The following is a 72089-nucleotide window of genomic DNA, read 5'->3' on the forward strand; positions in this document are numbered from 1 at the left end:
AAAGTACTATCAGTCAGAACATATCATTCAGAATATATATACCTAGTCTATGTATGAGAGACTGAATGAAAATTACAGAATTGACCTGAGTTCTGTCTTATTACCATGTTGTTATACTAACTAAATTTATCTTAGTTTTTTCTTTCAGGTCTGCTCCAAGGGTCTTAAAATATAGTTATTTGTAAAAATGTAGAACTGGTGGTCGGCCCAGTGGTGCAAGCAGTTAAGTGCACGCACTCTGCTGTGGTGGCCAGGGATTCGCCGGTTCAGATCCCGGGCGCACGTTGACGTACCGCTTGGTGAGCCATACTGTGGTGGCATCCCATATAAAGTGGAGGAAGATGGGCATGGATGTTAGCCCAGGGCCAGTCTTCCTCAGCAAAAAAAAGAGGAGGATTGGCAGATGTTAGCTCAGGGCTGATCTTCCTCACCAAAAGAAAAAGTAGAACTGACTTCTCACCAGTCCTTTTTAAACTTTACTTAATATTACAAACAAAATAGAGAAGATATTTATTGACTAATATCGTCCTTTAGATCTGACACTCTAAGCATTTTTATAATAAAGTTATTAGACCTTCTAAGGAAGTGTACTACTTTTGATCTTGATGTGAAAAGCCTTGAACTATGACATGGATGAAGGCATGACAAATTCAAAAGTCCTTCCTTTTTCCTAAGGGACCTGACCAGCAAATTACCTCCAGCACGACAATCCAGGGAAGGCTATTCCAGAATAAACTGAAAATGACAGAGTGCGCTCACAGGATATGCATTTTTATGTATCAATTCACTCTGAGATCACAACAGTACCTTCAAAAACTGTTTCTGAATTAAGTCCTTACCAATATGCTCTATGATTAGAAGCATTAACATTTGCCAAAATATGCCATGCAAAAGTTGACTCCTTCTGTATGTCATTTTATACTGATGTAAGCTTCATAATTCTATTTTTTTTTTGAGAAAGATTCGCTCTGAGATAACATCTGTTGCAAATTTTCCTCTTTCTTTTTTCTCCCCAAAGCCCCAGTACATAGTTGTATATCCTAGTTGTAAGTCCTTCTAGTTCATCTATGTGTGATGCCGCCTCAACATGGCTTGATGAGCAGTGAGCAGGTCCGTGCCCAGGATCCAAACCAGGGAACCCCGGGCTGCCATAGCAGAGTGTGCAAACTTAAACTCTATAAGCGCCACTGGGCCGACCCTCATAATTCTGTTATAAATATTTATGGAACACAATTTCACCGAGGGTACTGTATAAAACAATATAACTCATGCAGCACCTTCCTTCTAAGTATTCTTTGATGGATGCAAGCTGCATGAGAACGAGAAATGTGTCTGGTTTGTCATCATTGTAGCTCAGTGACCAGCACCGTGCCCAGCACAGTGTGGGTACTGCATGTGTCAAATCAACACCTGCTGAAGGGACCGTGATTGAAAACTGTGCTAAAAAAAGATTACGTCAATCCAAACAGGATTCCTTTGTCGTAATCATCTTCGCCAGTATTTTCTATTTCCTCATCACTCACTTTCGCTTTCTACTTACATTTTTCTCTAGCTTCTTTCTTCCCTCTTCTGAAGTTGCAGAAGTTGGGTTGTAATATATTCCAATTTGATTGAAGAGAAAAGCTTTCTGGAGCTGTTTCTTTCCCATCTCAATTCCAGTTTTAAAAAACTGACTTCACGTGCCTGTTCATTTCGGGGTAATAGACTGAATTCGTAGCAAATGCACAGGATTTTGTTCTACCAGAAAAAGGAACATTATTTGAATCATACAATTAAAAATTCTCTAGTGTTGGCACTGGAGTTCTATTCATCACTTGGTAGACCAAGTTTGCTATAGCAAATTTACTCAATTAAAATCTGTAAAGAAAAGGCAGTAGTTTTACCTGCTTATGTAGGCTGGCTTTTCTGATGGTCAGTAAACATAATTCCTGGGGAGGAGAGAATAAATTTGAGATACATCTTCAACCAACATCATTATTCTTTTGAAGGACCCAAGTACAGGAGATCACTACCTTCCTACTGAGAGAAAATGCATTTTATTGTATCACTCATTTTTATTTGTTCCAAACACGCGTGATAAAGCAGAATCTTGTCCAATCTCCTTGTTTCCCTAAGTAATGATACAGAAGGGCATTTCACAGAATACAGAATGTTCTGCGGCATGTCAAGGAACCACTCTTCATAAAAGGAACTTTTGGCAAAAACCCATAATAATCATTCTAAGGTTCTTCAGGTGTCCTTTTCCCGGTGGTTTACCGGAAAACTGCAAATTATTTACTTAAAATATAGTGTACACAAATGATCTTTGACCTTTCAACACATGTTTTATTAATAGGATGTTACATTGAAGGAAAAAGGTAACCGAGAAGCAGAGCTTTCTTTCTAAGGAAGAGCATTGGAAAATTACTGAAAAGATTGAAAACGCCCAGTGAGCACATTCTTTGGTTCTTTTGGACACCATGTGAAGCGCTTTAACATTTTGAGTACATCCTTAGCTCTGCACTATTGAGAAATTACAAAGATTAGCATAGTGTAGTCGTCATTTCTTTTTTATATACTCGTAATAATCGTTTTGAATTGTTTTTTAAATATAATAATGAATACTTCTTGAAAAAATTTAGAAAATTCAAAAATATACATCGATACCATTCTTCCATGATTTTAAGTACAAAACTAACCAAAATATAACTTTTCTGAGAACATTTATTCCCTACTATTTTGTGTGTCTCTGTGAGGAAGATTGGCCCTGAGCTAAGATCTGTGCCAGTCTTCCTCTACTTTGTATATGGTTTGCCACCGCAGTATGGCTGGATGAGTGGTATGTAGGTCCGTGCCTGAAATCTGAACCTGCAAACCCCGGGCTGCCTCAGCGGAGTGCATGAACTTAACCACTACCCCACCAGGCCATCCCCCCCTACTTTATTTTCACTAGTACTCTCTTATTCTTAAATAATTCCCTTTTTTGATAAAAACAGCAAAATGTAGGTTATATATCACATATATACTCTACTCCAACACAAATTAATAAAACTAATGGAAATTCAGATTCTTCAGTTTATGAATGAAATTTACTTTCATAAAAGGTATATTTTGCAATCTCGTACTGTACATATGCCAATTTAAACCAAAAATTCAGAGTTCATTTTTCTGGAAGTGATTTTAATGATTCCTTGCACTAAAGTTCATTGGAAAGAATGTGTCTTTTTAATTACTCTTTTTGGAAACATGATAGATTATTATATATGCAAACATTAGCAGCAAGAATTAGGAAATAGATTCTTCATTGTTGCTCTAGAACAGACAATGAAGGTGAAAGAAATCGCTTTATTTGAATCTTAAAACCTTCCATGTTTCCCAAATTGGAACATTAAACATAGTTAACTTACCTGTGGAATTGCTATAGCCAGGTGATATAGATAGGTTAATTATGTAGTCTTCAAACCTTGGCCAATAGTAATTTTGGCCAAATACTGAATATCTGGGTACTAAAATCAAGAATACTTGATGGAAGCAAAGACTAAATCCTAGTTATGGAATAAATCTATTTAACATAAGAATAAATATGAAATCTTCTGCAGACAATAATTATTATAATTTACTAACTAAAATATTTTAGTGGCCAAATTCTAGAGGTAGAAAGTTATATTGTGGGGACAACGGTTTTTTGGCACTACCAGCTGCTAGTTTGTTCCTGAGTTTACAATAGGACACAATACATGTACATAATAGAATTACATAAAATAAATTTTCTGTACATAAAATACATTTTCTGCTACGATTGGTGTAGGAACAATTTATTTTCTGGGTACTTAATTTTTCTATAGCTCTATTAACCACTCTCTATAAATCTTTACATTTTCATTAGGATGTAATAAATCAAGGACGGATTCATTTACTGGATCAAAGATGATTTATCACAGAAATCATTTAACGTGGTTTGAAGTTTTCCATTTTCAAGAAATTGATGTTGCACTTTTAATTTAACTACAATGGATGAGAGGAATTTAAATATACAAATTTACTTTTTAAAAAATTCTAGTGGCCTAAATGGAATTACATAACTAAAAAGAGAATGGAGGAGCCAGCCCCGTGGCCTAGCGGTTAAGTTTTCGCATTCCGCTTTGGCAGCCTGGGGTTCGCTGGTTCCGATCCTGGGCATGGACCCACTTACCACTCATCGAGCCGTGCTGAGGTGGTGTCCCACATAGAAGAGCTACAACTTTACAACTGTGATACACAACTATGTACTGGGGCTTTGGGGAGAAAAAAGAAAAAAGAGGAATACTGGCAACAGATTAGCACAAGGCTAATCTTCTTTTAAAAAAAGACAATAAACTTTAAAAAAGAAAAGAGAATTTTTAAAGTTTATTTTATTTAATATTACAATTAGTAGTACACTATGTTCTTCTACAATTATTAAATTATGATACAATCTAATATTATTATTGTCATTAAAAATTTTCTAAGCATTTCTATATTTTAAAAGATATAGTATTTTTCTAAAGCTCTTTAACACGTGTTCTTAATGTTTGTATTACTATCAATCTATTTTCCTATCTAGTTAATTATTTTAAGGTTCTTCATAATTGTTAAGAATTATTATTTTAACTTTTTTCCTTGTAAAACCACATTGGATTGATAAATTTCAACATATAAAACACAAAACAATGTGTTTTTTTTCACTTGGAGTTACAACTAAAATACTTATTTTTGGTAGTGAATATTCAGATATTAGCAATAAATCCAAATGTTACACATTATCTATACCACTAATATTGTAATGGTCATTGATATGTTAGCCACACACTCATTGATCAAGATTACCCTAAGTTCTGGAACACCAGAAATGTACTTAAATGGACATACAAATATTCATCCTTCTAAAGGTCAAATCTGTAGCTGAGACCAAAGAGAAGATTTTGGCAAAATTGAAGGGTCAAAGATGGAGTTTGGAATATCTCTAGTGGGTGTTCTTATTCCTTTATGACAGATGGAGAAATAAAAGTTGAGTAAATGTAAGCCCTAGAGTAAAATTAAGGAATTTTTCTTTATTTTACTTAAATCTATTGAGCATAGATAATTTTAGCCTGACAAAAATCCTTTTTCCTCTACCTACTTAGGCAATGAAGTCTGGACTTCTCTATCTTCTATTCTTTCAGACCAGAGTACCTCAGGTCATTCTTTCATTCAACAAAATTTGTTGCACATCTTTTTAAGATCAGCCACTATTTATGGTACAAGAAATATTGCAGTGAATAACACTGTTCCTACTTTCATGAAACATATATTTTCTTGAGTGACAAGCAATAAAAAATAAGCCAATAAATATGCAATATATAATGAGTTAAGTAGAAAATAATGTAAAACAATGGGTCACAAGTGAGAAGGGGTGTTATTTTAGATTAATGGTCACAAAATTCTCTTTGATAAAGTGACATATGAACAGAGACCTCAATGAAACGAGGGATAATTTTTAAATCTTTAATACAAAAGTTGTCTCTAAAGGTGAAAATAGAATATGTTCATCAAGTTTTCCAGCTTTACCTGTGAGTTTTATACTTTCATATGTTTTCACGTTACTAATTAGTGTCCTTTCACTTCAGCTTAAATAACTCCCTTGAACATTTCTTGTAAGGCTAGTCTAGGTTCTGTTTGTCAGGGATTCTCTTTATCTCTCCCTCAATTCTGAAGAACAACTTTGCCTGGTAGATAGTCTTGGTTGGAAGCTTTTTCTTTCCACACTTTGAATATATCATGCCACTCCCTTCTGGCCCGCAAGGTTTCTGCTGAAAAATCTGCTGGTTGTCTTATGGGAGTTCCCTTGTACGTAGCAAGTTTCTTTTCTCTTGCTGTTTTTAACAGTCTTTCTTTGTCTTTAACTTTTGACAATTTAATTATAATGTATCTTGGTCTGGGTCTTTTTAAATCCATCTTATTTGGTACTTTTTGGGCTTACTGGATCTGGATGTCTGTTTCTTTCCCCAGTCTAGGGAAGTTTTAAGCCACTATTTCTTTGAATAAGCTTTCTGCCCCTCTCTCTCTTCTCCTTCTGGGACCCCTATAATGTGTATATTGATCCACTTGATGGTGTCCGTTGTCCCTTAAGCTATCCACTTAAGAATTCCACTTCCCTGTCTGAGTTTGAGGATCTTTTCTTCCACTTCATCTAGTCTGCTGTTAAACCCCTCTACTGAATTTTTCAGTTCAATTACTGTATTCTTTAGCTCTATACTTTCTGTTTGGTTCTCTTTCATATTCTCCGTCTCTTTGTTGCTATACTTTGTTCATGCATTGTTCTCCTGACCTCAGTGAGCATCTTTATAACCATCATTTTGAACTCTCTATCAGGTAAATCACTCATCTCTGTTTCATTAAGGTTGGTTTCCAGAGATTTATCTTGTTCTTTTGTTTGGAACGTATTCCTTTGTTTGTTAACTTTCTTGACTCTGTGTCGGTTTCTGAGCATGGGGCAAAACAGCCACCTCTCCCAGTCTTACCAGACCGGCCGCATGTAGGTGATGGGCCATGTCACCCAGCCCAGCCCGAGCTCCTGATTGCCTCCCCAACCTTCACTATTGTCCAAGCTCCGTCTCTGGTCTTAGTCCAGTGTAACAGGAATGTGATAATGCGATGACTCTCAAAAGGTGAGAGAGGTTGTTTGCAGAGCGAGAGCAGCCTGTAGAGGAGAATTTTTAACTTTCCATGGAGGAGCCAGAGACAGATTTTCAGAGGAGCTCACACTTAAACTAAGCCTTGAGGAATAATGAGGGATACGTCAGGCAGATAAAAATAAGAATGGAGATGTTAGCACAGGGAAGGTTGCCCAGATATGGAGATGAGAGAAAGTGACTGAGTGCATGATAATATCAGTTTATTAGTAGTAGTGCCCAGTACTAAATTAAGATAAGCTGATTTGTCTAACATATGTGAATTTTATCCTAAAAGTGTTGGGGAGACACTTAAGTATTTTAAGCAACTGAGTATCACATTAGCACATCCTTGTCTACACTTGGTGTTGTCAGTCTTTTTTTTTAATATAACTTTAGCCTTTCTAATGGGTGTATAGTGATATTTAATTGTGGTTTCCATTTGTATTTCTCTAGTGACAGATGTTAAGCAATTTTTCATGTGCGTATTGACATATGTATCACTTACTTTTGTGAAGTGTCCATTTTTAAAACTTGTTTGTCATCTTCTTATTAAGTCATAAAAATTCTTTATATATTCTAGACACATGTTACTTCTCTGTTGTCTATGTTGCAAATATTTTCTACCCATTCTGGTGCCTTTTCATTTTTGCCCCAGTATTGCTCTTAGAGCAAATATTTTTCAATCTGACAAAGTCCAATTTACCAATTTTTTTTGGTTTGTGGTTTCTGCATACAATTTAAGAAATGTTTCCATGCCTCAATGTCATGGAGATTATTTTTCTATGTTTCCTCCTAGGAATCTTATAGTTTGAGGTTTTTTGTTTAGCACTATTATCCATTTTGGGTAAATTTGGTCTGAGGTAAGTTTCAATGTGCAGATCCTTACAGTTATCAGGTTGTTTTCAGGATCATTTGTTGCAAAGACTTTTTTTTTTTTCCCAAATGAATGAGATTGGCACCTTTGTGAAAAATCAAATGGCTAAATATATGTAGGGCTATTTCTGGACTCCTTATTCTGTTCCATTGATCTGTTCCAGGTATGTCTATCTTTTTGTCAATTTCAAATTATCTTGATTATTCTACATTTTAAAACATTTCTCTCCTTATGTGAAGTCTCTGGCATTTCATAAACATTTAAGAATCAGCTTGTCAATTTCTAACTGAAAGCCTGCTAGAATGTTATTAATATCTATAGGTTAATTTCAGGATAATTGGAATCTTCCAACCCATAAACATAGTTAATTGGTCCATTTCTCTAGATCTTTCAAAATTTCTTGCAATTTTCAGTGCAGAGGTCTTACATACCTTTTGTTAAATTTCTTATTAGAATTATATGATTTTTGGTGCCATCACAGATGAAATTGGTTTTATAATTTTATTTTTCATTTTTTTTGTTATCAGTAAATAAAAATGCAATTTATTTTTGCCATATTGACCTTACATCCTCAACCTCCATAAATTGACATATTTGTTACAGTAGTTTTTTGTAGATTTTTTCGATTTGCTAAGTAAAAATTTATGTTACCTGAAATCAAATTACAGTTTACTTCTCCCTTTCCAATCTGTATACATTTGGTGTGTTTGTTTGACTTGTCATAGGGGCAAAGATCTTCAGTTCAATGTTTAAAGGATGTTTGACAGGAAGCATCCTTGCCTTATACTTGGTCTTTCATTCTGAAGAAACTTTTTTAGCATTTATTACAGAAGGGGTCATATGGTAACAAGTATTCTTAATTTTTATTGCCTAAATATATTTTTTAATTTTTGCTTTATTCCTTAAAGATACCTTTGCTGAATATAGAACTCTGTTGACAAAGTTTTATTTTTCCAAGCTCTTTAAAAATGTTCCATCATCTTTGTGGTTTCTGATGAGAAATACGTGGACTTTCATATCATCATTTCTGTATTATGTAACGTGCTGGTTTTCTTGAACTGCCTCAGAGATTTTTCTTTATCTCTGGCATTCAATGGCTTGATGATGCTGTATCTATATGTGACGTTATTTGAATTATATCCTGTCCTGGGTTTGCTGAACTTCTTAAATTTGTATATTTATGTCTTTCACAAAATATGGGGAGTTTTCAACCACTATTTCTTCAACCGTTTCTCATGCCCTATTATATCCCTCATTTCCATTGTAAAATTACTATTTTTTCCCATGGTAATTAATAAGTATCTTGTAGGAATATATTTTGAGACTATGTAAGTACCTTGTGTCTCCTTGTATTTTCACCCATTAATTTTAGCATCTGTTAATGATACTTGCTTGTAATAGGTATTACTGAGTTAGCCAAATGACATTAGCCAAATGGTGATTTTCTTTTTCTGTCATTTTCCTACAGTTATTAATTGGACTTTTACTATAAAGAAGAACTTTCCTTTCTCTCCAACTACTTACTTTTTAGTTATTTACATATCAATGCATACTCAGAGATATTTATTTTACTCTGTGTGTTTTAATCGGATGTGGCCGATTGGAACTGGTTCTAATTGATCTGTATCCTTCGACATGTCTCCATCATTTAACACTTCAGCTCTTCCATTCCTTCTGGCATCATAAGATGGTCCAGTCTCATCTTGGTCTTTCTCTTCCCCAACATTGAAATCAGCCATTTCTCCAAGAAGCATTGATTTCTTTTACTGGAGAATGATATTTAGAAACCAAGATCTTGGCACTGAGTGTCCTCATGGATACTGAGGTGTCATGGTTTCTGGGTCCTCTCAGCACACAGCATGTATATCTGTCACATTTCAAACTAGATGCCTTTCTCTTTCTTGCCTTATTCAACTTGTTGCACTAGTTATAACCTTCAGTACAATTAAAAAGAAGTAGTGAGCAGTGATTATCAACCAGGTTAATTTTTCCCCCAATCCCAGGGGATATTTGAAAACGCTAGAGACATTTTTGGTTGATACAAATTAGGGAAGGGAGGGCACAGCTGGGGTCTAGTGGACAGAGGCCAGAGAGTCTGCTGAACATCCTACAGTCACAGGACAGCCCAACACAGCAAAGAAGATCTTACCCAAAATATCAGCAGTGCTGAAGTAGAGAAACTCTGACTTAGAGGAAAAGCATTTATTCTCTATCTAGACTATAATGTTAACTGTACACCCAAAACCTAGGGAAGGGTACAAGGTAAATCTTACAAAAATGCCATCCCGGCTTATTCTAAAGTAGATCTTAATTTAATTGAGATGATGATTCCCCAACCTTTATGTCTAGCTGAGGCAATTTCAAACCTCTAAAGTGGAAGAAAACAATAGCATCTTTCTTTTATACACCATATTTCACATTCAGCTCCAACTATCCAAATAGCCTAGACAATATATCTGATAACCAAGAAGAAAAATAAACAGATAGGGGAAAGATCCAGCATTCAAAATATTAGAGTTAGTATGCAAGAAATTGGAAAGAGATATAATTAATATGTTCAAGAAAAAAGAAAAAGGTAGTGAAATGAACTTCTAATAGAATTAGAATAGAGAATTGGGATCCAATGAAAAATTCAGAAATGAACTACAGAAAATCTAAAATGAAGAACTCAGTGAATGGGTTTAACAGTATATTAGACAAAGCAAAATACAAGAATAGTACATTGAAATACAGGTCAACAAAATTATCCAAAGCACAGAGTTGGAAAAAAAAATATGAGAGACGTGGGACAAAATAAAAATAGAATATATGTGGAATTAGAGTCCCAGAAAGAAATAAGAGAGAAATGTAACCAGAAATATATGCAGAGAGAGAATGGCCACTATATGCTAAAGAAGGGTAAAATACTTAAGTCTCAAAGTACCCTCCACAAATCCAAGTGCGGCAGAGCACTCTGTGACTGAGATGTGTGCACCACGGAGATGCTCTCGTAGGCTGAGTGTGTGCAGCACATGGCGTGGTATGCTCACAAATAGACTGAGACACAGCAGAGTGAAAATAGGGAGGAAAAAAGTCATACATAAACACTGTTCTATTATATCTATATTTTAAGGAAATAATTTATGAGGCAAATGGTGATATAATGCATCAATAATGAATGGGACATCGTTAAGCACTGTATGCATGCTGTCACGTTAAAAATTTTGGAGGAAATTAATTTATTGTGAAACCAACAGTACGTGGTAAGAACTGTGAAATGCATAGCCTGTTTCAGACACTCAAAGCATCTTCTCGTCTTTCTCATCCTTGACATGATATCTGACACGTTTGCTCCCCTGTTCAATTTAGCCAGCTGTTTTCATAAACACCAAAATTTCATTTATTATATTTTTATCCAACATAATGATTACACCCAAGACAATCTGCGAGTTTCCTAAATCCTTTTTTGTGTGTGTGACTTAAGTTCCTCCCACAGGAGTCAAGTAAAAATTAAATTTCAATTTGATGAACAAGTAGTTTCTTAATCTCCTTGGACCAAGCAAAGAGGTCATTTTAAGTTGTAATTTCTCTTGAGAAAATAGGAATTCCATTGAAAACATATGTACAATGACCTTTTGGTGAAGTGCTGCCAATTCTGCCAAAAACTCACATTCTGTGAAATGTAAAAAATTCCCTCACAACAAACAGTACCAAAGTGGGATGATAAATTAAAATTTGTATGGCAGACATTAAATGGTATTAAATCTGATGAGAGTCTATTCAAGGAGAGAAATATAAATTGCTTGACCTCTACATTCTTTTAGAAAATATTTTCTATAGAGATGTTTTTGCAAGAGATATTTTAAAAAATGGGTGAGCACATTCAAACTTCACTCAATTTTGGAGAAAATATTACTTAAAGCAATTGGGTCTGATAAGTAGCTAGACATTACTACTTTTTCAAGATTCTCCAAACTTAATATTTTACTTTCTGTTGACTAATAATTGCAAATACAGTGACTTGATAAGTGTTGATTTTACGTAGAATTGTTTGATTTTTTAAATATCAAATGGCAGCTACAATGAAATTCATTTTCACCCGTAACTTTGACCATGCATTGATAATGTGCTTATAAGTTCATTTTTGTTTCCATTTGCCACAAATTTCTATTATGTAGTTAGCATCAAGAGGACAGTAGTAAGTAAGTACCTAAAAGTGAAAATTGATAATGATGTATATGCTCGGAATTCAGAATTGAAAAGGAACCTGAATGGCCTGAATAACAGTCAGTATAGTACAATAAGAAGTGAGTTTAATGATGTTGGCAAACATTTTATGCTTAGTTTTCATGGTAATCTGTATGCTGAATATGTGCAGCGGGTATTTCCTGTAGGTAGATGCATAGTGATATGGGGCCCAAGAAAGTTAGGAAAGAAAACAAAAATGTTCATATTTGTTTTGAATGATCATGTGTTCATTCAGTAAGCAAATATTTACTGAGAGATGGCACTCATAATTATTATGGATACATTGATAGCCAGACCAGTGAGGGAAACAGACTCCCATTGTAGGAGCAGTTAAAAGGGCAAACATAAAGATGACGTAAGGTACCTATCATAGTTCAGTAGTGGAAGCTTAGGGAGGGGTGCTCTTAGGAGGCTAATTATAATAGCTGATGCTTGAGCTAAGTAGTTATTGTATGCTGGACATTAATATATGTGACATGATGTAAACTTCACAATAATCTTAAGAATAAACTATTATTCCCATTTTATAAACGATGACATAGAGGTTCAACAAGGCTAAGAATAGTGCCCAAGTTTACACTGCTAGAGCCGGTAGGCCATCTAAGTCTAAAGCCTTTGCTAGTTCTAGTGGGCTATAATTGCAGTCCCATTATTGTATTGTAACTATTAGGTTTGTATATCTGCTCCACTAAACTGTAAGCAACAAATATTACTCTAAGCCTAGCATCCAGCACAGGTCATGTGTGTCAGTTGAGACAGAGCTAGAAGTGCAATTGATTGTTTAGGAATTAAGCCAGTGAAAGATATAATGGAGAGGAGGCAGAGAAATCCTGCGGACTGTGATGCAGGTCTGATGCCAGAGAAAGGAAAGGGAGGACAGAAGCAGGACTGGGCTGGAAAATCCTCGGACTGCAGTGCATATCTGACCAGGAGCTTCAGAGCAAAGGTTGCCTGAAACAGGAGTCCCACACTGGCCATAAGTAGCCAGGTCCTGGTGTCCCCATCACACTCGGTTATCAGGGAGAGTTCTGCCTCCGCTCAGAGCTGATGCAGATCCCCTGCAGGCTGTCAGTTTAGTACACTCCATGTTCTCTCCTACAGAAGATCTGAGCAGCACCCCTCCACGGCTGTCACAGCCTGCTACTTAACATCAATCTGTTGAATGAACTAATGAAGTTTTAGAAGGAATGATGAATAAAAGTTGATAAAAGAAATTTGCAGGAAAATATTTTGAGTAGATCTTTTTTAAGAATATAAGAGAGAAGAGATTGATACAAAAAATTTAAATAAAAATTATCTTACTAGATAAGCATATAACAAGCATATGGAGTGGAAAGACCACATCAGAGGTGCTAAGTAGAAAATAGAAACACCGAGAAAGGCATCAAGTAGTCCAAATAAATTTGTTAAAAAATGAAGTGACTATTATCTGTTAAAAATAGGACCTATTTAACGTAAAAAGTAATCGAAATTAATGTTATGCAAGTGCCGTAGAATGACAAAGAATATTTGTCAGAAACCACCAACAAATATTACATAAAATGCTTAAGTCATTCTCATTTTAAACAAGAGAAGGAAAGGATACTTATTGTTATTGCTCTTACTTTGCATCATTCTGGACCTTCTGGTCAACATAATTAAGAAAAAAACAGAATAAGGAAAATAAATGCCAGACAGGAATAGTCAAATCATGATTACTTACAAATAATATGAATGAATACTCAGAAAACTAAGCAAGTCAAGTGAAAATTACAGAACCAATGTGACTAAATAAAAAGGGGACAAGATACTAGATTTTTGAAAATTAACATATGCCAGCTAAATTTCTACAAGGTATTATAAAATTAAACGGAGAAAAAATAGGATTTCACTATTAACAGAAATAGTTTGTAGAACTGTGAAATTCCCAGGGTTAAACTTTATAAAAGTATTAATATATATGAATAAAATCATAAAACTTTCTTGAGGGATGTGAAAGAGATCAAATTGTTGACATATTTAATGTATTTTCAATCAAAATGTTATCTATTTTAAGGAGGTCTTGCTATCTTAATAAATTAACATTAATAACCTAGAAAAATTCATAAGAAAATTAATAAGGGCATGTTGTTTATTTTTCTATAAGGTATTAAATACAGTCTAGCTATGGTAACTGAAATTGTATTTATTGCATAATAACAGAAAATTAGGGGAAAATAATTAGGTATCAGCAGAAATTTAGTACATAATAAAGGCAGCATTTCAAATTGAGAGGCGGAAGAAATTTTCAGTAGGGAGTATGTGTTGTATCAATGTTCCAAATGAGAGTGATCAATAGCTAGTTGACTTTGGTGTGATCTAGTCATGGACATGGACTTTTTTTCTGCATGACTGTCACCCCTCTATAGGTTCAAGGACCGCTTTGTCTCTCAAGAGGCTCATTAATGCCCTGAGCCATTAAGAGGATGATTTCCCTTAGGTTAAGCTGTATGAGGACCAAACAAATTGTCAGAAAACACACTGGTCAATAGTTGTTGTTCCTATACCTTTAACAGAAAGTTCTCATGGACCCCACTGAGATATCAGAGCAGATGCTCAACACAGACAATGCAAAATGCCGCCTCTCCTGACAGCTGGGCCATCTCTGGATGTTCAATTCATTGTCCTTCCTACGGGTCAGTCCTGGTTTAGTTCCACCGAGATCTTTCTCTATGACTGTCCCCTGCTCCTCACTCTTCCAATCAAAATCAATATGTTTGGTCTTGGGGAAAACTTACTCTGATTCATACTTTTTTCTTCTCTAATCTAAGTTGTTTTGGTTATAAAAATCAAAATGCTTTCTGTCAGTTTCTTTTTTGTTTTTTTCACTAAGAACACATTTTAACACATATTAAAATTTGTAATAATTTTATTTGGAAAAATTCCAAGTATAATTAAAAGGGCATATTATTTTCACTATTTCGTTTTGAAGAGACTAAAATAATTGGTATTCAATATTGAAAAGGATGTGGAAAAATATAAAATCTCATCTACTTTTGGTGAAAGTTTGCAGTTCAAGAATTTGATGGATAATTTGGCACATACTCCCTAACTGAAAAATTCTTACCCCTCCCAATTTGAAATGCGGCCTTTATCATGTACTAAATTTCTGCCCACACATAACCTTTTGACAATATCATTCAAAAGCTTATAAAATGTCACACAAATTGAGAAAAAAAAAGTGTTTGGGAGAATGGTAGCTGTGTCTGACGTCCCAGGTCAAGCACTGGGAACAGGAATTGATTATAGACAAAGAAAAGTGGTTTCATTATACAATGACTAAAAAACAAGGGAAACAGGGGTTTAGAGCTAAAAAACTGCCAAGAAAAGCAAATTATTAGGCCTCTGTTAATTTAATTATTTGCTTCAAAATGGACATGCAAATGAGACAGGGATGCTCAAGGCACTGGACCTCAGACAATGCAGTTAGTTTCTCTTGAGATACAACGAACAGACGAGGGGATTCCTATGATTGCTCCTGGTTACCGTCTGGAGAAAGTGTCCAAGTCATGACCCCGGGAGAAGGAACCCTGGCATCTTCCTGAGTTGGGAGATGGAGCTGAAAGTCCAGGGAGACAAGGTGACAAGAGTTCCCAGGACAGGGTGCTGAAGAGGAAAGACCTGCACAGAAGAACCCAGGACTGTGCGAGGTCCTACCTCAAGTACTCAGCTGAATGCTGATTAGTGCATGTGGGCAAGGAAAATGTCCCAAGACCAAGGAAAGAACAGCCAGAGAGGTTAGAAGGAACAACGTGTGGCACACACACAGGGTAGAATAACATCTTTTCCTAAGAGCCAGAGTTAAAAACGCATGATCGAGTGGGGTTTAAGCATGATTAGTTGAACATGTAAAAATCAATCAATGTAACTCGTCATATTAACAAAGAATATCATATGATAATCTAAATACATATAGAGAAAGTACTTAATAAAATTCAACTCCATTCCTATTTAAAAAAATAATCTCATTAAACAAGCAATAGAGAGAATTTCCTCAACTTGGTAAATAGCATGCAATATTGTGCTCTCACAAATTCTATTCAACATTTTACTCAAGATTCTAGCCAGTTTGATGGTGCAGTAAAATAAATAAATAAAAGGAATCTAAGTTGGAAATAATGAAGTAAAAGTCTTTATTCACAGATGACATAATCATGTATGCAGAAAGTCTGATGGATTCTAGTCTTTTGGGTTCTTTTTTGTAGGAAAGACTAGCCAATTCCAAAATTCATTTGGAATTGCACATAACCTAGAATATTCTAAAATTACTTTGGAAAATTAGAACAAATTTGGGGGATTAACACTCCCAATTTAAACGTGTATTACCAAGCTACAACGATCAAGAGAGTGTAGTATTGGAAAACCAGACAAATAGATTGATGGAATGAAATAGAAAACCCAGCAATAAACCCATGGATATAAGGACAACTAGTTTTCAACAAAGTTGCAGCAGAAATTCCATGGAGAAAGGATAATCTTTTCAATAAATGGAGTTGGAACAATTATATCTCAACAACAACAAAAAATAGAACTTGGAACCATGTCATGTACCATAAACAAAAATCCACTCAAAATGGATTATTGATCTAAATGTGAATGTACAATTATAAATATTCTAGAAGAAAATATTGGAGAAAATCTTTGTGACCTTAGTTTAAGCAAAAATTTCTTAGGTGAGACATCAAATGCATGATCCATCAAAAAAAATTGGTAAGTTGGACTTCATCAAAACAAAAAACTACTGCTCTTCAAAATAACTGTTAAGACAATTAAAAAGGAGATAACAAACTGGAAGAAAATATTTGCAAATCACACATCTGGTAAAGGATTTCTATCCAGAATATTCAAAGAATTTTCAAAACTGAATCATAACAAAACAACAGCCTAATTTTAAAGATGAGCAAAATATTTTAAGAGACACCTCACCTAAGAGGATATACAGATGCTAAATCACCTTGGAAAAGATGCTCAACATCATTAGTCATTATGGAAGTGCAAATTAAAACCAAATGACACAACTACACATCTATTAGAATGACTAAATTTTAAAAGCATGACCATGACAGCTAGTACTCATACACTGCTGGTGGAAATGTAAAATGGTACAGCCACTTTGGAAAAACAAGCAATATTTTTAAAAGTTAATCATACAGCTACCATATGACCCATCTACTCTACTCATTGGTATTTGTCCAGGAGAAATGAGAGCATATATTCATACAAAGACTCGTACCTGGATATTTTAGCAGGTTTATTTTTAATAGCAAAAAAACAGGGTTGGGGGAGCATGGGGGATGTCCATCAAATGGTGAATGGATAAATGTGGTATCTTCATACCATGAGATACTATTCAGCAATACAAAGGATGAACTGTAGATAAATGCGATAACATGGATGAATCTAACGATAATTTTGTAGCATAAAAGAAGGCAAACAGGGGCCAGGCCTGTGGTGTAGCGGTCTAAGTTCGCACGCTCTCCTTCGGCCACCTGGGGTTCACAGGTTTGGATCCCAGGCACAGACATAAGCACCACTTGTTGAGCCATGGTGTGGCAGCATCCTATATAAAGTAGAGAAATATGGGCACGGATGTTAGCTCAGGGCTAATATTCCTTACAAAAAAAATAAAAGAGACACACAAAAAAAAGAGTACATATTCTATGATTCTGGTCATAGAAAATTCTAGAAATGCAAACTCATCTATTGTGACAGAAAGTAGATCAGTTGTTTTAAGAAAGAAGAGGATGCAGAGAGGGGCAGGATTATCAAGAGGCACAAAGACTCTTACGGAAGAGATAAATGTGTTCATCATCTTGATTGCGGTGATGGTTTCCTGGGTGAATACACAAGTCACAAGTTATTGAATTGTATGCTGTAAATATCTGAAGTTTATTGTATGCTAATTATACCTACATAAATGTGATAAAAACTAGACCCCTTCATATATCATACTTTGTCCTTTACACAGTCTTGGATCACAGAAATCATTTTTTACAGAAAGCTTCATTTTGTCAGAATTACATTAAGTGATCACTACTTTATGATATAATTTCATAAGACCATAGGATAACAATTGCCATCATTTTGGGAGGAATAAATGAGGGTACAAAAGGGAAAAAAATAGGAGGAACATCTGTTATTAAAATTGGGATTTGGGTGGAGCAAGAAGCACTAAAAATGAATTTTGTTATTCGAGAAATTGTGCCTTTTGGTTTTGTATTTGCATGTGCATAATCCCAGGAGGAAAAGATGGAATGAGACATGGGAGATAAGAAAACTGGATTCCCAGCCTGAAGATAACAAAAGTTAATTGTTCCTCATTAAGCCCATTACTTCTAAACTCTCTATAAAGGGAGATTAAATCTCTTTTCTCAGAGTTTTTTTTGTTTTTGTTTTCTTACTATAAGACTCTGTTATCTGTGACTTGAATAGAATTTGTAATGGCCAGGAGTTCAAAAATAATTCCAAGGCCCTCTAACATCAACACTGTATTTATGTCCAGCCAATTAAATTGCATAACTCCTTATGAATACCATGTTGAAGAAAACAACTTACTGGTTCATTATAATGAATAATAGTTTCTCTTAAAAATGTCCTACTAAAAATAAAGTGTATGTTGTAAAAGAATGATAAATTTCAATTGCTCTAAATTGTGAATAGAAAACCTTTCATTGGGTATAAGACTGTTAATTTATCAACTTGACTTGGTCATATTAAATATGTATTTACATATGTAAAAGGAAAATAATCCATTTCAATTTGTAATATGTATCATACAACATAAAAGATGCATTATGATATCTCGAAGCAGATCACTATTTATATTTTTAATTGTAGAATATTGCTACGAAATTAAATAAAATATGAATTTTGAACACTGGAAAGAACACATGGAAAAACTTAATATAAGTGTCTTTGTTTCTTCCACGAGGAATCATATGTGAAGTGTGAAAGCACGTGTGAAAAGAAATGAGACCAAACTGATAGAAGAGTCTCCAAAGCTTATCTCTTAGTAACGGAAACACCATCTGAATGATGACCTTTAACAATTTTTTTGTGGAATCATTTTGAAATACCTAAGTTTAATTTAGGAAATGATTCATTACCATCATTAAAAAAAAAATTCTTCAAAATGAGACCGCTTTAAGCAGCTAAAAAGTAATCATTGCATGCAGGCTGTGCACAGCTTGCACTGTGGCAAATTTGTAAGAATTAAATGCTAGATTGTTCAACTACTTCCAAAAATCAATGTGAAAGGGGGTCAAAGAAGAGCACAGCAATTCTTGTGCATGGATGGACAACTATAAGCTAAAGGAAATGCTTAAATGTTCCACTCTCCTTAGGGAAATCTCTGCCTCAGAATTCTCACTACCTTTAAAAGAAAATCATTTCCTTTGAAAGAGAACACTTTCAAAGACTCTCAAGACTGTGAACTGGCATCAGAAGAAACGGCTTCATTCTATGGCTATTTACATAACACTTACTGTAGAATAGGAAAATAAACATGGTAAACCGCAAGAAGGGAAAGGAAGGGAAAGATAAGGAAGAGTCAATATAGGAAGGAAAAACAAATGGCACAACAGAAAAAAGAAGAATTCAGGCTTGTGAAGAACTATTATCCCGTGCTTCAGACAAACGTTTTTGAAATGTAAATGATTCAATAATAATTATTTTATTTTACAATATCCTATTCTCAGTTACTCCACAGATAATTATACATTTCATAGATAAACCAGTCCCTAAGTTTCTCATATCAATTAAAATGATGTTAAGAGTAAATTAATTAAATATTTTATATAAGCTTTGCCAAATCTAGTTAGAACAATCTTTCCCAAGAATTAGCTTAATTAATTGATTAACCTATCAATGCCTAGACATAAATGGTTACCATTCTGCTGTCAATAATTAGTCAGTCATTTTAGAACGTTTCAGAATGTTTACCAAATGGGGAAAGCTAGCATAGAAACTCAAATTAGTCAATTTTATTTTACTTAGCAGCTCTGGACAAAATGCTTCAGAAGATGGAGGAGGATTATAGATTAAAATTGTACTTTCTTAAGTTTTTCTGGATTTTTAGAATCAGTACTGTCTTCTCACCCCGTAACTAGAGATGATTCATAGTAAAAGTGGTCTCAATAGCAATGTTCAACATCCACGTGTTATCTTCCTTATGTACTGGATCAGAATAACACTACATCCTACAATTGTACCCCTAATATATGGAGAACAGATTAATGTTTATCATATCTAAAACCAGTTATCGAGTTTCCAGAATTATGTCTTATAATTTCCATTAGTCTAGATGAGAACCAAAATGAAAAACAACATTGATCAGCTCTGTCATGACCATTCAGATGTCCTGGCCCTTTTCAGGATCATTCCACATATCATTCCGCATACCTACCCCCATACATTTTTGAATAACCGAACTTTTCTAACTCTGAGACCTCTCCTCGTCTTCTTCACAGGCCCCGATGAAGAATCTCAGCACAGTTTCTCCTCTTAACAAATTCCAGAGCATGTCTGTCATAGCTATTAGTCAGCTAAAAGTTCATTGAACATCCACCCACTGGGCAGAGCCGATCGTCCCAGTACTTAAAAAGAGCTGGAACTAGGTGAAAGAAAACAGCACAACATTAAAAAGAAACCTTTTTGGTGAATGCTTATATTTTCTCTCTTCTCTTTCTAGAGCACTGTAGCAGTTTATTCGCAAGAAAGGCAATCTCCGCTTGATCCTGACATAGGTATGAACCGGTTATTTAAAGTTTACTTCATATCCTGTTTTCCATTTCTGCTGTGAAATATTTCCTAGAGACTTTGAAGTAGAGCTCAGTGATGGTTAGTCCCACTACAAGAAAGGATTTTTTTAAATTTTACTTCTCAATTTTCTGCTTTGTCTCATGAGCATTCAAAACGTGAAATAACAAGACACCAGATTTATATAACTGTAGCTCAAAATGAATGATCCTGTGAACCGTGGTGGTTAGAGAGTCAGATTGAAATGTTCCTCTCAAATGTGGAAACCAACTTCAAATGGGTATATTATCCTCCAGAGCTACTCCTATGACATGGAGACATTGTCGAACTTTTTATTAAAACTAATACTTCTCAAGGTTTTATTATAACTACACAAAAAAGAAATAGAGTTATCATATAAATGATAATTATTCAGAAATATATATATGTTCACTTTCTATGATGGGAAAACAAAAGGAAAATAATTAGGTCACATACATTTGAGGTAGATACATCTTTTTCTTAACATTGCCTCAGATCATGAGAATAGATTTGAGGCCCTTTTAAATATACAATACAATGTGAAAGTTGTTGCTTTTATTCTTTAAAAATATTCTCACGTTATATATCCCAAAGAACAAAAGCAATCCAGCACAAACTTAAAGAAACACGATACATGGCGAAATGCTTAGGTGCAAGTTACTAGAGAAGAGCTTCTGTTCTCAGACAGCAACAGGGGTAACAAAAGTGCATCTCCTGTCCAGAAGGACAGGTGGGCTTTGGCTGAGGGGTTGAGTAACAATACTGGGTCTCCTGACCTCCCACTCAGAGTTGAGTGTACTTGATAACAAACCACTAGTCTGGGCCGCCCCGTGGCTTAGCGGTTAAGTGTGTGCGCTCCGCTACTGAAAGCCCGGGTTCGGATCCCAGGCGTGCACCGACACACCCCTTCTCCGGCCATGCTGAGGCTGCGTCCCACATACAGCAACTAGAAGGATGTGCAACTATGACATACAACTGTCTACTGGGGCTTTGGGGGGAAAAAAAAAGATGAGGATTGGCAATGGATGTTACCTCAGAGCCGGTCTTCCTCAGCAAAAAGAGGAGGATTAGCATGGATGTTAGCTCAGGGCTGATCTTCCTCACACAAAAAAAAAAAATACCCACTAGTCTTTCAGGATCCAGAGAGCAGTGATTTTTGCCTATATGATAACATGTAAAGCATATTAAAAATGAGTTAACTGTGTGTTTACATAACTCATGTGTATTAGTCTGCTAGGGATGCCGTAACAAAGTACCACAAACTAAAAGGCTCAAAACAACAGAAATGTATTGTCGCACAATTCTGGAGCCTTCAAGTTCCAGATCAAGGTGTTGGCAGGGCCATCCTCCTTCTGAAGGAGTTGAGGAAGGGTCTGTCCCAGGCCTCTCTCCTAGCTTTTGGTAGTTCCTTGGTTTATGGAAGCATCACTTCAGTCTTCACACAGTGTTCTTCCTGTGTGCATGTCTGTGTCCAAATGTCCCCTTTTTGTAAGTACATCAAATATATTGGGGCCCATCCTACTTCAGTATGACCTTGTCTTAACCAATTATATCTGCAATGACCCCACTTCCAAACAAGATCACATTCTGAGGTCCCAGAGGCTAGGACTTCAATATATAAGCCTTTGGGGGACACAAGTCAACCCATAGCAACATAAAAATGTCTTCCTACAACCAAAAAGTTAACATATTCTCACACCCAGACTCTGGAATGGTATCTGTAGGCATCATATTATTCAGGCACAAATCAAACTGTTCTCAAGTGGTAAGCAAAATGAAGCCCATTTGTTTGGCTCTAATAAAGTTCCATTTTGGGTGGGGAACAATCATGACTTGTAGATAAGCTGCAAGAATGATTTACAAAAGATAGTTTTATAAGGTTTTCAAGATTTCAGATCCAATGCTTTATCTATTAAGAAACCTTTGACCTCGAAATGTGCTGTTACTGAGGACTGATGGAGTACGTGTTTGCTGGAAGAGTTACTTGATTCTTTGAGGGCATAAGGAAAGGCAATTCCTTTAGAACAAAAATGATATAATTAACTCACCTTCATTTTATCTGATGATTTCCTAACTGACAAATCTCTGTGAAACCACTTCTATCAGGAAGAAGAAAAAAAAAAAAAATCTTTTTCTTTTGTAAAAAATGTTGGCAAAGCATTGTGGTTAGGCTTTAAAGTTTACACCTGTGATGCATATTTTATGCCCAGTCAACATCAAAGGGAAAATAAAGGGCTACCGATTTTCTATTTTATTGTATCTGTATATTTCTTCCTATGTATTTAGCTTCAAAAGGCTTAGAGAGCAAAGTGACCAGCTCTGCAGATTAAGAAGGGCCGGACCTTTTAAAATATGTATGATCAGATTTTCAACAAACTTAAACAGTCACAGACTCTCAATTCATTTTAATACAACAAATATTTGTGGATTGCCAACAATATGAAACACATTATAGCAAGCACTATGGAAAGTAGAAAGGAGAATAAGATACGGTCCCTTGCCCTTGAAGAAGGAATAGTCCATTTAGACAAACTGAAACAATTAACCGAAATATAAAACTAAAGACAGGAGGTCTCACTATAGAATTAATTTTGAAGTACAATAATTAAAACAATAGCAATAATAATATAATACTTAACAATGATATGGTGCTTCTTGTATGCTAGGTGCTGTTCTAAATGCTTTATATATACTTATTCAATCTTAACAACAATATTATAATACCCTTATTATCCCTGTTGTACAGATAAAAAGAAACTGAGACAAAGAAAGATTATGTAAGTTGGTTTCTGAGGCTACACAGTTAATGAGAGTTGCAGCTATGATTCACACTCGTCCAGTTTGTCTCCAGAATCTTCCTTCTTGGCTGTCGCCCTGTACTGCCTTCTACTGTTAGAATCCCTGGTACCAGATGGCACATTAGGGTATTTTTAGTCTACACACTAATTCAACCCACCAAATACAATAAAAGTAACCAAAAAGAGAAGAATGAGGAAAGATTCTTGTCACCAAATCAAAAACTATGAAAAATGTCTTTTAAATTTTGTAAACCTTGGACTGGATTAGGAGAATATTGGAAAAAATATCAGATGATATAGATGCACAGTAGGGGAGGGACTGCTAGTCTTCCCTCTAATAAATACCTCCCCAGACCTCATTTAAGGGGCGGATTTCTTCAAAAGTAAGTGAAAAGTCCAAGGAACGGTCCTTACTTGGAATAATGAGTCTAAGGGAATGGGTAGATCCTGGGAGAAGCAAAGGACGTCCTTGAAAAGACCCAGTTGCAGCTGCAGAGGCACAGGGCTAAAGGAGAAATGTCACAGGAGCTCTCTCTACTCCTGCAGTCCATCCTCCTAACCCAGAGAAGAGCCATCTAGACAAGCTGGGTAAAGGGGCAGGACAAGGAGCCATCGCCCGGGCAGCTTCTGGTTAGAACCGGGTGCGCAGAAATGAGTACAACAAGGACAGTCTGGCACAAGGGGATTCACTCACTGATTTTTTTCCAAAGGAGGAAATGCCAATAATCATGGGAGATTTGTTTAGAAATTATTTTACTCCAGATTTACAAATTGGAATTGCTGATTGCCCTGGCTTACTTCCACACCCCATTTCAGAAATGAGTAATAAACAGAGAGGAAGAAGCATGAGGCCTATGCCGAGATATATTTTTTAAAATCAGGAAAAGAATATAACAAGCAAAAAATGACCCCCTCCACCGTGATCGACTCTATCAAATCCTTGTGAGAAACAGGGAGAACACTCCATGTTTTGTACTATTTAAATAGCATTACTACTCCCAAATGGCCATGCTGTTGAAACCCAAAGGAAGGAGCAATCCCTTCCAGACAGCCAGCTATAAGAAGACCCTTTCAACCAAGCTAATTATTAAGAATATGTCTTGAATGAGTCACACCCTCAATGGCATGACTAATCAGGGTGAATGCTGGCATCCATGTTTACTTCTGGCAAGTCCAGAGGTCTCAGGTCCCCTGGACATCCACTCCCACCAGGACTTCTGTTATCAATCAGTCTCTACATCCTTTAATCTGACATATTCCCCTAACACTTCCCTGTCTTTTCCCTGCAGCCCTCAGGTACTGTATGTCTGAGCCAGCAAACTCCTCTAGATCCACAGCCTTTTATTTGAACTCTTTCCATCCTTCTTATCTAGGCTCAAACGGCTTTCCCCCTAGGGCACCCCTTTCCCTTCTCAAAGAAAGGCTATTTATTCTCACTTCCCAGGCATGCAGGGCTCTCTCTGTCTCCCCTCTCTCTGCTCCTTACTCCCCGATTACAGCAGCAGGAAGATGGGGCAGAAAAAAAAGTAAAGGTTTCTTAAAATGCAGTGATGAATGTAAAGTAAATAAAAATCCGTCAACTAAACTTAAATAACTAAGAGGCATGAATTAATTTGGTAAACTGGCCATTGGAGATAGTGACTTGAGAATTGGCCTGCTTTCCAGTTTGGCTTACTTCAAGAGCCCATCCTGAGGCTTCTCTTCTGTTTTCCTTTCTCTTCCCGGATGAGCTCATCTATTCCGATGATTTAAAAACAATTTCTAATAACTCCAGTATCCGTGTCTCAAGCCCAAGTCATTCCCTTATAAACTAAACTCATATAACACAACTGCCTACTTAATATTTCCACCTCAGGGCCTTATGCACACACGTCCAGACCAAACTCTTGTTTCGTCTTTACCCACTCCTCAGAACACACCAGGCCCTCTCCCAGGTGTCTCCTGTTCATAAATGGTTCATATTTACCTGGTTACTCTAACCCAAATCAAAGTTCATTCATGATTCCTCCCATTCTCCCATCTGCTTACACTGAGTCCGTCTTCAGTCTCACAGGTTCTACCTCCCACACGTCTGAAATCTCTGTCTGCTTCCCTATGGGCCCCCTTCCACAGCCCTCTCATAAGTCACTGTCGTCTCTCATTTGGGTTACTGCATTACTGTATTAGTCCATAATTAGCCTCCCTGCACCTCCTTTCTCCAATTTACCCAACTGTAATCCATTTTGCACATGAGCAAATCAGATTGCTGTTCCCCTGCTTAAAAGCCTCAAAAATTTCCCAGTGAATTAAAGTTAAATCCCTTCTCCCTACTGACCTGCGAGTGCCCTAAATCAGAGGACAGCAAATCATTTTCTGTAAAGAGCCAAATGGCAAAACTTTAAGCTTTGCAACCTCTGTGGTTGTGCTGTTTTAGCACAAGAGCAGCCAGAGGCAATATGTAAACAAATGAGCATGGCTCATAATTTCCAGTAAAATTTTGTTTATGACACTGAAGTTTGAATTTCATATCACTTTCAGGTCATCTTATTCTTTTGATTTTTTCCCCAACAATTTAAAAATATAGAAAAACATTCTCAACTCACAAACATACGAATCAGGCCAGGTTTGGCCCGTGGGCTGTAGTTTGCCAACCCATCGTAAACAATTACCTCAGACTACCTTTCTGAACTCTCCTTATGCCTCTTTTCCCCTAGATCAGTGTGCCCAGCCATACCGGCCTTCCTTCTGTTTTAAAACATTCCAATCTTTTCTTGACCCAGATCCTGTGCGTTCTTTATTATCTTGACTTAGAATATGACTTCCCTTGTGGTGTGAACGGCTTGTTACTTGTCCTTCATCCCTGCACAAGCATACAACCTCCTAACTTTATCTCTTATTTTCCCTCTAGAGAGTAGCATTTTTACCCCACCCTAGTAACCTTTTTTCATAGCACTTGTTACTCCAAGAAATTACCTGCAAGTGCCAAGCATGGAGTAGTTACTCAACAAAAGGATGAATGAAATAAAATAATAATTCTCCACACTCACATACAAAACAATGGGAACATGTAATTTTTGAAAGAAAGTGACGCACCTTGTTAAATATAAATACTATAGAATGACACATTTGGCAAAGTTAATAAATTTCAAGGAAAAGAGAGGAATTTATAAATTTATAAAGGAAAAAGTCACATACAAAAGAGAAAGTAACCATTCCAAGTTGGTCTCTTTAATTCATTCCAATTTTGGGGATTAGAAAAAACTGCAACAATGTTAAATTTTGGGAGAAAGAAAGCTTGAATCAAGAAATCATTGAGGAGTATAGGAGATTATAGGACAGGAATGGCAGTGTGAGGGGCTCCCTAGACCCAATCCCCAGCAAAACTGTGCAAATTATTTAAAAAAATAAAGTCTCTGGAAATTTTCCTGAGGGAAAACAGTTAATGAAGAAAGACTTATTCAAGAAAATCTACTAAATTGCAGTAAGAACAGTGAGTCCATGGCATTTGAGCAATGACTCACTTCCTCCTCCCCACTCCCAGCTCAGGGTGATAGAAACCACTCCTCGTGGATGTGGACAAGATGGGGCTCCCTTGTGGCCCAGCTCTCAGTCAAGGGCCACATTGTCTCTCTGGGAGGGACAAGCTTCTAGCGTTTCTCATCAGCCACACTCCACGATGCAAAGGTTAAATTCTGAGTGGTTGGGGAGTCCCTTCCACCACCTGACCCAACTTGTAGGGTGAAAATTCTATCCCAGGCACAGCAAGTCAAGAATTCTAAGACTCCAGGGCCAGCCCCGTGGCTTAGCGGTTAAGTGAGCATGCTCCGCTGCTGGTGGCCTGGGTTCGGATCCGGACGCGCACTGACGCACTGCTTCTCTGGCCATGCTGAGGCCGCATCCCACATACAGCAACTAGAAGGATGTGCAGCTATGACATAGAACTATATACTGGGGCTTTGGGGGGGAAAAATAAATAAATAAAACCTTAAAAAAAAAAGAATACTAAGACTCCAATCACTTTCCATTCAGCTCACTCACAGGACAGAAGTTCAACTCTGGGAAGGGAGGGTCAAAAAGATCAGAAGCTACCTCCCCACCCAACGCCCAACTCATAAAGCAGGAGAGTCACTTCAAGACAAGTGAGCCAAAATATTACTCATTCTTTAAACTTACATTGCTATAAATTTAAAAGTCAAAGATATGGCTATCAATTTGTAAATTCTTAACTATATTTCCAAAGGCATATAACCAATAAAATTTATTTGATTTTACTCCAAGTCTTGTAAGTAAAGAGGAAAATCTTTTCAATCAAAACAATTGTACATTCTAATTATCTCATTGTGCATTGCAGATAGATCCAATATTCAAATGTGCTTTTTCTGAAATCCATTTCTGTGGATAAAATAAGTGCCAACTCTTAGATCAGGAAGCTATCAAGACTGGACATCCTTGAGTTCAACAGATATGGATTTACAAATGTGGCAGAGGCTCTTGGCTAGAGGGTTAGTTACAAGGGGCTTTGCCTGTAGCCAGGTGATTATTTTCAAAGGGAAGTGCCCATCTACTCTTTATTACCTCACTTCTTGTGTGTTGTTGCATTTGATTTGCTGATTTTTTAAGAATTTTTGCGTCTTGATATTAGCCTAGCATTTTTTCCTATGTTTTTGTCAGGTTTGGTATCAGGTTTATGTTGACTTCCTAAAATCCACTGGGAAATGATCATTCCTCCTCTATCTTCTGAAAGAGTTTGTGTAAGTTTGGCATTATTTATTACTTAAATATTTGATAATGGAATTTACCTGTGAAACCATCTGGACATGGAATTATCTTTGTTTGGAGATTTTGTTAACAAATTCCATTACTTTGAGAGAGACAAGGCTATTTTGATTTTTTGTTGCATGTGTTCCCATTGGGGTAAGTTACGTATTTTAAGGAATTTGTCTGTTTAATCCAAGTTATTGAATTTATTGCCATTATGTCTAAATATTACCTATTATTTTGATGTGTATAGGATCTGTGGTGACAGCTGCTCAGTCATTTCAAATGTTAGTAATTACTAGTGCTCTCTCTATCTCTATCTCTGTCTCTATCTCTATCTCTCTATCTCTGCCTCTCTCCCTCTCCCTCTCCATCTCTCCCCAGTTTGGAATACCTTGTTAAAAATGACATCTTTTATAAGGTTTTGGCCTATTTTCAAGAATCTTGGGTACATAACTGTCCCAGATCTCTCCGCACAGCCACTCATCCTTCATTCTTACATCTAGACTTTAATTTCCAAAGTGATTAGTCTCACTCAGCAGTTTTCTTAAAAATATTGAGGACCCCCAAAAAGCTTTTATTTGAATTGACACTCTAGTAACTAAAACTGAGGAATTATTAAAGTGCAAAAATATACAAGGACACAAACCGTTAGATATCTGAGTGGCTATGTCATCGTAAAGTAATGTGACCTCCAGAGAACGCCACAGTAACTCTTAGAGGATAAAAGCGAAAAAGACTAGTAGCATCTTAGTATTGCTATGAAAATATTTTCAATATTGTGGATGTCTTGAAAAGGTCTCAGGAATGAACAAGAGTTCCCAGCCCATACTTTAAGAACCAGAGACCTAGGCCACGAGGGTTCTCCTGAAAGAGCTTCATGTGAGAACCATATTTTGCGAAGTTTTATCCAAAGGGACATCCCCAAATTTAGTCTGCAATTCTTTATTTATATTTGTAACTATAAAATAGTTTGAAGTACTCGAGATACACTAATCATTTGTCAGTATCTGCTCCATTGTTTATTTTTTATCACTACTGTGTGTCTTGTCTCTTCAAATATAATTCATTGACTGTACAACAGCGTCTCATATCTCTTTAGTGAAAAGCTCTCTGTAGCTCATATGTACTCCAATATTTAACAATTTATGGATTTGTATCCTGGGCCATGTTCTCTGGGGGCACCTAAAAATCATTGTAGAAGTGTCTATTAGTTTTTTCCATAAAGGTCCATAAATTCTATAAAATTTTCAGAAAAAGAAGCAGTGAAATATAAAACTGTGTTTTACAGTATTGTTCTCTTTTATTCTTGCCTATATTACTTTAACAACACCACTTGCTGTCCTTATAATTTTATGAAACAAAAACTCCATGCCATACATGGTTTGCTGATTTTTGTAGAAAATTGATGGTATGATTTTCTACTTAATAATACCAATTCCTTTAATCAGACCATAAAAATAGGTTTGTGCCCTGGAAACAACGAACACATCCAGTACCCAGATCTTGGTTTCTGATACCATTTCTTTCAATAAAAACAATCAGGATTCCTTGGAGCAATTTCTGATTCTAGGACTAGAGCTTGGGCTATCCAAGATGAGGCTGGAGTATCTCGTAGTATCTGACAGGGAGGACATGCTCAAACACACACATACACACTTACACAAATGGGGATTTGTCAAAGGGACACACTGAAAAGAGCTCTCTTTGGCCAAAGCTGGAACAATTTGAGCAACAAAATAAATAATGTAGTGTTAAGTTATGACCCAAGCTGTAAAATTAATATTATGAAGCTATAGACAAGTAAATGATTGAATAAATAAGTAAATTGCAGAGAATGGACCAATCTCTTCATACAAAGGAATTCCAAATAATTTGTGTAGGTACTTCCACCCTCAAAAGAGTGAAACTTAACTCTCTTCCCCTTAAGTGTGGGCTTCACATACTGACTTCCTTCCCAAAAGTACAGTATGGAAATGGGGGAAAAGAGTAACTTAAGTGTGGAAGAAGCTAAAAAATACTACCTCAGCCGGGCTATCATGGTCAACGCCAACAGTGATAAGTCGTGTTGATACCACGTACCTTGGATATGAGGTGAGGAGAATGATGCATTTCTTCTGTAGTCTTCTTCCCCCAAACCCATGAAACCTGTAGAACCATGAGAAAAACATCACACAAGCCTAAACTGAAAGACAGATCATAAAATACCTGATCAGAACTCCTCAAAACTTTCAGGTCATGAAAAATAAGGATAATCTAGAAACTGTCACACTCTGCAGAAGCCTAAGGAAACGTGATGACTTTATGTAATGTGGTATCCTGCATGGGATCCTGGAAGATAAACATAAGGACATTAGGAAAAAACTAAGGAAATCTGAATAAAGTATGGTCTTTAGTTAATAATAATGCATCAATATTGGTTAATTAGTTGTGACAAATATACTACGTAAGATGTTAACAGTAGAGAAACTGGAATGGGTATATCGGAACCCTCTGTCATTTTCACAACTTTTCTGTAAATCTAAAACTATCATAAAATATTCTACCCAATTTCAATATTGCTTATGTCCTTTATTATCAATTGATTAGATGTGTTTTTCTCTGTGGTTGTTTATAAAATTAAATCCTATGGAAAACACCTTGAAATCTTTAAAAGACATTGAATATGTAATTCAAGGAACTTACTCAAAATTTTAATGGTATTTCCCCTGGAGAAGAATTATACCTGGGCACTTTTTAAAGGTCACTTGGTATAGTTGAGAGTTTATAACTTTATTTCTTTTCTCTTGGATTTAGTTTTCAATTCTCATGCTTTTAAAACTTCCCTGTGCCATAGTCTTACTTTTGTACGTGCAAAGCAGCGTATGCAGGTTCCTGAGCAGTGTGTGGAAACAAGTACATTTCTGTTCTTCCTTTTCAAAAGAAAAGAGCAAACAAGGTATCTGGCTGAGCCCTAGTTCTTGCTTTTTTTATTTCCATTTCACCTTAGTTTTATTCATGAGCTGCCAGACTTTAAAATTTTTTTCATTTCAAAGTGAATTCTGCTTTTTGCTCATTCTTAAGATTCAAAGAGTACAAACATTAATAATTTCTGTACGTTGCAAATGGGGCTTTATGACGAGGAGCAAATCTTTTCAGCCAGGAACATTTTAAATTTGAGGGAACTCTGACAAGCAGCCAAAATGTGTTTACAAAAGTTTCCACTGGAGGCTCTCTCACATTGAGATAGAGGAATGGCTGACAATAGCAACACACAATGGCAAATCACAATAATAATATCTTCCTCATAGAATTGCTGTGAGAATTAAATGTGACAATTTTCATAACATATTTAGAATGATGATGGCACATAGATGTTAGCTAATATCATCACTAGAACCCTTTAGTAAAAACACTATTTCTTTCTGGGCATATATGCATTATAAATACCAGCCAGTCCAAGACCTAGTCTCTCCAAAAAATATGAAGAAACTGAAGATGTCATGAGACATAGTTAATGTTCCCCATCAGATTTATAGTCTTAGCAGTTGAGACAATAGTCCTCTATTAAATGGATTTTTAGTTTCATCAGTGAATGCTGAGCAAGTGTTTTTTAACCAAAAGAGTAAAAAATAACCCACTTATTCATTTTGGAAAATTTATTATTTCTTTATTAGCATTTACTCATACTTTTAATTAGGTCAATTATTATTTGCCTGCCATGTATCTGATATTATTTCAGAAATTGTGTTTGGTGCTGATACTTCAAACTTTAAAAAGACAGATGTTGTGGAGTGACATCAGCATCATGGCAGAGTGAGCTATTCCCTTAGTCTCTCCTCTAAGTTACAACTAAATGGACATTCACTAACCAGCAGAGGCTTCCCTTCACAGCACAATAAGACACCCATGCAGCCATACATCTGAAGGTGGGTGGACTGGATCCCCAGAGAGTGGTGGAACTGGGTGAACAGACCCCTCCCCATCCCCGGCAACAGCGATCCAGGTCGCGGGTCCTCACACAGCGGCTGGTGGGATGGTAAGAGGAGGAAGAGGCAGCCAAGCCTGTTCTAATGCTTACTGAGTGGTGTCCCGGCCTACGGGAGCACCCACCATGCTGTGGCAGCCCTGCCTATGGGCACGCTCCCCACTGAGTGGTGGCAGCTCAGCCCCTACGAGGGAGCACCACCCACCAGTGCAGCAGCTCATGCACGCTCCTGACAAGCACAGATCCAGCCCACATGAAAGAATGCACTCTTCCCCTTCTGTCTAGTACAGTAGCATGGCTAGTACCCTGCCAAGTGCAGCTGTCCTGCCCACATGAGAGCAACCCACCACAGAGCACAGAGGAGCTGCTTGCGCATGCATGTGTGACCTGCCAAGCAGCTGTGGCCAGGCCACACAAATGCAGAGCAGTGCTACTGGCACAACTTCCAGCAGATGGGACAGGATCAGAAAACAGCTCCTGCTCCTCCCCAGCGGCGGCAGGCGGAATCTGCAACCTGACACTACCACAAATGCACGGGCAAAGGATCAGCTCATCGGACACCATGAAGAACTACATTAACACTTCAGAGCAGAAGGAAAATGACAACTGCCCAGAAACCAATCCTGAAATCACATAAATTTACAATCTAAATAACAGATAATTCAAAATAGTTGTCATAAAGAAACTCAACGAGTTACAAGAAAACACAGAAAGACAGTTCAATGAGCTCAGGAATAAAATTAATCAGCAGAAAGAATGCTTCACCAAAGAGATTGAGGCTCTATAAAAAAAAAACAAACAGAAATTCTGGAGATGAAGAACACAATTAATGACATAAAAAAATAATCCAGAAATCATAAAAACTAGAGCTAATGTTATGGAGGACAGAATTAGTGATTTAGAGGATAGAAATATAGAAATGCTTCAGGTGGAGGAGGAGAGAGAACTAAGATTTTTAAAAAATGAAGAAATTCTTTGAGAAATATCTGACTCAATTAGGAAAAGTAACAAGGAGAAGAGAAGGAGAAAAGAAGAGAGAGCTTGTTCAAAGAAATAATAGCTGAGAATTTCATAGACCTGGGGAAGGAACTGGACTTACAAGCACATGAAGCCAATAGAACTCCTAATTACAGCAATGCAAAAAGATCTTCTCCAAGGCATACAATATTAAAACTGACAAAAGCCAATGACAAAGAAAAAATATTAAGGGCAGCAAGACAGAAGAAAATAACATATAAAAGAACCCCTAACAGGGTTTTAGTGGATTTCTCAGCAGAAACCTTACAGGCTAGGAGAGAATGGAATGATATATTCAAAATAATGAAAGACAAAACCTTTCAGCCAAGAGTACTCTATCCAGCAAAACTATCCTTGAGATATGATGGAGAAATAAAAACTTTCCCAGATAAATGAAAGCTGAGGGAGTTCATTGCCACTAGGCCTGTCTTACAAGAAATGTTGAAAGGAGCCCTCCTATCTGAAACTAAAAAGCAAGGATTTACAAGTCATTGAGCAAGGAGATAAAGAGACAGATAAAATAAAAAAATTGCAGCTCTATATCATAATATGTTAGTAAACACATAATTATAACATAAAAAATAAAGGGAAGGAAAGCATCAAAAATAACTACAAAGACTTCAACTTAGTCACAAATTCCCAACACAAAAAAGAAAAATTTTTGACAACAATAATTCAGAACGGGAAGAGGGAAGGGATGGAAACTGCTTAGGCTAATGGAGATAAGAGGTTATCAGAAAATGGACTATCTCATCTATGAGGTCTTTTATACAAACCTCATGGTAACTACTAAAGAAGAATCAGAGCAGAGCCACAAATCATAAATAAAGAGAAAGCTGAGAAAACCATCACAGAAAACCACCAAACTGAAATGGCACCCAGAAATACAAAGGAAAAGAAACAACAGAAGTAAAACAACTGGAAAACCAGAAATAAAATGGCAATATTAAGCCCTCATATATCATTAATCACTCTAAATGTAAATGGATTGAATTCTCCAGTCAAAAGACACAAACTGACAGGCTGGATTAAAAAACAAGACCCAACAATATGCTGCCTCCAAAAAATACATCTCAGCTCTAAAGACAAATATAAGCTCAGAGTGAAGGGTTGGAAGATGATACTCCAAGCAAATGGCAAGCCAAAGGAAGCAGGTGTTGCTATACTCCTATCAGAGAAAGCAGACTTCAAGATAAAAAAGACAAAGAGGGACAAAGAGGGGCAGTATATAATGATAAAAGGGACATTCCACCAAGAGGACATAACACTTATGAATATATATGCACCTAACACAGGAGCACCAAAGTATATAAAGCAACCATTAACAGACCTAAAGGGAGAAATTGACAGCAACACAAGAATAGTGAGGGACCTCAACACCACAATTACATCAATGGATAGATCATCCAGACAGAAAGTCAACAAGGAAACAGTGGGTTTAAATGATATGCTAGACCAGATGGACTTAATAGATATATATAGAATGTTCCATCCAAAAGCAGCAGAATATACATTCTTCTCAAGTGCACATGAACATTCTCAAAGATAGACCATATGTTGGGAAAGCAGGCAAGCCTCAATAAGAAGACTGAAATCATATCAAGCATCTTTTCTGACCACAATGTTATGAAACTAAAAATTAACTACAAGAAAAAAAGCTGGGAAAATGACAAATATGTGGAGAATAAACAACATGCTATTGGATGACCATTGGATCAATGAAGAAATCAAAGAAGAAATCAAAAAATATCTGGAGACAAATGAAAATGAAAACACAATATACCAACTCTTATGGGATGCAGCAAAAGCGGTACTAAGAGGGAAATTTATAGCAATACAGGCCCACCTGAAAAAACAAGAAAAATCTCAAACAAGTAATCTTAAACTACACCTAACAGAACTAGAAAAAGAACAAGCAAAGCCCAAAGTCAGCAGAAGGAGGGAAAAAATAAAAATTAGAGCAGAAATAAATGAAAGAGACTAAAAAAAAAAAAAGCAATAGAAAGGATCAGTGAATCTAAGAGCCAGTTCTTTGAGAAGATAAATAAAATTGACAAACACTTAGCCAGAATCACTATGAAAAAAAGAGAGAAGGCTCAAATGAATAAAATTAAAAGCGAAACAGGAAAAATTACAACAGATACCACGGAAATACAAGTGATTATGAGAGTACTATGAAAAACTGTATGCCCACAAATTGGATAACCTAGAAGAAATGAATAAATTCTTAGACTCGTACAACCTCCCCAAACTGAATCAGGGCAAAATAGAGAATCTGAATAGACCAATCACAAGTAAAGAGATTGAGGCAGTAATCAAAAACTTCCCAAAAAACAAAAGACCACAACCAGATTGCTTCTCTGGAGAATTCTACCAAATATTCAAAGAAGATTTAATATCTATCCTTCTCAAAATATTTCAAAAAGTTGAAGAAGACTGAACACTTCCTAACTCATGCTTTGAGGCCAACATGACCCTGAAAGCAAAACCAGACAAGGACAGCACAAACAAGGAAAATCACAGGCCAATATCGCTGATGAACATAGATGCAAAAATCCTCAACAAAATATTGGCAAATCGAATACAGCAATACATTAAAAGGATCATATGCCATGACCATGTGGGATTTATACCAGTGACACAAGGATGGTTCAACATCCACAAATCAATCAATGTGATACACCACATTAACAAAATGAGGAATAAAAACCACAGGATCATCTCAATAGATGCAGAGAAAGCATTTGACAAGATCCAACATCCATTTATGATAAAAAATCTCTCAATAAAATGGGTATAGAAGCAAAGTATCTCAACATAATAAAGGCCGTATATGACAAACCTACAGCCAACATCATACTTAATGGTGAAAAACTCAAAGCTATCCCTCTGAGAACAAGAATAAGACAGTCTTGCTGCTCCTACTCAGCATAGAACTGGAGGTTTTGCCCAGAGTAATTAGGCAAGAAAAAGAAATAAAATGTATCCAAATTGGAATCGAAGAGGTAAAACTATCGCTGTTTGCAGACAACATGATGCTGTATATAGAAAACCCTAAAATCCATCAGAAAACTATTAGAAATAATCAATGACTACAGCAAAGTTTCAAGGTACAAAATCAACTTATGAAAACCAGTTGCGTTTTTATACTCTAATAACAAACTAGCAGAAAGAGAAGTCAAGAATACAATCCCATTTACAATCGCAACAAAGAAGAATAAAACGTCTAGGAATAAACTTAACCAAGGAGGTGAAAGACCTATACACTGAAAACTATAAGACAAAATTGAAAGAAATAGAAGACATAAAGAAATGGAAAGATGTTCCATGCAAATGGATTGGAATAATAAAGATAGTTAAAATGTCCATATTATCTAAAGCAATCTATAGATACAATGCAATCCCAATCAGAATCCCATTGACAATATTCATGGAAATAGAACAAAGAATCCTAAAATTTACATGGAACAACAAAAGACCCTGAAGAGCCAAAGCTATCCTGAGAAAGAAGAGCAAAACCAGAGGCATCACAGCCCCTGACTTCAAAATATACTACAAAGCTATAGTAATCGAAACAGCCTGGTAACTGGCATAGAAACAGACACGCAGATCAATGGGACAGAATTGAGAGCCCAAAAATAAAACCACGCATCTATGGACAGCTAATCTTCAACAAAGGAGCCAAGAACATACAATGGAGAAAGGAAAGTCTGAGAGGGCGGAGTCAAGATGGCGGCGTAGGCAGACTCTGAACTCACCTCCTCCCGTGGACACAGCCAATTTACAACTACTCGTGGAAAAATTACCCCTGAGACAGAACTGAAAACTGGATAAGAGGAACTCCTGCAACAACGGACAATCCTAACTGGGGTAGAAGAGGCAGAGACTCCCTTCTGGAGAGGAAAAACGCCACCTTCACAAGCCGCCAGCTTCACGGCCGCCGGGAGCAGCTCACAGGTACGCACCCTCCCTGGAGGCGCGGGGTCCTGAGCCGGGGAGCGCCCCCGCTGTGGGCATTTTGTGGACCCAGCACAATCGACACCAGTGGCATAATATCTGACTTTGCCTGCTACTAAAGCATTGGGGAGCACCCCCAGAACCCGGTTCACAAAGAAACTAAAACTGGCTCTTAAAGGGCCCGTGCACAAACTCACCCGTTCCAGAAAGCATCCTAAAATCACCAGAAAGAAAGGTACACAGTGCTTCGGTGCCAAGAGACTCACCTAATAGGCCCTGAGTGCATCACGGTGAGGGGTGAGACCTCTCCAGGGACTGGGACATTGGCGGCGGCCATTGTTGTGGCCTGGTGTGAGCGTGCTGACACAGACGCCATTGGAGTTCTCCCTGAGACCTGCTAGCCCAGGGTCTGCTCCACCCGCTAGAGCACCGATTTAATCCAGCTCAGCCAGGGCAGACAGCCCACCCTAGAGACTGGCCCCACCCAACAACAAGCCCTCAGGCAACGTGTGGGCCTGCATAGATTGGTGACTGGATTCTCTGCAGCCTGGCAACTGAGCTGACTTGAGCGGGGCAGGGTGTGCACAAGGAGCGGGTGGAGAGTGTGGGGTGGTGGTGGAGTGTGTGGGGCTCCCGCCGTGGAGAGACTGGGTCCGCTTGGGGAGGTCGGGGCGCTCACACGGGGCAGGACTGTGTTGACTGTGTGTGTGGACCTGTGGGCAACAGGGCTTGTCAGCTGCAGAAGACTTGTGCTTCTCAAAGACCCACATAGGAGGTTTGCCCCACCTTCCAAAGCCTGAAACAATTGGGTGCTCCTGTGCCTGAGGGCAGCCTCACCCAGCTGCAATCCCCAGAGAGCTGACAAGAAAGGAAAGTCTCTTCAATAAATGGTGCTGGGATAACTGGACAGCCACATGAAAAAGAATGAAACTATACCATTATGTTACACCATACACAAAAATTAACTCAAAATGGATTAAAGACTTGAATGTAAGACTGGAAACCATAAAACTCCTAGAAGAAAATATAAGCAGTACACTCTTTGACATCAGTCTTAGCAGCATCTTTTCAAATACCATGTCCACTCAGGCAAGGGAAACAAAAGAAAAAATAAACAAGTGGGACTACATCAGAGTAAAAACCTTCTGCAAGGCAAAGGAAACCACGAACAAAATGAAAAGACAACCCACCAACTGGGAGAAAATATTTGCAAATCACATAACCAACAAGGGATTAATTTCCAAAATATAGAAAGAACTCAACAACAACAAAAACAACCCATTCAACAAATGGGCAGAGGGGCCAGCCCAATGGAGCAAGTAGTTAAGTGCGTATGCTCCGCTGCAGCAGCCCGGGGTTCGCCGGTTCGGATCCCGGGCATGCACTGATGCACAGCTTGGAAAGCCATGCTGTGGCGGCGTCCCATATAAAGTGGAGAAAGACGGGCACAGATGTTAGCCCAGGGTCGGTCTTCCTCAGCAAAACAAGAGGAGGATTGGCAGATGTTAGCACAGGGCTGATCCTCCTCACAAAAAAAAAAAAAAAAAATGGGTAGAGGATATGAACAGATATTTTTCTAAAGAAGATATACAGATGGCCAAAAGACACATGAAAAGATATTCAACATCACAAATTCTTAGTGAAATTCAAATCAAAACTACAACTAGATACTACCTTATACCTGTCAGAATAGCTATAATTAACAAGACAAAAAATAACAAAAATTGGAGAGGATGTGGAGAAAAGGGAATGGTTATACACTGCTGGTGGGAGTGCAAACTGGTGCAGCCACTATGGAAAACAGTATGGAGATTTCTCAAAAAATTAAAAATAGAAATACTATATGATCCTGCTATCCCACTAAGGGGTATTTATGCAAAGAACTTGAAATCAACAATCCAAAGGGATTTATGCACCCCTATGTTCATCGCAGCATTATTCACAATATCCAAGATGTGGAGGAAACCCAAATGCCCATCGACTGATGAATAGATAAAGAAGATGTGGTGTATATATAGACAATGGAATACTACTCAGCCATAAAAAAGACAAAATCTTCCCATTTGCAACAACGTGGATGGACCTTGAGGGTATAATGTTAGGTGAAATAAGCCAGACAGAGAAAAATGAACACCATATGATTTCACTCATATGTGGAAGATAAACTAAAACACATGGACAGAGAGAACAGATTAGTGGTTACCAGATGAGAAGTGGGTGGGGGGATTGGGTGAAACGTAAAGGGGCACATATGTATGGTGATGGATCAAAAACTAGACTATTGGTGGTGAGCAGGATGCAGTCTATACAGAAACTGGTGTATAATAATGTACTCCTGAAAATACACAATGTTATAAACCAGTATGACCTCAATAAAATAAATTTAAAAAAAGATAGATGTTGTCCTTTTCTTTGGTTCATTATCTAGCCAATATCAAAGACCATGAACACTTAATTTTAAGTGACTATGTAAGTTGGTGGATATTTGGATCTGCAATTAAAAGGAATGTAATGTAAATATAAACTGAATTGGAATATAATTTGGCAGATGAATTGGTAATAGCTACTAAGGAGGTAGATATAATTACCTAGGGAAATAATAATTGAGAAAGAAAAATATTTAGAACAAAGTCCTCAGAAACTTCAATACTTGATGTTTGTGTAGAGGAAGGGAAAGGAGCAGCCAGGGAGGTTATGGTTATAAACCAAGCGAATGTGGGGTGATGGAAGTAAAGGAACAGCTTGTTTCCAGGAGAAAGTGATCAACTGTGTTCAATGTAGCTGAGAAGTAAAGTAACTGATTGCTAAAAAAAAAAAAAGTCCTTTGTGGTCTTTAGTGACCCTAATGAGAATAGAATTGATGAAATAATGGGATGGAATCTAGCTTAGGGTTAATGAGTGAAAGGGGTGAGAAATTGGAGCCCATGAATGCAGTCCCCCCATGAATTTGATTAAGAAAAGTAAAAAAGGACAGAAACAGAATTTCTGTTTTAAGGTTAGCAGACTTGAATATCTTTAATGACTTATAGGATATAGGAGAGGCAATTAATCAAGAGTACAGATTTCTGAGAATTTAGGAGGTGGTATCTAGAGAAAAATTGATCTAAGATGAGCAAAGTAGTTCTAGGTTTTAATAAGAGGCAAGACAAGGAATATTCTAGAGGTAGAGAGGTTTGGAAATTTGATGATGGGAAACTGATGGACTATTTGCTGGATGGTTTCTATTTTGTCTTCTAAGTAGGAACATAATCACGTTGAACAGGCCTGCCAGGGGCTAAGGACAGTCAGAAGTCAGAAGGAAGACTGAACCAGACATAGATTGAAGAGAGTAGGAGAATGATCAGTCTAGAGAAATCTAACAGAAATGAAACTTGTGATGATGTCTCAATTGAAGTCAGTCATGAGAATTTTAGTACAGCCCTCCTGGTTGTATGATTTTTCCCAGTAGCCCTTAGTAGTCTGGTTACAGGCAGTAAAAAGGCAGAGAGTAAGTTCCAAGCTGAAATGAAATTCTGCCATACGAATATTATAGAAGGACAAGGGGTCAAAGTAGTTAAAAAGGATATAAAGATTGATAAGCAATAACTTGTCCAACAATTTTTTTTGAGTGGCTTCCATGGCCATGGTAGGCATTGAGTATACAGAGAAGACTTAAACAGGGTTCCTTCCCTTAGCTATCCTACATTCAAATTTAATACACAGGTACTAATAGAGTTAATTATAACACTAATGATTAAGTACTGCAATAAAAATGTGCATCGAGTACATTGCCAGCACAGAAGAGGTTTTCCTAATCAACGTGGTGGCGAGGTGTTGATTTAGGTGTTACGTGGAGTTAGCCAAACTGTGAAGTTAACTCTTCCAGACTGCAGTCTGCCCAAGACTTCTGATCCCGACTGCAAAGAGTTAGAGTCCAACTGCAAAGTTAGAGGGAAGAGCCCACAAAAATCCACCCTCATTTCTTACACTACCTGCAAGTTTGGGGATTTCCCAAAACCACCCTTGACAATTCACTAAACAAACTCATAGAATTCATGAAAACTTATTGTATTCATGGTTACATTTATTACAGGGAAAGAATATATTAAAATCAGCCAAGAAGAGATACATAGGGCAGAGCCTGAGAGATTTCAAACATAAAGTTTCCGCTGTCCTCAGGGCATGTTTAGCACCCGGCATTGATGTGTAACAAATTCCACAGCATGTTGCCCACCCAGGAAGTTCATCAAAGCTTTGGTATCACCAGAGCTGTTGTGGGGACTTTATTACACAGTCACAATTCATTGGTTGAACTCGGTCTCTAGGTCAACTGATACCCTGTGATCCAAAGTCCTAATCCTAAATCACGTGGTGGACCATTCTGGTATGGCTAGCCCTACCCTAAGACTACTAGGTATGACTGGACCTACCTTGAGTTACCTCATTAGCATAAACTCTCAGATGTGGTCCCAGTGACCCACCATGAATTACAAAGACACTCCCAAACTAGGAAAATTTAGAGATTACCTCCCAGGAACTAAGTACAAAGACTGGATTGCTCTTTGGGCAAGGCCAAATTCCTTACTACACAGGTCTGCTGCCCCAGAGGCAACTGAGACTGAGATGGAGATTCAGCTAAGAGTGATTTATTAAGGTATTGCTCCCAGGAGAAACTAGAAATGGAGTGAGGAAAGGAGTGACAAGAGATTCTCACATATTGAGGTATATGTGGTAACTATTCAGGTTCAAAACTGATTCACCTTGAACTAAAGGATCCTGACTCATGGCCTATCAAGCATACATTGTACATCTGCTTTACCCTTAAAGTAAAGAAAACATTCTTTTAAGATAAGAATGCATACTTCGTGGCCTATAGGTAACACCCACATTGGTCCCTTTCCCAACATCAGGGTTGTGTTGACCCACTAATTTGCAACTGGATACCTCTTTGAAACTTTGATGAATTTATGTCCTGGGCATGTTTAACGTACATTCTTTGTTCTAAAAAGGTATAAGTCTGTATTGAAAACTATGCTTCTCCAGAACTCTTTCTTCCTTTGTGAAAACTGCCTTCTTGGATTATAATCTTCATTCTGACTCAAGTAAGACTCACCTTATCTCTTGCCTACAGAATGGTTATTGGTTATTTTGCATTGACAGGGGAGAGACCCAATGAAGAATGTGATTCAGGCAAAATCCCAGACTCGGCCTCATTGTGGCAGGGAGAGGCTCTAGAGAAACATTGCCCAATAGAAATACAATGTGAACCGTGTACATAATTAAAAAATTTTAGTATGCACAATAAAAAAAACTAAACAGGAAGATAAGAAATAATTGTAATATTATATTTAGTAAGTGTTTGTAAAATAGTATCATTTCAAAACTTGATCAAGAAAAAAATATTGTGATCTTTTGCAATTTTTGTACTGTCTTTGAGATCTGATGTGTATTTTACACTTAAAGCACATCACAATTCAAATTAGCCATACTTCAAGTGCTCAATAGTCACATGAGTCTAGTGGCTACCATGGTGAACAGTGCATCACTAGAGTATAGACTGCCCCTCAGTTTGTTCCAACTGGAGGCAAGGCTGGCTTTCCATAGCAGTCCATCTTTGACTACAAATGATGTAAGCTCCCAGGCGTCCCTTGCTCCCTATTGCCCAAGGCCAGTGTTTTGAAGAAAGTCGCAAGTGCAGTTAAAAGCGCAGCACACAGAAGCTGTAAGATTCGTGCAAAGAACCAGAAATCTGGGCGCAGCACTAAATATCTACTGCAGGAGTTTGTCATGTAAATGTGGTTGTTTGAATAGCGTCTTGAGGAAAAATGGATAGAAGGAGCAGAGGGGAAGAATTGTTGCTAGACTCAGAACACACATCAAAAAAATCATTGAAGCATGCCCGGCACGGAAACCTTCAAATATTTCAGTATAAGTGAAGGATAATATGTAAGGGAGGAATAACAAAAATGAACGCTGCATATATGAGTAGAGGTCAAATCTCTCACGTCTTGCAAATCATTGGAAGGAATCTAGGTATAATACTGAAGCTAAAGGGCGTCATTAAAGGATGTTAAAGAAGAAAATTGCTAATCAATGACATCAATAATCCTACAGACACCAGATATTTTTATAGGTATGTTTAATTGTTCAAACAGGCATATGACTTTTAAGTACACCTCTATTTTAATTTGCCAGCATAGTCTTAAAGAGGAACAGTGGTGAACTGTCAGTCTAGCTTTCACAGCTAATTGCATCAAAATATCATATTTATTGGGTTGTATTTGAGTGTGACTAACAAGACCTACTCTGTATGTCTTATTCATTAAGAAAAATGTATTATCTCTGATAAGAGAATCCCTGAGGTAAGGTGACCCCACTGTAGTTAATTTAGCTCTAGTTCAATTCTGTTAAACCAGTTTGCCAGAAGCCAATTTTCCAAATTTACAATTTTCACAATTATTAGTAAAGTTTGGAGAGATTTTTATAAGATGAGATAGACTTCACAGCTTTTTAAAAACGTACTGCTTCTTCTTCCTTTTGTTGTCCCCACTATATGCATTTTTGCTTAAATCAGTATCAGCCACTTGTGAATATAGTCAAATTGGAATAGTTAATAATATACATTTTCTTCATGTGGTAAACAAAATCTAAGTCATTTAGGATTTCTGATGTACTGCATGAGAAAGCAAGAAACCTTGACATGTCTCAATTTGAATTTCAGAGAAACAATATCTCTCTCCTCTGCTTTGCCCATCCCCTTCCCCCACTCAACATATTTTTTAGAAGAGGACTGAATTGGAACACATTGGTGAACTTGATACCAGACTTCTTAATCTCAAGTTCGTGTGCCCCAAGTGCAGCAAGCCAATCACTGAGACACAGGTGCTTGGAGATGGAGAAAGTTTTATTCAAATTCTCCAAACAGAAAGGAGGGAGAACAGGTTCTCTCAAATCTGCCTTAACAAGAGAAGAAAGCAGGGGGTTTATAGAGCTAAGAGGCTTGGGAGGAGGAGTTTCAGAGAAACAAAGGGGAAATCTGTGTTTCTTTCACTCCAGATAAGCCCTTGGGCATCAGACTCCTGGGTATCAATGGAAGCTGGGGGCTGGTGTTCTGGTGATGGTAACTTCCTTGAAGGCATTCTCTTTCTTCTGCAAAACAAGCTCATAAATCCTTTTGACCCTTGAGTCACCCCTCAGGTTAAACAAGAAAACAGGAAATTGACAAGATTAACTTCTTTTCATCTGTGTCTATGTTGGGAACAAGACTGAAGAGTAATCATGTTCTTATTGAATATTTACAGTAATCCTCAGGTACTCAGCTTCAAATTTATATTTTAAAATATGCTTTTAAAGCTTTTTGCAATGTCTTAGGCACATACAAAGGCAATGTCTTCCTGTATGATATAGGAAATGTGTAATATTTTAGCCTCTGTCTCATTCTAATTTACCACTGGAGACCTCAAATATATTAATGATTTGGGGAAGAGAATGGGAGGCAGGTTGAGGTGGGTGAGTTGAGGCTTAAAACCAATTGGAAATCTTAGTGTCATTCACATGAGAAGTGACAGGAACCTAGATGAAGGCAGTACCAGTGAATTTGGAGAAGGACAGTGGTGTGTGAAAGATATTGATACCCAACCAAGTGGGCTTGCCTCCTGGTGAGTTAAATAAGACTCTACACCAGTGGAAGTTGTCTCGCAAAGTCAAGTGTGTTTGCAGCAAATAGGAGGCCATGAGGAATCATTTCCAAAGTCATGGCATCTCCAAACAAAGGGAAGCAGGAACTTTTATTTGGTTGGGGAATGAATATTCAAAAGAGAGAGGCAGGTATTCACTCACACAGGCTCAGTTGGAAAGCACGCTTCCACATACACTGCAGATTACAGTAATGAGGCTTAATCTCCTCCTGAAGAGATCTTCATATTAAAATTAAGGCAAGGTCATGGGCATAGCTCATGTAGGGAGGCTTGGTTGGCTTTGGGGTGGTTGCTGGTTGTGTCTCCTTAACATAAAAACTGTTAAATGCTTCCAAACCCATCCTTGAGTTCTGCGGGACACTAGTTGGTGACAAATCCCCCCTCTAGTTTTATCCTGCTCCTCATTCTTAGGGGTATAGGTCGAAGGTCCATCTTCTGCAACTGCTTCCTGCTGAGCATGGGTGTTGTCATAGTGACCAGTAGAGGAGCAGAATTTACAGCTAATCTTCAAACAGGTTTGCAGGTCACCAGAGACATAGCCCCAAATTATTCGTAACAAGGATTTGTAACTTTATAGCCTCAATGTTATTAGGATCTGGGCATACTTGCCCCACTTCCCTTCCTCCAGATTTCACTAGCTCTTTATAGTTTAGCTACTGGGTTGCCTATTTCTATCATGGACCTAGTCTTGCTGACCAGGAACATGGAACCTCCTTGTAAGCATACTGTGCCTAAATGGTATGGGGTTAGCTGGGATTCAGGGCAAAGCCTAGTGTGGATAGCTGGTCATTACTTATCTGCATGGTGTCACCAATACAAGAGTTTCAAATCAGAGAGTGGTTGCAGGAAAACTCAGTCATCAATTGTCTGTGATGATCTCTCTTGATGTTCAGGCATGGGTGACTTTTTTACCTGTGTGTGGTGGATCCAAGTTGTGACTCCTTAGAAAAGAGTGCTTTAGCAATGTTTTTTTGTAAGGAAGATTAGCCCTGAACTAACATCCGATGCCAATCCTCCTTTTTTTGCTGAGGAAGATTGGCTCTGGACTAACATCCATGCCTGTCTTCCTCTACTTTATATGGGACACCACCACAGCATAGTTTGACAAGCAGTGCGTCAGTGTGTGCCCAGGATCCGAATCTGCGAACCCCAGGCCACCATGTTTCAGAAATTTTGATACTGTCTCACAGTCCTTTTGAAACGTAAAGAAGTTTCATAGTCCAGAAACTGAGTGGTAGATTGTTCCATCTCACTGAACGCATTTCTTAGTCCTGATAATAGATCAGTCCAGTTACATTCATTTTAAAAGGCAGTGATGCAGGTGGGGTCCCAAAGTTTGGCCTATACTGTGGGATCAAGTGATCAGGTATTTAATAAGAAGTATTTCTATGGAAACAAAGGATAAACAAGGTTAGTGGTTGGAGCAAATTACAAACCAGTTTCTGAGTTCAGAGAACAGCCAGTTAAGATTTCTAGATGTCGGCATCGGAGCATCTTTTGCAGCTTAAAATGTCTCTGATGATGTCATCCTGCATTCGGGTATCTTTCTGAGTGGCTTACACAGCAACAGATATGAATCTCAAGTTTATATGAAGTCCTCTGGCTTCAGTTTGCAAGGCTTCAGGAAAAAGTGCAAGTTCAGTTCTCTGATTCCAAATGAAAATGATGGGAAAATTGAAAACGTTAGTTCAGAGATTTGTATCCAGATATTTCAGGAGATTAGAAGAATTCAGAATCCAGTCTAGTTAATAGATATAAAACAAAAACCTCAAAGACAATTAACAGAACTAGAATCTAATATCCATGAATGTGTACTATAGTTTCTAATGAAACATAATTTTTCTCTCTAAATTCACCCTCATTTTTACCAAAGATAGCTGAATAAAGACTAACTGGTTTGCAAAATAAGTCTAGTTTCAATAAAACTTGATTCAATTACTTACCTTAGTGCAGCAAGAATAGCAACTGATCATATAGGCTCTTTTAAATCCGCTTTGCTGGAACTCTTTATAGGGAATCTCAGATCGAACTTTAAAGGCCTCTCAAGGCCAGGAAAGCCAAGCCAAGGACTTTGTCATCAGACTTTGCCTGCAATACCTACAGATTTGTGTGAATTCCTCTCTTCTTTCGAGGTTCCCCAAAAATATTGAGCTTCCAGGAACCTGCCAGATAAGTGACCTTCCTTAATCATGTACATAAGATTGCTTGGAACTTCTGTAAACAAGGTATCAGGCCAATATTTCCAAGTGGTTTTAATCCACAAAGTCCAATCTTTATCTTTCAAAAGCTGTTTGGTCATATCTGAGTTTATGCATGTTTTTCTCAGATATGATATTCCAGTCAAAGCTTTGGCAATATAACCAATGTTTCCAATTGTGTCCTGTTATAAGGGGAACAGATTCTTATTGAACTTATGCAAATAACTATATTGCCATGAAAACAATACTCACTCACTAAGAGTTTCCAAATCCTGGAAGGATCAGGTAGGGAGTAAAAGATAAATGTTTCAGTTCTGCTTACAAAGTTATAATTTACCACATTGTTATAACTCATGGTTAGCTTAAGAGAAAAGAGAAAAAGTTTCCTTAAAGGTGTAAAAAAAACCCAAAACATCAAAAAATCAGCAATATTTCAAATGAAAAATCATAAAAATTATAATCATCCTCCTCCATTCATTCAGTCCTGCGTAATCAATTCTTGGTCTTAAAGTTTTCAAAAGTGTTTTATATGAATATGTTTTGTGGTATTTAAAAAGGCAATACACAAAGAGAAAGTTCAGAGACAATGTTAGCCAATTAGTTAACCACTGCATAAGCTAGAGAATGAAGCAAGGATTTGGCAGCTATACTCATATAAAATGATTTTTAAAAAAAGTAATCACAAAGGCTTTAACGCCAATTGACAATCCTTTCCTGAATTAATATATGCCTAATATGGGACTTGCTGGATCATCAAGTATGGTAATCCACAGATTTAATACCTTGCTTTTTTTCTTTTCTTTTCTTTTTTTTTTTTTTGCAGATTTAGTTATGCATTGAACATGGTCCCCAGCATTTCTTGGTGGTGTTGTGGCAATGTTTTCAAGCCCTCCATCCCTATCCCACCAAATCACTGAGATTGGAATTCCTCTTCTAAATTTTAAAATTTGGAAATCATACTTTTCAATTCATAAAGTTTCTCTTTTTTTGCAATTCCTTTGAGATTCTCATTACTTAAATTATCTTTAGATTCTTTCATTGGTTTTACTATGCTAGGAGTGAATAATTCTAATTCTTCATACTGATCTTTCTCCCTCAATTTACTGAGTTTCCTGAAGTGTGCTATAATTCATTATTAGCCATCCATGATTGGGTATTTCTAGAGCATCATTAAAAATCAGGTCTTCCTGACAGAGCCAAGTCATAACATTCTGGATGATATGGCAGATTTTGATCATTTTTCTCTGTAGCAAATGAGCTAGTCAGCTGTTATTCTGTTGTTGAGGTGTAAGGAGGAGCAATCTGCTCTGTGATTACCTTTGGGTAGTTCTTTCCAACTGTATGACTCAGAAGCAATTCCCTCCAAGAATAGTGAACCCATAGGCCTACCTCCTGGTAGGGTACCTTCTCTGGGGTGCTGTAGTGGGAAGAAACTACACATGATGAGCAGACGTGCATCCTTTTCTGCCACGCTTTCCTCGGCTCATGCCTAGAAATAGAGGGAATGGTAGTTTTCCCCCCAAAATCCTAGTGTTCTCAGATGAATCTGTGAGTCTCCGATGTAAACTTGCCCAGGCACTCTGGTAGAGGGAAAGTTGGAAGAGAGGTTCAGATTTTCATGATTGCATTGCTACACTCACAGAACACTTCTTCTAAGCCACATAGTTGATTTCCAAATGTTTAAAAAGGCAATACACAAGCCACATGGATGATGGGATGATTATATTTTCCTTTGTCACGTCTATAATGGGCATCTCTAAACATCAGAAACCTAGCTAGCAGCATAGAAAAGTTGGATAGCTTAATCTGAATCCTCTTTGGAGAGTAAAAATAAACAAAAATCAAACCTAAAATATTTTGGGTAAAGATCCAAAGGAAATGGATTGTATGTAATGATGTCCCAATCTGAATATTTTCATTTTTCATTACTGAAAGCTTGAATATAGGTGTAAGTGCAGCTCTAAAATACATGTGATAACTTTCTCTGTAACGCAGCTCTGAGACTGAGTAGTTTAAATTAAAGAATTATTCTAGCCAACATTTTTTTGTGTGTGTGAGGAAGATCAGCCCTGAGCTAACATCCATGCTAATCCTCCGCTTTTTGCTGAGGAAGACTGGCTCTGAGCTAATGTCTATTGCCAATCCTCCTCCTTTTTTTCCCCCAAAGCCCCAGTAGATAGTTGTATGTCATAGCTGCACATCCTTCTAGTTGCTGTATGTGGGACACAGCCTCAGCATGGCCGGAGAAGCGGTGCCTCAGTGCGCGACCAGTTCCAAACCCGGGCAGCCAGTAGCGGAGCACTCGCACTTAACCACTAAGCCATGGAGCCGGCCCTAGCCGATATGTTTTTACTCATTCATGCATCAGTGAACTTTACTTCATTATATCTCCTACAATGACTATTACTGGACTCCCAGGTCAGGACTAAAAAGATCTTAAACAGTATTAATAAACTCTCCAAAGTCTAAACACATTAACACCTGACACCAGATTTTTATAAATTATTGAGAAGAAAGGCAAAATGGTATAGAACAAAGATAAGAATTTGAAATTTAAAAGACTATTTCTATCTCTAAGTAGGAAACTAGAATTATAAGTGAGCTTTTACAAGGCACCATCTCTCCTGGTCCGAGACCCACCATGGGTAAGCAGATAGAGTAGAACTATATTGGTCATCAGGTCAGTTTCAGGTTCAAAGCTTCACAATCAAGTCCAAGATATGTGTCACTCCATGTCTATACTGGATTATTTGTATTGACTCTCTAGTTATAGATTCCCACATAAGGAGTGCTTTGGGGAATTAGAAATTTTCCTGGTACCCTTGAAATCACACAATAGGTTCAGCCACTTTCTCCAGGGAATAACTCATAAACAAGATTCTTCAGAACTAAGCAATACTCTTTATCATGGAAAACATGATAAAATAGAAAGAAATACGCTATGGACTGAATATGTGCATGTTATATGTGTGTGAATCCTTTTTAATAGCTGTTTTAACTCAGACAAACCACTTCATCTTTCTAAGCACCAATTTCCTCACCTGCAAAATGGAGATGACACCACATATATCACAGCACTAAACTGAGAATTAAAAGAACGGACATGTCTTACATTTCATAATGTGAATATGCCACCTTTATGCATTTTTTACATACTCAGTTATCAAAATAAAAGTACTTTGGTGCTTTCAAATTTTAATTTTTTTACAGCTTGGTTTTCAGGAGTATTTTATCTCTCCAGGATGCTCATTTTTCAAGGGAAAGTGCAGCATATAATTTAATATATCATCTCATCCCAAATAGCCCATTTGCAGTTGCTGTGTACTTTTGGCAGAACTGCGCAGAGCTCTTCACTATAAATGTTACCTATGATAAATACTGTTGGCTGTCAGGCCACTGGCATCTCCAGCCCGTGGAGTGGGTCAGCAGGCAATTTTGCAGAGTGTCTCAGCAATCTACAGGAAGAACTTACTCAGCAGCAATACCAATTGCTTTTACTTAAAATTTAATTTGTATGATGAGTGTTTAAAGCAAGTTTTTACTCTTACGAACACATTAATAGCTTCCAAGAAGAAACTTCAGAGGCATAAACAAAAGAGAGATGAAGAGGCAGAAACTTAATCGGAAGCAGACCGTTCAGATGTGAAAGGCCAATTTCTTCTTTAACTTCTGCGATTTCCTGGGGCAGCCCATGGACAAGCTTGACTCCGGCAGTGAATTTGTCATAGGTCCTTCTTTCTTTATCTTTTTCCTTTTAAAATTACATTCTTCCTTAAAAGTGACAAGAGATACGCTCTCTGATACTGGAAGCACAAGGAATACAGAACAAACACAGCCAAGTTTAGAGACTAATTCAACTACTAAATCTATAAATAAGAAGGCTCTTTGAGTACATCCTCACAAGGAATGGTAGGTGATGTTCACTTACAGCTTTAGAAGAGGTAATTGAGCAGCATAAAATCATTAGGGGGAAAACCCTAGAGTGTCGGGAAGGATAAAAGGAGTAATAATGGACCATGGAATGGAGAAGTTATCGAAAGGGAGGCAATCAATGACAATCTCCTTTGTGGTCTTGGCCAGATTTGAGAAGTGTAGTTCACGAGCACCACATCAGGTTTGATGGTCACACCTAACCGAATGTTTTTTTTTTTTTTTTTTTAAGTTTATTTTGCTACTATGGGATTTAACCTTAATTTTAAAGGGCTGTGAATAACATCTTTATTATAAGAAATTACCACAACATTTACCCCATTTTCTCATATATCTTCCCTGCAAATGGAGAGCTCTGTTTATAATTCAAGTGTTAGCATTTAGATCAGGTAGATTGACATAAATTAAAATACAGAATTTAATTAATTTCCTAAATCACTTGTTAAAAGCCAAGATTTTACATTGCTTCCTCACATCCAAGATTTATATTTTAAAACAGGGAACTGGGTTCGTGAATCAAGTAGACATACTGCATCTATCCCAACATTTGAAAGAGATAGTGGTGTTTTAGTAAGTGTTTGTTGAAACTTATTATTGATCTTACAAGGTATTTCTGTTAAAATGGTGGAAAATATTTTGCCTTTAGCATATAAGCCAAGATTTCTTTAGTTATTTTAAATAAGGACTCTTCTGGATGGTGATTGTTTAGGGTTAATGTTCTGAAAAAAAAAATGCTTTATTTTTAAATTAAATTTTCCAGTTTTTATTTAAGCTTTTTGTTTAAAAAGATAAGCACTATGTGGGGTTTGGTTGTTTTTGCTTTTTATTTCTTAAAAACAACCTCAAACCTCATGCTTTGAATATTGATTGTAGTCAATAAGGTAACAAGTACCTCATCTAGAGAACTCTAGTGTTAGTCCTTGTGTTTTCTGAATTTATTAATATCTATATCTGCCCTCAACATAAGCCTCACAGTGCACATCTAAATTAATGCTGACTATGCTCATACTGCAAGATATTACATGGTTCTCCAATCTTTTTGAAAATTAATCTAATAAAACTGATTAAGTTATTACATTACAGTCTATTGGAACCAATGTGCAACTTGAAACATAATCCCTACATTAATTTCATATTACTACATTAACTTTGATTAGCAGAATAGCTGAGGGGCCAGAGAGAATAGTAGATAAGCCAGAAAAACACTTTGATTTTAATCTGTTATTAAAAATTATTCTTAAATATAGTCTAGTTCCTGGCTTTAGGCAACACTTTAAATGGACTGAAAATTATCTATTTCTCAGTGCCTTGGAAGCTTTTTTTCTCCCGTAATATCATTGTTCTTACTATGGAATAATGTTAAAACTGTAGAAGATAAAATAGTTAAACTGAATGCATGTTGACACTGAGAATCTGTTTTAAAGATATTTTACTACCGATGGAGACAAATTGTGCCAATGGAAGTGGAGCCCTGAGCCACAGTCTCATCAGTGACATAGAGACCTGGGGGTTGCGTGGGAGCAGGGTGGAGGCAGGTGGTGATCGCGGTGAAATTCAGACTTAGAGACTCAGAAAGGTGATGAGAGGTGAGTCTTTATTGTCCAAGCGTGCTATAACAAAACAAGGAGGAGAACAAAAGAAACCAGAAATTGTTAAGCAAAAGCCTGGAACAAAACTGAGACCCCCCAGAGTAGTAGAAAAGGTCAGCTCTGCTCCCTTTGCTCCTGAGAAGCCTTCCAATGTGATCCCTGAAGAACCTCCATTGATTCCCCAAAAAAGGAGTGAAAATGCTTCCTCATTATCAGAGATTCCATCACAATCAGGGCAGGAGATGCCTATTCAATGATTTGGGAAGAAGATTGCTGATTTTGACACACAGCCATTGGTATGTTTTTGAGATACAGTGACCCATAGCAATCTGTGGAGTGACTTAGTCATCCACACCTTGTGGTTTGCAAGTCCCTTTCGCTTTTGAAGTATTTTCATAATTGTGGTACTTCATTAACAATCTGTACTCATTTGTTAAAGTCCAAGACTTCTCTAGACTTAGCTTCATGGTGTCAGAGGCTACTTTTGTCAGTTTTGTCTTCCTCTCTTTAGTTTCTAGCATAATGCTCAGGCTACAGAAGGTATTTAATAAATGCTGTTGAGTTAGAGAAAGAATAATTGACCCCAAGAGGATTCCCCTTCTGCTAGATTTGGCATTGGCGCTGTTAGCACATATTTCTGAATCCCTGAAGAATCATGTCCAGGGCAGGGATTCCCTTAGTTTCAGATTCCCCTAGTAGAAAATATAAAATATTTTCCTATTATTAGCTTATTTCAGTAAGAGTGAATTGTAGATTAAAAACAAAATCCAGTTTATTCAGATGGATGCTGATTAACTGAAGTCTATTGAATTGCCGTAGTCATATCTTTAAGCCCTAAAATTAAATGACAGAATTAATCATTCATGCTTGTTGAGGCCTCTTAATATTTAGGCACCCTCAGAATACTTTACATACATTATTTCATTTAAATGGGCCGATTAATGCATTTACAACTTGACATATGAAAGAATGAGAAATAATGGAAATATACATACATCAGTCTTCTGTGAGTTCACTGTGCCTGGAAAACTGTGCGGATATTAGGTCATTATGAGAAACAAAACAATGTTATTTATCTACTGATTATGAACACACACAGCATCCAAAATGTGATGCAAAATATTTCCTGCTCTTCCCATCAAATCACTTTTCTGTCCGTGGAATCCTCCTTGAAAATCTATCCAGGAATCTCTTTTATTGTCTCAAACCCTATTTCAACCTGCCACATTACCTAAGTCTTTTCCTCCACTTTGTGTCTTCCCCACCCTTGCTCAATCCTGGATATAGTCTCTTCTCCTTTCTGGAAAGAAACAAATAGATTTGGCTGAGCAAGAGGAGAAGCAGCTTGAAATGTCCAAGTCCTCTCACCGGAGCTAAGCAATTCCTGCTACTGTTAGTAGTAATTCTTTTTCGATGTGTTGCTCTGCTAAAAGCTTCTCCCTAACATTCTACTCAAGAACTCCTTTCCACAAGGGCAAAAAAAGAAAGAACAGAAGAGAATGAGGTCCAAAGAAGAAATTGCCCCTATCCTATCATACCCAGTATGTAATCCTTAAAGGAATCCTAAGGAGTGGATTAAACCCTAGAAATTTGAAAAATACTTGAATGAGCCTTATGGTTGTTCTTAAGAAGAACATCGCTACCTCTGGTGAAGCAGACTCAACCTAAAATGCACGTTTCTGTGAAGTCAATTAGCTTGCACACAATCAATATATGCAGGGTGATGTTGATAACGTGTGAGGTTGTGTGAGACCATTTGTGATTTTTGCGCCCAGTGCTTTAGTGTTTTATTCACCAAATCATAGCACTGAAGACAAAGCACACTCGTACGAGCTACAGAGAAACACGGCGTGGTACAGCGTGCTCACTAACCACAGTTCTTCCCTTGGATTATATTAGAAATTACTCCCCAAATCCTAGTCTCTTTAAGCAATAATTTTTTTTTCTTTTAACAGTTTTTTTTGGGTCAGGAACCTGGTACCTCTAAGTTGGGTCCCTGGGCTAAGGATCTCTCACAAAGCTGCCATCATCTCAAGGCTCCACTGGGGGAGACTTCATTTCTAAACTCGCTCCGTGCTGTTGGCAGGTTCCAGTTCATGTCATGAGCTTTTGGGCTGAGGGCCTAGTTCCTCCCTGGGTGCCCCGTGGACCACTCCCGAGGGCAGCTCAGAACACGGCAGAGAGTATGTGAAAGAACAAGAGAGAAGCAAGGCAGGGCTCTTCTCAGAAGTGACATCCCATTGTCTTGGCTGTGTTCTCCTCACTAGGAGCAAGTCGCTAAGTCTGCCCGCGATCACAGGGCACTGATATCGGGAAGCTGGGCCAGGGCGCCATTTAGAGGCTGCCTACCCACCGCATATGTGCACCTTTTGCCCTTTTTAACAATCTGAATTGCTTTCTTATTTTATTGCGTCTGGAACCTTCACCTCTTTTTTACTTTGCAAGATGAACTGTTTTCTGTAGTGCAGTTCAGTGATTCGCTAACCTTCAATTGCTTTACACTCACCGGGATGGTTGATAAACACAGATTGCTGGGCCCTGCCCCAGAATTGCTGATGCAGTGGGCCAGGGATTCAGTGGGCCTGAGGATGTGCATTTCCAAAAACTTTCCAGGTGATGCTGATGCTACTGGACCACTGCTTTATGAATTAGGAATCTGTCATGTTATTTGAAAGGTGTTAATATTTTAAATTAGTACTCAAATTATTTTTGTTTGGGCTCTGGTTACAAAGTTGTACAGGTTTTGAATGATCTACATGAGCCTATTTTTCCTATAAGCCCTGATACTTTTAGTGTCTGATTTTTCAAAAAGCAAAGTTTTTTTCAAGAATGAGTATATTTCAATATAAGAACTATCGTTTGTATTAGAGAGTGCTGTATTGAAATATTTTGCAAAAAAAATTCTATCTTATGGATGAAGAGTAGGCATATGGTAATAAAAGACTGTAATTTTATTTCTAGCTGTGTGAGAATATAATGATTAATTCAGAGAACTTCGATACCTGCCATACTGATTATAGCAAATACATTTTGCCATTTAGAAAACAAATAAACAAAGACCGAGACATAGAAATAGTTGACTCCTTTGTACTCACAGACTTACAGCTGTGATCACTTTGGAAAATGAAAGGGCTGAAAAATTTTAAGGATTTTTTTCCCTTTATTTTGTTACCTTGTTTTATGTACAAGGTATTTATGGTCATTGCTCCGTAGCATTTATTGAAAATATATTCTTAGAATCTAACTTTGGGCATACAAATATAAAACTCGAAACTAATATTTTCTGGTTCTTTGTATGTAAGCATCCTCCAGTTACACTGACCCAAGCTTTCCCTGATAGGAGGCCTTCCATAGCGACAAAATCACTGGAACAGAAATAAGTCCTGCATCCATGTCTCAGCTCACGTTTTTTAAAATTTGCTATGTGACACTGTCTTAGTCTATTCAGGCTCCTATAATAAAATACCACAGACTGGGTGGCTTCTAAACAGCAGAAATTTATTTCTCAAAGTTCTGGAGGCTGGAAGTTTAAGATCAGGGTGCCAGGATGGTCGGGTGAGGGCTCTCTTCCAGGTCACAGATTTCTCATTGTATCCTCCCACGGTGGAAGTGGCTGGGGAAATCTGTGGGATCTCTTTTTAAAAGGAAATAGTCCCATCCATGAGGGCTCCATCCTCATGACCTAATCACCTCCCAAAGGTCCCATCTACTACTACCATCACCTTTGGGGGTTATGACGTCAACACATGAATTTGTTGGGAGGACAAACATTCAGACCATGGCAGATCCCATAAAGTTATTTGACTTCACCAGGACTACTTTTATATTTCTGTGAAATGGAATAATGGAATAGTCCTTTTTGTCTTGACTATCTTATTAGCCTATGAAAAGTACACAGTAGACGTGGGTATACTAATCAAGCAGGATTTTTTCCTTTCTTTCAGTTGGCAGTTTCAGAAGGCAGTTGGCTGGGCAGGTACAGAAGAGGCTGAGATGAGGAAATCTTCATCATATAGTGTACTGATCTTATGTAGTTATCACCCGTGAGGGTGAGCTAGCAAATTATGAAATTTCTCTTTGTGTGACCTCAGATGACTCCTAGTTTGCTGAGAATTATTGGAACAAGAAATTTTGAGTATTAGGAAAAGTAACCTTGCTTTGACTAAAAGCATACATTAGACTGTAACCCATATCCACTAAGATATTTCTATAACTAAACACAATATGAATATTTTTGTGAAATACATTTAAGATTGATAGTTTTCCCATATATCTGTAATACATCAATCAAATTTAGACTTGTCTCTTATGGGCTACATCCAAAGAATTTACTTTGTATGGTGCCTAGGAGGGTCAAACGTGGGTCATTCTAAAATAATGAAATGAAACATTTCAAAAACTTATTACATATGAAAACGAATGTGAATATTAGTATGCACAAAATTACAAAGCTACCAATATGTTTCTTAGTTTTGTTTGTTGGAATTGCTGGACTTAGTTTTGCAACTCGGTGCAAGGATCATTTTTTTTTAAAGGATCATTTTATGTACAACAAAATGAAAAAAAAAATCCCTCCCGCAGGTTGAAACCTCATTTACCATTGGTACAAAGAGATGAATCAGAAAGGGTGCATCTGAAAAAGACCAAGCATAGGTTGCTCACGTGTCTCTGAGGGAGCCGTAAATCAAATTGTGGCACCGTTCAAAGAGGTCCCAGAAACATCTACAAGGAATGCACACCGTGAGCTGGGTGTCCTTCAGCTCACTGGCTGGGACACTATCCTAAGTGGCTGGAGTTGATGCCATATAGACAACACCTATGGCAGGCCTTGACAGAATTAGAAAAGACCAAAGGATATTTCTACTGAAATTTCCAGAATTACATAGAAAATCCAAATACTTTTAAGGTCACATTCTATTCAATTACAAGGTCACATTTCCTTTACACAGAAGTTAATTACCATCATATCGCTTTATGAGGAACAGAAAACCTGTGTTTGAATAAATTAGAGATTCTCCAAAACTTAATATCTTCCTTCATGCCATATGAAACACGAATCTTAGCATTATACATTTTGCTGAAAATGTGATGACCAGAACCATGTATCTAGATAGAATAGTTATAATTTTTCTCTTGCTACAGACTGTCACAGACAACTTCATTTTCCAGGAGATTAGGACTCTGCCTCGCTTCCTCACAGTGTGGAGGTTTTTGATGAATCTTCCAGAGTGTGAGATTGGGCATTCTGTTTCAAATTTTGCCTTCTCTGGAAACAGAGGTCAACCAGATGTCCAGATATCATGCCATGGAACTTAATTTTCTGGGGATGTGATAGAACTTTGTACCATGACTTCCTCCTAACCTTGAAACAATGGAAAAAATGAATCAAAGTCAATTTTGATTCATTTTCACTACGTGTTCATACATAAACCAGTTACTCTGTAATATAATGATGTATAACTATGTTTTTGTCTTACTATTAAGTATTAGTATTGCTTACTAAAAGTTTTGAAAGATGGCAAAGAGAATGCTGGTTTTAATTTCATCAATAAATGATAAATATTTACCTATCAGACTTTTGTAACATTGTTTCCCGTTCTCCTCTTGCCTTCCAGGTTTGCCTGCCCTTTTCTGTTAATAATGGCTTTATTCAAACTTCTAAATGTGGAAAACCATCAAACCTTAGTCTTTGAGTTTTTGCTACTCTTTCTCCAAATTCTCTCCTAATGCAATTGTATGATTTTAGCCTCTATGCAGATAACTTCGACAATTTTATCTCAACATCTCTCTGCTGACATCCAGCTCAGATCTCTTAAATTCTTCCTACGCCTTCGTATGTTGATGTTCCCCCATTATCTCCCATTCAAAATGTCCAGCATGAATTTATTTGTGTCAATTCAAAATTTATTTCTCCTGATGTCTTTGCTTTTCCCCCAGCCGCTCAGACCTGAAATATCACTTCTGTTTAGAATTCTAATTTCGTAACTCATTCTTTTTTAAAAATTTCATTTACAAGATGTTTTGGGATCTGCCAAACTTGTGCACGCCTCCCAATCTGGACTATGGTCACATTTTCTTAATGAGATAAAAATTCAGTACACCTAGTGGCAGAGCTCTCAAGGGTTCACACGCGCTTTAAACCCAGTCAGCGCAATGTCCGTCAAGGTCTAGACGTTACTCCGGCTCTTCTCATCCCTATGATCTGGAGGACCTTTTGTTCAAAGGGCGGCAGGCCACAGAAGTAGAATTGCTTTCTCTGCAATTGGAGTAGACCAAAGGGAAGTAACCTAAGATACATAGATGATCTTTAGCAAAGAAGGAATGTTTAATCTCTTCTTATTATTCTGCTTGGAGTAGAAAATTTTGAATTATAGTAAAGTTTATTTCAACTTTCTTTTTTTGCACTGTAGGGATAAAAAAATATGCGGCCAGCCCGGTGGCATAGCAGTTAGGTTCGCGCACTCCACTTCGACTGCCCAGGGTTCTCCGGTTGGGATCCTCGGCACAGACCTAGGGAGACCGTTCATCAACGCTGAGATGGCGGCCTACATAGAGCAACTAGAAGGTTGTACAACTATGACATACAACTATCTACTGGGGCTTTGGGGAGGAAAAAAAAGGAGGAAGATTGGCAACAGATGTTAGCTCAGAGCCAATCTTCCAAAAAAGAATATATACATTTTGTTGTATATATATATTTATTTGTTTATTTATTTATTTATTATTTTTATATATATATATATATATATATATATTTCCTAATCTATTTTTGGGTATTTACACATCCAAAGATAAAGAAGGCAAGATACCTAAACAGAGGAATAAGTGGTTGTTTCTCCTTAACCCTAGTTAAAGACTTGCAGTGTGTCTCTCAGGAAAAGCCTTCAGAGATGTTCGTTACTTTCTTAAGAACAATAATTATCATCTGTGAGTATCCTCTATTCCCATGAAATTTAAAAAAAAAAAATCTTTATTTGGCCAGTGTCTGAGGTTTCAGGCCACCTTAGGCTATTTTCCAAAATATCTATATCCAAAATAACGTAATGTGACGGCGTTTCTCGTCTCTTTCCGCTCTGATTGCTGCTGCAGTCCGGAACCTTGCAGTCTGCAAGCATTCTGGCTGCTGTCCTCTTCCATGGTCTGACCACACTAATGTTTTCACGTCATACTTTCAAAATGTCACTTCAAGCCTCAAAATCCTCTAGTACCTGTGACCTTCCTGCATTCTTAGATTGACAATCAGAACCCTCTAGATAGTGAGCCTATCCTTCTTTAAATCTTATTTGTATTTTCCTAAACTCTCAACTTTTACCAGTGTAGCCAATTCTCCTGCCCTGCATATTCATTGCATATTCTTCTTCTGTGACTTTACCCATCTTTCTGCTTCACTTAGTATTTCCTGTCCCTCGTCTTTCAAATTAATCTAAGTTTATCTTTCAAGATTCATCTTAAGTGTGATCATCTCCATAAGGACATTCTTAATCTAACTGACACATATATATCCTTTATTCCTACAATGTAGTTGTCTTTATTTCTCATTTTACCCTTAATTTATTAGAACGTAAAATGTACAAAGTAAAGTGCTCCAACTAATCTTTAACCTATTGGACAATAGGAAATATGTTTATATTTTCTGTCTTTTTTTTTAATATGATGAACACAGCACATTTGATTCTTGGCTAATATTTGTTTATTAGTTGATCTGCAGTTTAAAAAATTACAGATGGCTTCTCCTCAGGAATGGAAAATTAGAGCACATTTTTTTCCTGCTGTGTTTATTATATGTTTATCTTTATAACAAACACAAAAAGAGCAAGAGGAAAGGAAGTTTGTTTATATCCTGTAATAAAGTATCTTTTTAATTAACATATTATGAAGATGAATTCTCTCCTTGAGAAATGCAAAGGCATTTCCTTATATTTGATCCTTGTATGCTTGTTAACTTAAAGATATTAATAAACAACTTGATTGCATTCTTGTCTTCTTATGTGTATTTCTTTTGTCTATTTTTGGAAGCATCTTTTATACCTTTGCTCTCTGAGTTAATGTCTGTTTTTGGTTTTTTTTCTTCCTACTTTGACCATTATTTTAGTAAATGAGTCTGCTTCTATCTTACACAGATCCTAAACAGATAATATTTAGATTTTCCTTCACCTGCCAACATACTCATAAACAATTTTAAACTCTGATCATGATCTCTTACTTTATGTGGTAAAAATTAAACATTGATGACTAGCTTATTTTTTTAATGGGCAAATACCTAAAATAAGAATCTCAATCTAAATGATATTCACATGCGCATATCCTTATTTCTTATTTAGGTTATACATTTCCAAAAGTGAAAAGTTTACAGATCAGCAAAGAGGTCTTCTACTAGGTCCAATGCAGGCAATGACAGGAAATATGAACACGACCAAAGTTTCTGGATATTTTCATAAATAAAAAGCATGCTGGCTGCTTAATAGATCTGAATCATCTCCATTATTTGATTGAAAGGGCACCAAACAGTAACGTAAGCTCACTTTTAAGATTATATGGGAAGACTCTATCAGTGTGCTATTATTGAGGCTAACAGTCAATTTCTGAGGTTATGTGGTTCATAACACTTGATTGTGATTGTTCAAAAAGGAAGCATATGATGTTATGAGAGAAGTAATGTTCTTGAAGGGTTGATTGTAGTGTTCCTGCTTTAGTACATATAATATTTTGGGGGTGTAATATGAGGATGTTTGAGAGAATGCTTGATATATTTTCGAATTTTAAAAGTGACTTTATGTTAAAATAGTCCATTCTTCCAAATTAATTATTTACTATATAGTATTATTAAATGCCTACAATATGTCTATGTCCAATGAGATAGTGTAAGTTATTACACAGTTATTACAAAAGAGTGGTCCTTTGCCTCCTGTAATGTGATCGCTGTTATATTGTCCAATGTACAGATTCGTGGACCTCACCCAAGAATTTCTGAGTGGAATATCTGAGCTGAGAAATGAGAATTTGCCTTTATAAGAAGTAATCCAGATAATTCTTTTTTACCCTGAAATTTGAGAATTATTGGGTTAGTGATTAAAAGCATGAGTCATTAGAATTACACCAACCTGATTGGAGTCCCAGCCATTTTATTTATAAGCATGTCGCTGTTATTGGGCAAATTAACCTCTCTGTGCTTCAGTTTCCTTGGCATACTGAATCTTAGTAAAAGAGAAAACAATAGAATCTAAGTTATATTGTTTTTATGAGGATTAAGGAGGCAGCACAATGAAGAGCTGAACAGAGTTCCTAGAAAATTTTGATATGTGTTAGGTCCTAAGATCTGTGTTAATTAGCAAGGACATAATGGTAAGCTAAACATACCAATATCCTTTTATCTGGATTTTAAAATCCAGTGGAATTTTAAAATTTAATAAGAATTCAACAAATATTCCCTCTTCTGTGAATGATGATGATGAAGACAATACCTGAGGCCTAAAAGACTGCAGGAAAAATAAACACTAAAGTAAGATCAAATGCTGTCAGAAGACCATTTTCTGAAAGAGAAAGACGGATCGAGGTAAAGAGAAGAATATTTCCAGGGTCCATCTATCTTGTCTGTACTTTGTGTGCTTCTGGCGATCTCTTTTTCCCAGTAACTTGTTTTTCATATTTAAAGGCTGCTGGATCTCATCACAGTGACCCAACAATGATAGATTTGGATGTTGCACTCAGCCTTTCAGAAAAAAAAATATATGCACACATCCTGTGAGTTTTAAGTTTAACATAATTACACGGCTATTATTTTTCTCAGTAGAAATGATGTTCTATCTTTATTTAATTTTTTTGCCCTTCATAATTTCCCCTTTATTACCTTTCTACACCAAAGTTTGCAAAGAATCAGGAGTTGTCCACTGAATACAGTGATGAATAAATGAAACAAGATCTTCACTATAAAGAGTCTTATATTCTAGTTGCTGGGGATCAGGAGGATACAGATGATAAGTAAATACACACATAAATAAATGGATGAGCAAAGAGACTAATTTCGGATAGTGATAAATGATAAGAACAAAATGAGCCAAGGTGATATCACTGAAAGTGGTGGAGTGAGCCACTTTCCCATAGAGCATCAGGAAAAGATTCTGAATAGCTAGGAATGACTTGAAGAAGTTAGTCATTTCAAGGAATGGAAAAGGGAATTTCAGGCATAAAATAAACACTAACGTGAAAATAAGCTTGTCTTTGTGAAGAAAGCCGGAGTGACTAGAGTAGAGTGAGAAAATGATTCCAAGATTGATTAGGAGGTAGCCAGGCACCTGATCATGTGTGGTCTTGAAGGCCACACAATAAAGGCCACACAATAAAGAGTTTTCCATTTTTTCCAAGGCTAAGTTATAGCCATCGGAGAGTTTGAGCAGTGGAATAACATAATCTTACTCATACTTTTGGAAGAGGAATATGGCTGCTGTGTAAATGGTAAAACCTAATGAGGCAGGAATGGAGGTGAAGAAGCTATCAGGATACTATTGGAATAGTCTGGGTAAAAGATGATGGTGTTGTGGGTTTGGGTTTAACAGAGAAGTGGCTGGAGTGCAGAAATATTTTGGAGATGGAGCTGAGGAGATTTACTGATAGATTGAGCCTGTCATGCGAGGGGAAGTGAGGAATCTACAGCAACCTAGATTTGGGGAATAAACGAATGGTTCAATAGAATGGTGCATTTATTGATATGAGGAAGACTTGGAAAAGTATTTTTGACCATTTTAAATCTGAAAATTTTGGAACTCAATAGTGAGTACCAAGAAAAAAATCAATTTGAGTGTCATCTATGCATAGGTTGTAATTAAAGTCATGAGACTCAATGAGATTATCTAGTTAGAGAGTGTGCATAAAGAGGAAAATATACAGCACACTGTGATGCTTACATGTCTGGTAGGAGACGAGTCACCAAAGGAGACTTTGAAAAAAAGATTAATGAAGCAGGAAGAAAATCAAGTACATTGGATATCCCTGAAGGCAAGGAAAGTGTGTGCTTCCAGAAAGAACTGTGATCACCTATGTCCAAAGCTGCTAAAAGTCAAGTAAAATAGAGCAGTGAATTCACCACTAGATGTGATCATTTGTAATCCTGAAAAGAGCTTTTTCACTGGATTTGCAAAGAGAAAAGCCCCACTGGAGTGGCTTGAAGAGAGAATGGGAAGTTAGGAAGGGGAAAGAACACTAAAAATAGACAACTCTTTTCATGAGAGTTTTGCACAAAAGAGGAATCGAAAAATGGGGCAATGACCAGAAGGAATGTGAGGATATGTGATGATTTTTTTTTAAAAGAAGAATCATATTAAGTCATGCTGCATGCCAATCAGAATGATCCAGCAGAGAAAGAAACAGAACTTGCTGATGCAGGATAGAAAATGCATAATTGCAGAAGCAATTTCCTTGAGAAGAATTAACGGGAGGGGAATTCAGGACACAGCTGGAAGGACTGACCTTAAATGGGACCAGGAACTTGTCTTCTATTGTAACAAGAATTACGTGGGATAGAAGCACTAGGTAGATGGGATGGGTCCAGGTCTTTTCCAGAGGTGCAGTGAAGGGTAAGGCAGTAATGCAGTGTGGGGGTAGTACCGACCAGAAAGGATCCCTGCCCTTAAAGAGCTTATGATCAAATAAATATCCAGAATAGTCTTTTTAATTTTTTATTGCACACTATCCTTGTCCATAATATTTTAGATACAGATTTTGGCCCTTATATCTGATTTTATTATCCAGCAGGATGTTACTTTTTGGTCCTTGCCCTCTGATGGTGCAGAGGCAGAGATATGTTTGCCTCATGACACTTCCCCATCCTTGTAGTCAGAGGTTTGCAAGACTGATATGGATAGACTAATACTGCCTATCATTTTTTTCTGACACCATTTAAATCATAGCAATGGTTTAACAGTTTCCTATAAATGATGCTATCATTAATTCACTTCCTCAACAATCAAAGTTCTATTTTAAGGAATCTATTATGTTCAAAGGATGTAGAATATTCATGTATGAATAAATGAGAGTTATGTCTCCTTACATGAGACTCTGTGGCCTATTCTATCTCAAATAAGATCACATCGAAGAAAATACCCTGGGTAGTGGTTAACATCCTAGTCTTAACACCAGGCAGATCTGAATTTAGATCCCAGAATTCCCAGGCTATCTGAACTTGGGAACATTTCTTAATACTGTTTCTTAAATTTCTCATCTGAAAATAAAGATAATACCTTTCATTAAAGTGATATTTGATGATTAAATAAGATAATATTTTTAAAGTGCCAAAAGCATTCAGTGCGTGGCATATTACATGGCAACCAATTCACTTTTATTCCTATGGTTAGTAACACCACCAGAAAACATTTGAGTGCGTGTTACCTACCATGTCATAGCTTAAACTCTTTAATATATCTATTCCTTTAAATCCAACAAGTGTATATAGTTAATACTTTGTAAAACAGAAATGATACACAAAGAAAGAAAGTGATTTTATGAAGGTCACCCAGCTATTAGGTGGCAGAGCACATACAGAATTTAAACCCTGATGGCCCGGCTCCCAAGCTCAAGTTCCTTACTGAAGTAGCCTCTACACTGTGGATCCCACCACCACCCTTCACAAGTAAGAGATATTCCTTGCCCTTCGTCCTGTTAAAGTGGGATATTTTCAGTAGCCTTTGTTCTTTATACAGCTCTCACTAAAGATAATTGTAGCAATGAGGATCTCAGTTATCGCTTTGTTCTGACTAGATTTTTCCCATTTCAGGGGGAAGAAAGAATGTTTCTGTATCCTGGGTACACTCAACCATCCATAGGGAGTAATGATCCCAATTCCAACAGAAATTGTTCAAAAGATTATTTAATTATATAAAAGACAAAATATAAAGGATAGATTTTATCTTCCAGAGAACATTCCATAATCTTCCCGTGTGAAGGAATGTGACCTCAATGACCTAGAAGAGTCTCATTTCCTTGGTACCTCATTCATTCTTGTGGACAACAAAAGGGCAACACCTCATGCTTTTTATGTGACATTTTTGTATAGATCATGTGTTTCTCTCTATTCTCTTTCAATCATAGCAATTGCAAGAGTCCAGATTTATAAATAAAAGAGCAATCTTGCTTCTCTTCTGAGCATTTTTCCTGTGCCTAAGGCATTCCAACTGTCTCAGTGATGTGGCTTACATCAATACTTTAGCTCAAAGGGCTCCAAATAGATGCGGCCACCTTGGCATCATGTGATAGTGTTGTGTGGTGCTGAGGCACAGAATTGGATTTTAACATCAAGTAGAATTAGTAAAATGCTCTTTTCTTTTCCAGCCAGAAATCACTGAGATGCTCCTAAATTATACTTTATATTTTCCACAATCAAAAAGTATTCATATAGACACTCCCTCTGAATTTCCTCCAAAGGTGCTAATATACTGATAATTGAATAGTGTTGAGACAAAATAACTTTGCAGACTTTTGGGTCAAACAGATTTTGGTTCAAGCCCTGGCTCAAGCATAATAATAGAAAGATACTAGGTAATTTTTTTCACACAAGTTATGAATTAACACATAACTTCATACTGTAAAAGAACCAAACTTGACAGTGATATCTGAAAATTCTACAAAACATGCATTTATTAGTGGCATCTGAAATACTCTAAAATTAGAATTAATAAGTACATAGCAACAAAAATTATATATTATGTGTATAATTATATATATACTATACATGAAGTATATAATCAGCATTGTATTAATTGTTTCTTAGAGTTATTTGATTGATCTTTATTTCTCAACAGGAATATTGATACATTAATTAATTAATTAATATCAAATATAATCCAGCTTTCTGCATAATCTAGCTACAAATGAATAATAGTTCTATTGATCAACCTTTGGTGTTAACATGACTCGAGCATGTCCATTGTACTTTTGGACACATGGTGAAGCTATAAAGTCTAACACCCTGATGGTAGAAAGGATACTTTCATCTGTTGAGATTTTAACCCAACTTTTAATATTTATTCTCTTAATGTTAGATGGTATCTGAAACCCAAATGAAAGAAATGTTATGTTTCTTAAGTTGTTTGCATTTTTTTCTACATTATTTTGATTCCATCAATCAGCAAAAGTCATGAAAATAGTCAAAGTTGTGAAAATAAATTAGAACAAGGGCTAAATTGAGGCAGGATTTGGGAACTGTTAAGTCCATTTCCGCAACTTTTATAATATGGACAGATTTTTGATAAGCAGGAAGAGTCTCTTATGGAGAATTTTTTCACGTAATGTAATATTTGAAGGTAATATTTCAGAATATTTTTATTAATTTGACAGAAGAGAAGAATGTGTACACTTATTATATTTGGGTAAGAGCAGATCTAATTTTCCCTATCTGCAAATAGGGTTCATAATGTTCATTGTTCTAGAGTTGTGCAACAACCCAAGGCAATTTTTAACCCTGCCTCCACGATTTACCGAGATGCAAGAAGCAGATCCAATGTAATCAGATCGTTCCCTTTGCCATGTTTTATACTGCATTTCCTCTACTTTCCCGATATTCTCCCCAAGGCCTTAAGAGCAGCTAGAAATGCGGCATTTACCCTGCAGCTAGTAGAGGATAAAATCTCTCCCAAGACTGCAGTTCTATTTCACAAACAGGTGTTAGAATTGTGGAGATGAAAGACAGCACTCTCCATTAAAATTGGAACCAGGCAATCATGCAGCCCTTTCTACTTGAGCCTGGAAAACAAACCTCAAGGTTGGTTTCCCCAGAAGCAGATAATGATGATATCCATTTGGTTAGGATAACAAGACATGCCCCGTTTCTATTAGTCTAAGGAAGCGAAAGACTGCTTGAAATGACTTTATAGTCACTTGGGGAAGATCAAAGCATTTCACATCATCCGCCTGCTTATTTTAAACAGAAAGTTCCAATACACTGAAGTCCCTTAGCTCAGACAGAGTAGTCATCTTTGAAATAGCTGGAGAGTAGAGCGAGATAAATATTTATGCTCTTAAAAACTGCAAGGTAAAGATGCTACATTGTGCTCTATTAAAATCAAATCAGTGAGTGCCCCATGCAACCAGTGTGCACAGGCTGGGCATTGACGGCCAGCCATGAAGCGAGGCAGCCAGTGGCAGATCCAAGAACACAGCGAGGGATTGATTACAGTGAGCTTTCTACCATCTGTGGCCACGTTATGCTTGGGATGGTTCATATATCTGCAAGGGCAGCAGTAAATATGCCAACAGGGGCAACAGGTTTCCTTGAAGCAGAAAAGAAATCAAGTCAATCAAGCTGAAGCTACAGCTTAACTCTGATAGTAAAGGATTCATGGAAAAGAGCTGACTTTGGCATTCTGGGTGAAAACACCATCCAGGATTGAAGTACTATGCTAGAAAGATAATTCTTACTTGGAGGATTTATGATAGAAAATTTTAATTCATTCTAATATTTGTCCAATTAAATCTGTTATAGGCATTTTGGCTGAAAGTCAACCTTTACATTAGGGAGCAATATTTTTTAAAAGGGTTTGGCTGGAAATGGTGGCTGCAGTGTTTTATTTTTTTGGAAGACAGGAAAAAATAGAGAAGGAAAAGGTGGAGGAGAAAACAAATAATTGGACAAAAGATGACTTTTAACTCCGAAAGCAATGTTGCAACTCACTGAACAATCTCTCGGTCCCCTAACATCCTTTCGTAGGAGTCAAGATTGTTGTTTGTTCATTTATTCGACAAACACATATTGTGTGTTTGCTTTGCACGTAGTATCAGTGATGAAGCCCTAAGGGAGACAAACATTCCTGGACTCCAGGACTTTATATTCCCAGTATACTAGAATTTAATCAATACATACAAATAGCTATATAACTATATATAGGAATGGTGCATCTTCTTTGATCAGAATAGTCCAGCAAAAAGTAGCATCTCAGGCATACAACCATCTTACTGAGTAATATGGTTCTTTTTGCAATAAAAATGCCACGTCTCCTCCTTGTCTTTCCAATGCCCTATATTTTTCTTCCTCACTTTCATATTATAATCTTGCCTTATATTTTACATAGAGAATGGAAATCATTCCAAAAGATGCCCATCATCTTCTCATGATCAAATCTACAAACCTACCTGCATCTGCCAGGAACTTATTTCCTTTTTTACTGAAAAAATGGGGGAAATTTTCTTTCTCTTGTCAATGATGACTCATTCTATATACACTGCCTTCTAGATGACTTTGCCTCTCTGATTATTTTTCTCTCTTCCTGCATCATTAAGCTTTATCTCTCTCTCTCTCTCTCTCTCTCCTGGATGATTTCCATATGCCAAAAGTCACTACTTGACAACATGTTTCACATCATGTCACACATATAAAGTTATAATAATTTTAAGCCACATGGGAGAAAACTGGTGAAACTATTCATGCACTGAGGCAACGACTCTCCTTTTCTCAGGCCATCTGGAGCATTACGGCCCCACTGTAGGCCTGAGCACTTATGTAGGAAGCTTTATATAGTAAGATGTAATGTTTTTCATCTTACAATCAAACAAATAAGCAGATAAACAAAACTCTCCTTTACCTCATATGTCTGTTCAGTTCCTTTCTGGTCTCCTTTGTATCTAAAATTCTTACAATAATTTTCCACATATGCTTTTTCCAACCACTTCCTTATCTCTCATTTACTCTTCAAAATACTCCAATCAACTTGCCTTTTCTGAAACCGCCATTGTCAAAATCAACAAATCTAATGCACACTTCTCTGCCTCTCATTTGAAAACTTCCTTCTCTGAACTCTGGTGTTTCTTCACTTTCGTGATTTGACTTTCATGATTGATTTCAGAATTTCCTGGCTTTTTTTCCTATGCCTTCCTGATTATGGTATTTTCCAGTCGTCACGGCTGGCTCCTCTGCCTCTGTCTGAGAACTAGGTTCTGTTTCTTCTTCTCTTCCCTTTCTTATTTCTCCTTATCCACTCACATGGTTTTCATCACCACACACGTACTAATAAAACAAAATTTAAATTCTCAGTCTAGCCTTCCTGTCTTGGCATTTGGATTTGAATGTTTTACTGGCATCTTAAACTTAATGGGTCCAGAATTAAATTCTTCACTCTTTGCTTCCCCACTCCTTCCCATCACAATAAAAATTCCACAAGACAATCAATTTTGTAGAACAGAATTCGAGTCATCTGGATTTTCTTACGCCCCATTACCAATTTAACGTTGTGTCAGTAATTCAATCTTTCACATCCGTGTAGAATCTATTCTTTCCTTTTCTCTTCTGCTACCATCATAGCTCAGGCCACCATTATCTCCACCTGAACTACTGAGACCATGATCATCACCTGAACTACTGAGACCATTCTCTCACCTGAACTATTGAGACCATTCTCACCATCTGAACTACTGAGACCATTCTCTCACCTGAACTACTGAGACCCTTCTCTCCACCTGAACTACTGGGACCCTTCTCTCCACCTGAACTACTGAGACCATTCTCTCCACATGAACTACTGAGACCATTCTCTCCACATGAACTACTGAGACCATTATCTTACCTGAACTACTGAGACCATTATCTCGCCTGAACTACTGAGACCATTATGTTACCTGAACTACTGAGACCATTATCTCGCCTGAACTACTGAGACCATTATCTCCACCTGAACTACTGAGACCATTATCTCCACCTGAACTACTAAGAGCATTATTTCACCTAAACTACTGAGACCATTATCTCGCCTGAACTACTGAGACCATTATCTAGCCTGAACTATTGAGACCATTATGTCGCCTGAACTATTGAGATAAGCTCCTGACATTTTTCCTTACCTCCTGCCTTTTCTTTCCAATCTATTCTCCTCAGAAAAACAAAATGATCTTCTTAACATAAATTATTTCATACTGCTGAATAAAACATTTCAAAGTATGTAAATTCTATACTCTCCCATGGTTTACAATGCCCTGAATAATTTGGCCTCTGCTCTTGTCTCTCAACTCTTCTCGGTCCTCTCCCCTCTCACTCACAGTCTCCTTGGCTTTCTTTCAATCACTCATTTCTACTATATAGAGGCCTTTTCAAATAGAGATCTTTTTGCCTATAATATTCTACCCACTTTCTCTGTGCACGATTGCTTCTTATCTTTTAAGGCTGGACTTAATTGATTTCTACTCAGTGTTTTTTTTTTCTCCCTGATCATCAAAACTCAAATAGAGTTGATATCTCCTGTCATTCCCTCTCACAGGATGCTGTCTTTTCTCTTCATGTTTCTTATCATAAGTTTTAATTATATTGTAACTGTTTATTTATCACTTGTCATTGCCACTAGAAGGTAAAACGTGTAAGTTTAAAGAGCATTTTTGTTCTGTTCATAGAAATATGGCAAAGTGCTGACACATAATATGTGCTCAGTAAATATTTGCTGAATGTGTGTTTTCATTTCAAAATGGCGGACTGACACATGTCTCATTTTCTCTTTTCTTTCTCAATATCCCATTTAAATATATAGAAGGAATTAAACAAAGCGAAGATTAGGATACTCCATTACTGAACACAGTTTTCAACAAACGTCTGAAAAACCAAAAGGAAATCACCATTATGGATTGATTGGAGAGAGCAGAGGAAGCCACAGTCTAGAATGTGCACTAATGTGGCTGCTTTCGGGGAGAGAGCCCAGCTAAGCAGAAGCCCAGCAAAGGGAGAGTCAGAGAGGTGTAGCTGAAGGTGTGTACGCGGAACGGTGAGTTTACTCATTCCTCTCCTCTTATCCTGCGTGGACACAGAAAGGAGTTCAGCCAGTCACTAAAGCCTAGGTAAGGATATCAGAGCTTTATTCTCTATAGGAAATATAAACATTATCTGTAAAGTTAAAGCTGATACTGTGAGTTTCCTCATATCAGATTAAAATTTCATTCTTTTTGACATTTAGGAGTTTTCTGGGGTAATGGGTAGGACCTCATCCTATTACCTTAAAGCAAAGCCTGTTGACTGTACTTACCTAAGTACATAGAGGTCTCCTTTACTGCCTTAATTTAAGATATGAATAGATAGTCCAACATCACTCAACATTAACATAGAAAAGAAAAGGCAAATATAAAAGAATGCCCGAGAGAAACCCAAAAATACATCGGAAAATATCAACAATTAGGCAACACTTGCATTAGTATTCTTAAGGAGATTTGATTGGAGTTATTAGAGACAAGGAAGAGTTCTAAGAAAGTAAACATATAATTGCAAGTTTAAAAATAAAGCTACAAGAAAAGGAAGATAATTTTCAGGGACTCTCCAAAAATGTAGGACAAAAGGACAAATAGCTGGTAAAAACAATTTTTAAACAAGGAAATAAAAGATATACAGGATTAGTGTAGGATTCCTATATTTGACTATTTAACAGAGAGCTAGAAATTAGTGGAGACAAGGAAGTCAGAATTTTCTCCTTGAAAGGACCTGAATAGAGAGAAAGAATTCAGACAGTCCTGAATAGAAAGAAAGAAGAGACTCATACCTAGATCTATGATGTAAAATACCAGCATTCAAAGTATTTAAAAGTTGTGAAATATTCTAGATTGAAAATAAATCATTTCCCTAATAACTAGTGATGCTGAACATCTTTTCATGGGCCTATTGGCCATCTGTATGTCTTCTTTGGAAAAATGTCCGTTCAGATCCTTTGCCTGTTTTTTAATCG

This window comes from Ceratotherium simum, chromosome 31 (assembly GCF_057802395.1).
Source record: "Ceratotherium simum simum isolate JZ-2026a chromosome 31, ASM5780239v1, whole genome shotgun sequence".
NCBI classification, from domain to species: Eukaryota; Metazoa; Chordata; class Mammalia; order Perissodactyla; family Rhinocerotidae; genus Ceratotherium; species Ceratotherium simum.